The sequence below is a fragment of the Cricetulus griseus genome, chromosome 4 (assembly GCF_003668045.3).
Source record: "Cricetulus griseus strain 17A/GY chromosome 4, alternate assembly CriGri-PICRH-1.0, whole genome shotgun sequence".
Lineage (NCBI taxonomy): Eukaryota > Metazoa > Chordata > Mammalia > Rodentia > Cricetidae > Cricetulus > Cricetulus griseus.
This window is the reverse complement of record NC_048597.1, coordinates 66568064-66627965: the sequence shown is the minus strand read 5'-3', so window position 1 is coordinate 66627965 and position 59902 is coordinate 66568064. Positions and strand designations below refer to the sequence as shown.

Here is a 59902-nt window from a genome sequence, read left to right as displayed (position 1 = left end):
TGTTTCCTAGTCCCACCTATATTGCTTCCCTATTGGCCAACAGTGCTTTATTCATCAACCAATAAAGCAAACATACACACAGAAGAACATTCCCATCATCTCTTTTCTGTCTAAATAAAAAGAAGGGTTTTAACTTTAACATAGTAAAATATATAATAAAACAGTTATCAAGTAAGAACTATAGTTACAATGTTTAGTCCATTAACATTTAGGAAGATTTATAGAAAATATTCTATCATCTATCCTATCTTTGTGAGTCTAAAGTCTTTTAAAGATTTTATTTATTATGTATACAATGTTCTGCCTGCATGTATGCCTGCAGGCCGGAAGAGGGCACCAGATCTCGTTAGAGATGATTGTGAGCCACCATGTGGTTGCTGGGAATTGTACTCAGGATATCTGGAAAAAGAGTCAGTGCTTTTAACCTCTGAGCCATCTCTCCAGCCCCCCAGTCTAAAGTCTTTTATGTAACTTATCTTTTATCATAACCAAGGAAAACTATACATAACTGTCTTAAACTCCATCAAAGAACACAGGAGGATATTATATAAACTATAGAATTGACAGAGACATCTGGCTACCTGGACAGTCACCCAAAGTCTTCTGAATGTTGGGAATCCATCTTCGGGCCATAGGCCACAGAGTACCTGGCAGACTTCTCAGTGAAGCAGAAAAGTTTAAACTGTCCCACCTGTATTGACAGTTTGTCAGTAATTTTTCTCTGTGTCCTGCAGAATGTCTGGCAGACTCTTCCATGAAGCAGGAACCCTTCAGGATTGTCCCATCTTGTTTTGCAAGTTCAGCAGCCACTTTCCTAAGGGTCCTGCTTGTCCAGTTTATACAGCAACAGTCAAACAGTGTAGGCAAGAGCAGTTTCTTGCCCAAATGGCTAGTCTCACCATATTGAAAGCAAACTCCATAACAAGTTTCTTCAATGCCCATCTTCCTCTCAGATGTAATTGGTGTGCCAGGAGCAGTTGTATCTCACTGTCATGAAAAACCCTAAACCATTTTAAATGCCATATTCTGAAGGTCTTTGAAAGGTTTGAAGACTATCTATTCATCCAAAATATATCTCTGTATATCTAGAAAACCTAACTAACTTAACTCTAAGTTTTGACTATTATAGGTAACTATCTGTAATCTGTACTTAATTATATATTACGTTTTTAAGTGAACTATACAAACACAATACCTAAACAAGAGGAAAAATATATAGATAACAAAATTGACCTTAAATATGTATCACTAAATGAAAATCCATTCCAATGTGAAGTATTCATTTCTATATCACATTTCCCTTTTTACTCTTAAAAAGAGATTGGCTGTGATCATTAACCATTTATAACCAAGCCCTTTTAAATAAAAACAAGCTGAGCGGTGGTGGCACATGCCTTTAATCCCAGTACTCAGGAGGCAGAGGCAGGCAGATCTCTGTGGTGGATCTCTGGAGTTCCAGGCCAGCCTGGTCTACAAAGAGTTAGTTCGGGATAGGCTCCAAAGCCACAGAAAAACCCTGTCTCTAATATTTGGGAATATGGGCATTGTTCTCTCCAAAGTGCTTCCTGCTTTTTGGGGGTGCTGATATACCATGGCGATCCTTAGAAAACCCAGAAATTCTGGTTGTAGTGGTCTATGACTGCATTGTCCCAGGTGTCTTCAATGTTGGATCACCTGGGCCACTGCTTTAGTGGGTCTTGCTTCATCAAACCATATTAGTCTGGAAGGAATGCATAGCTTTTCATTTTCTGTGGAAACACAAATAAAATCTCTTTTCTAAAGTAACATATCCTTATACTTAAATTTTGAAGTCAAGGCATTTTTAAAATATATAAATTGGATTAATCCAGCAGCATTTCTTTTAGCAGTTGTTGCTATTTCCTCATAGCAACACTCATAGCAGAGCATAGCAACCACCCCAGCCTATGGGCCATAACAACCAGTTGACCAGTCAACACAGGGCAAGTCCTTCAAGCCTGGAGGCACACCAATCCTGAGGCTGTGCATACCCCTAGATACTCCCCTTACGCTGCCCTATAAGATCTTTGTCCCGTGGTTTCTCAGGGTCTTTTCCCAGCCATCTGCCATGGTGGATGGATGAAAGGCCGGAGCTAATGGGGTTAACCTTGTTAAACAACTACAATGAAACCTCATGCTGTTTGCATCAAGCTTTTGCCTCCGCCTAGTGATTGGGGTTGCTGCAGTCCTGGGCTGAGATCCTGGGGGTCTGAGCCTCCAGGGGTCTTTCAAAATCACAGAGATCTGCTGGCCTCTGCCTCCGGAGTGCTGGGATTAAATGAGTGTGCCACCACACCCAGCTACTCTATTTCTTTTTTTTCCTTTTTTTTTTTTTAAAACTTTCTCTGTACTTTTTCTTTTCTTTACCAAGCTTACATATATATGTATATGTATACATATATATGATTTTATTTATTTATTATGTATACAGTCTTCTGCCTGCATGCCAGCAGAGGGCACCAGATCTCATTCAAGGTGGTTGTGAGCCACCATGTCATGTGGTTTCCGGGAATTGAACTCAGGACCTCTAAAAACAGTCAGTGCTCTTAACCGCTCTGGTCCAACTACGTATATTTTTAAACACACTGTAAACCTTTATGAGGTTTTACTTCATCCAAATCTGTCTTTACTGTAAATCTTTGTCTTTTTCTAGCTACAAGTATTTTATCTGCTAAACAACATTGCTAAAATTAAAGCCTCGGCTGTTTTAGCTGCTGTCTTTCCAAGATGGCAGGGATGGAGGGGGAGTGAGGGAGGGGTCGGGGGTACATTTACCACCAGCACTGAGAGCTGTGCTTACCGCCTTTCTCTGTGCTCCCATCAAGCAGCATGCTACTGGCTCGGAGATGTGGTCACTGCCACTGCCAGCTGCTCATACATACCATTCAATTGTTAGCAGGGTTTCTTAAGAGTCCTGTGTTGTCCCCCCCCCCCTCCACACACACACACTTATGCTGAGTTAGGAAACCTCCTTAAAGGAGCCATGGGAGTCTCTGCTTGTCTCTAGCAAAACAGAGCCCACCCAAGAAAATGCTACCACCAACAAGTCTTGTCTTTGTTCTTTTGTTTCTAAAATCCCTTTTAAGCTTTCGTCATTCTACATGGAAATTCATGCCACACATTGAGTGTGCCATTTTGTAAAGGGACTTGAAGATACTCTTTGCTTACTAAAAAGGGATTCATTCTGCTTAACTCTGCTAGAGGAAATTGTGGCTTTCCATGACTGTGGTGCCTATTAACTTGTCAAGGTCAATGCTAGCCTCTGGGCAGCCTCAGTCCCTGCTCACAAGTCTCTCCCCGGCTCACAGCCCCCGTTCTCCCAGTCCCACTTTACCCTAAAAGTCATTCCCCTGTCACTTTTCCTTGCTTTCCCAGGAGACAGCCTTAGCAGTTTGGAATAAAGTTTTCCCCTGTGAAGAGACACCATGAGCATGGCAATTAAATGAAAACATTTAATTGGGGTGGCTCCCTTATAGTTTCAGAGGTTCAGTCCATTATCATCCTGGTGGGGAGCGTGGCAGCATGCAGGCAGACCTGGTGCTGGAGCTGAGAATCCTACATCTTGACTCAAAGGCAATAGGAATTCTACTAATTCACTGGGTGGTGTCCTGAGTGAAGGAAACCTCAAAGCCTACCCCCAGCGACACACTTCCTTCAACAAGGCTATACCCACTCCAACAAAGCCACACTTCCTAATAGTGCCACTCCCTGTGAATTTATGGGGGCCAAATACACTCGAACTACTGCACATGTGGTAGCTATTTTGTTTCCTTTACTGTGCCTATTTTCATTCATGGTACACAATAAGAGGATCAGTAAAGTTGCCAATCTCCCTATGAACTGGATCTATAATTTAAATGTTTATTTTGAGGGCTGGAGAGATGGCCCAGAGGTTGAGAGCACTGGCTGCTTTCCCAGAGACTCGGGTTCAATTCTCAGCACCTACAAGGCAGCTCACAACTGTCTGTGACTCGAGTTACAGGTAATACTACACCTTCACACATATATTCAGGCAGACAAAACACCAATGTGCATAAAATAAAAAAATACATTTAAAAGTGTTATATTGCTACTAAAAGAACTTCAATTCAAAAATTGTTATTTTTAAAAGACTTTATTTATTATGTATATAGTGTTCTGTTTGCATGCATGCCTGCAGGCCAGAAGAGGGCACCAAATCTCATTATAGATGGTTGGGAGCCATCATGTGGTTGCTGGAAATTCAACTCAGGACCTCCAGAACAGCCAGTGCTCTTAACCGCTAAACCATCTCTCTAGCCCTTAAAAATTGTTATTTTTAAGGCTCAAACTTAACCAGGATAAAGCTGCAAAAATCCTAATCTGATATAAGGTACCAAATAACTGTTAAAGATAATTAGGAGATGCAAGTTAAAGGTCAGCCACCTTATAAATGATCAAATTCTTTAATGTGTTCAGAACTATATTTGTAGTCCTGCTGAGTACTAAAGTAATTAATTACAGTAATAAGCTTTATTTAGCCTCCTGTTGTTAGACCCCCGGAAAGCTCAGGCCTCCAGGGTCTCAGCCCAGGACCATGGTAACCCCAATCACCAGGCGGATTCCAAAGCTTGATGCAAACTGCATGAGGCTTTATTGTTTTTTAACAAGCTAACCCCGTGTTAGCTCGGGTCTTTCACCCACCCGCCATGGCGGATGGCTAGCAAAGACAGCTCGAACCGACTGCAGAGAGATCTTGTAGGGCAGCGTAAGGGGAGTGTCTAGGGGTATGCACAGGCTCAGGATTGGTGTGCCTCCAGGCTTGGAGGGCTTGCCCTGTGTTGATTGGCCAACTGGTTGTTATGGTGAAGGAACCGGCTTCCCTTTTGGCAGCCATAACAGCCGAACACGTGCTTGCCATAAACCTGCCTTGGTCACTTAGAGGTCAGATGCCTGTCTCGTGACAAGGAACCTTAGTCAATAAAAAGTCAGATGCCTGTCTCGTGACAAGGAACCAATCAGAAGTTAGCTGGTGGCGCTATGCTTTATGGCTCTGGGTGTGCTTTACGGACAAGCGCACGACAATGACGTAGAGAGCATAGCAACCACCCTGGGAGGGCCTATGAGCCATAACAACCAGTTGACCAATCAACACAGGGCAAGCCCTCCAAGCCTGGAGGCACACCAATCGTGAGCCTGTGCGTACCCCTAGACACTCCCCTTACGCTGCCCTATAAGATCTTTTGGGAGCCCGTAGGAGCCGTCTTTTTCTAGCCGTCTGCCATGGCGGGTGGGTGAAAGACCCGAGCTAACATGGGGTTAGTTCGTTAAATTACAATAAAGCCTCGTGCAGTTTGCAGCAAGCTCTCGAATCCGCCTGGTGATTGGGGTGACCGCGAACCTGGCCTGAGACCCCGGATACTTGAGTTTTCGGGGGTCTAACATTTTGGGGGCTCGTCCGGGATTTGCGACCACCCTTCACCTGAGTGGATTCGATCTTGGAGGTAAGATGATTAGAGCTCGCAATTTATATATGTTCAATGTTCTATGTTTCTTGTTTTGTCTCTTGCTGTGTTGTTGGTTTGGTGCCATGATTTGTATTTGATCTGCGCAGAATTTGTATTTGTAATTCGGACTTCTGGGGAAGACCCTGAAGTCCTGCCCTGGATGAAAGTCCGAGGGTTGCTTGATTTGATCTGCGCAGAATTTGTAATTTGTATTTGATCTGCGCAGAATTTGTAATTGAACCATAGGGTAAGCAGACTTGCGAGAACCTTGGTTCCACCCTGGATGAAAGTCCAAGGTTTGGTTGTAATTTTGGTTTGGGGCACCATTTCTTTGCCGCGGTTTGTCCTGTCTAATGTTTGTGCTGTCTAATGTGCTGTCATTTGTGTTATGTGTTTCTTAAGCATCTCTTTCTGTCCCACATTGCCCATGCATGTGGCATGCATGGGTCAGGGGTCTTTTCTTGTTGCCCTAAGCACATGGCACGGGAAAGGAGTTCTGCCATGTGTCATGGGTTAGAATGTGTTATGTTGGAGTCCCCCGATGCTGCTTTTCTGAACTCGAACCACTGCTGCAGCCCTTACAGCTGAGCCTGGCCCATGTAGGTGAGTCTTTCCCTATCCCCACTTGCCGGTCCCATGGGTCCCTGCCATTTGCCTAGCTGCCCGGCATTCTTTGTGCTCTACACACATGGTATGCAGGGGGGCCGCAGGAGTCTTTCCCACCCCTGGATTGGCCAAGGGTCTGGGGTTACCAGCAGCACCCCTACCCCAGGTCTCTCTGCCTTGAGCACATAAAGCTCGAGCGTATAAACTTATAGTGGCCTGATGCGGACATCTAAACGGCCTTAAAGTTATTAAGAACTGTAAGAGAGACTTTGATAAAATTTTGATGTTAACTATAAAATGAGAAAAAAATGTAAGAGACTTAAGTAATAAAGAGGAAAAGGAAAAAAAAATGTCTAAAAATGTCTAAGAAAGTCAGTTAAAGCAAGAGAAAGTTATAGAGGGTTAAAGTAAGTTGTAGAAGGTCAGAGAAAAGTTGTTAAAGGTCAGAGAAAAGGTTGTTACTAGTCAAAAAAAATGTAAACTGTGCTATGGTTTCTCATGTCTACAAACAGTACATTTTTAAAAATAATAATATAAGTTAAAATTTTAATCATATTAAGCTGATTTTGTTTTTAAAAAGTCCTGTTTATTTCTCAAGTAAATTATGTATACTTGTTTTAAAAATGTTCTATTTCCTGGTATAAACTTAAGCATGTTAAGCAAAGCAAGTTACGGCCATTTTGTAACTGGTCACATGACTTGACTGGTCGCCATTTTGCTAAAGTTAAAAAAAGAATACTTAAACCGCCATCTTGACTAAAGGTGACCACATGGAAATTAGAGGTACCATCTTAGAAACAAGTTTTCAGTTAAGATTTAAAATGTTAATGCTTCTATATATTACAGAAAGACCTTAAGGGAATTTAAATTTCTTTTTAAAACCAGTTTTCAAATGTTTGTTTTTATTAATGTTTGTACTTAAAGAGCTTCAATTTAGAATTATTTTTAAGCAAAGCCTGACAATGTAAAGTTCTTGTTTTATAAAAGATGCTAATCTGTTACAGTTTGTGTCTTCAGAAGTTGAGTTTAGGATGTTGGTAGCACACACCTTTAAGTTTAGGGCGTTGATGGCACACGCCTTTAATCCCAGCATTCGGGAGAAAAGAGGCAGATGGATCTTTGAGTTCAAGGCCTTCCTGGTGCGGCAGATCAAATTCCAGAACAGGCTCCAAAGTCACAGGAAAAACCCTGCCTCAGAAAGAAGTTAAGCTACTGTTTAAGGAATATAAGGTAGCTCTATACAGTTTTAAGTTCAGCTGTGCTGTTTCAAACATTTTACTAAGTTAAAACCAGTTACAGTCAGACTAAATCATTTACAGAAATAAGACCTTACCTAGCCACCTGTATGCTTAATGTATGCTTAAGGCAAGTAACTAAAACAGACAAACAGACCTCTAATGCTTCAGAGATCTTCAGAATATGGCATTTAAATTGTTATCTTTAAAGTTTATAATGTCAGACAGACTGCCAGATCCGGACAGTGACCCAAAGTCTCCAAAGAAGATTACGAGGCACCTCAGTTCCTGCACCTGGACCAGTGAGCGAGATGCTCAGATGTGAAACCTGCCGCCTGCCAGAACCTGGCCGAGAATGTGGACAAAGCTGCTGGACACTGGAAAATTGATTGTACCCCTTTGCCTAGACAAAACAAGGTCAGTCTTTTCCATGTCCCTCTTCCACAGAGAGGAAAAAAACTCTCACAGTATAGGCCTGGCGAAGATTGCTGGTCTTTGAGACACCTGCCTCCAGCGGTAATGGAGAAACTTGGGTATGGACTGGCTTCTAACTGGCTTCTGTCACTTTTTAGTAGATTCGGATAAAGTATACCCTTCTCAGATCTCTGAAATATTACTGGTTGTCAGCTTGACAGCATCGGGCAGTCAGATCCACTATAGACTAGTCAGTATGTTAGCTAATAAAATAGTGACTATCTACTGTTCAGGCACAAGTTCAAAGTTTTTAAGTTTATTTTGGTTGTCATCTAAGTACAAACTTAAAGGGCTTTTCATCAGGCCAAAGGCACCTCTGTCCAATCCATACCTGGCACTCTGGACAGAAGAAAAATGTACATGCTTATAGCCCAAATCTGTAGTTTTTGCTAAGTATGTTCCTGCTGTTTAAACAGATATCCAAATATCTGCTTTTTCTACACTGTGGGCTTCAGTAAATAAGCTTTAACCTCTGTTCCTAGTTTAAATATGTCTTAAACAGGTTTCTGCTTCTGGCAGACATCTGAGTATCAGTTGCGGACTACAGGCTGTTCTAAGTAGACTGCGAGCCCTAGACTTGCTGTGGATGTGAACCAGTCAGCTGATGTGGACACCCCCTGTCTCTGCAACAGTGTCTGCTAACCAGAACCCCTGATGAATTCCCCATTGCCTAAATTCCTTTTTGCTTTTGACTAGCATTTCAACCTTCTGGGGTCCCTAACTTCGTCCCAAAGTCAGCAGGAAGCAGTTTGGAAAGGAATTTCGCCGTCCATTTTCCCTGGTTAAAATGCTAAGTCAAAAGGAACTCCCTTGCATGGGGATGTCAATATCTATCACTCCCTGATGGGGATGCTAGAGAGACAGCAATTCCATGATTGGAATTTACAAAAAAGAAAATGGGGGAATGAAGGAACCGGCTTCCCTTTTGGCAGCCATAACAGCCGAACACGTGCTTGCCATAAACCTGCCTTGGTCACTTAGAGGTCAGATGCCTGTCTCGTGACAAGGAACCTTAGTCAATAAAAAGTCAGATGCCTGTCTCGTGACAAGGAACCAATCAGAAGTTAGCTGGTGGCACTATGCTTTATGGCTCTGGGTGTGCTTTACGGACAAGCGCACGACAATGACGTAGAGAGCATAGCAACCACCCTGGGAGGGCCTATGAGCCATAACAACCAGTTGACCAATCAACACAGGGCAAGCCCTCCAAGCCTGGAGGCACACCAATCGTGAGCCTGTGCGTACCCCTAGACACTCCCCTTACGCTGCCCTATAAGATCTTTTGGGAGCCCGTAGGAGCCGTCTTTTTCTAGCCGTCTGCCATGGCGGGTGGGTGAAAGACCCGAGCTAACATGGGGTTAGTTCGTTAAATTACAATAAAGCCTCGTGCAGTTTGCAGCAAGCTCTCGAATCCGCCTGGTGATTGGGGTGACCGCGAACCTGGCCTGAGACCCCGGATACTTGAGTTTTCGGGGGTCTAACAATGGCCCATAGGCCCTCCCAGGGTGGTTGCTATGCTCTGCGAGTCATTGCTGTGCACTTGTCCATAAAGCACACCCAGAGCCGTAAAGCATAGCACCACTAACTAACTTCTGATTGGTTCCTTGCCACAAGGCAGGCATCTGACTTTTTAGTGACTAGGACAATGTCATGGCAAGCACATGTTACTGTCATGGCTGCCGAAATGGGGAGCTGGTCCCTTCACTGTATGTTTTCAAAATTAAGCCTAAAGCAAGTAACTAAATCAGATATACTTAATAGACAGATTTTTCTCAAACTCCTCAGAGATCTGCTGAATATGGCACTTAAAAATAAAAGAAAAACACAAAAAGTGTTTTATGATAGAAGTAACTGCTCCTGGCAGCACCCCTATGTAGCGCCTGCACTACAACACTTCCATAGTATAGGGCGAGGGGCTTGAGGATTTAAATAAAGACAAGGCAGCAGGTCTTTCTTGCAGGGAGAATGCCCTTTATTCCAACAAGAGTGGGGGCTTATATACCAGTCAGCAGGGATGGTGGAAAACTAACAAGTTTAGGTTCCCAGGCCCATCAGGCAATCCTGAATGGGCGAACAACAGGATAACAGGAACTTGCACTCAGGCCTTCAAGGAAGGAAGAAAACAGGATGTACCTGCAAGGTAAGCTCCTAGTTACAAGCTGGTCAGCAGACCCCTATGGGGGAAGGGCCCAACACCCTTGGGATCTCCTCCAAAGAAGATGATGGGGCACGGAAGAACCCCACCTGGAGCTTCCTTTAAATGTGGGCAAAGCTAGCCACTGGGTGAAAAACTGCCCTTCATGTCCCCCACTGAAAAGACCCTGTCCAAATTGTGGACAAATAAGACATCAGGAGTTGGTTGAACCACTTTGCCTAGACAAGATAGGCAGGTCCCCCACGTTCCTCTTCCACAAGAAAGTCTATCAGATCTTCTGGGTCTGACAGCCGAAGACTGATGCTGCCCTGGGACCTCTGCCCCCAACAACCACAGAGGAACTAGGGTGACTGTTCAGGTAGCCAGTAAGTCTCTGTATTTTTAATAGATTTGGAAGCTTCTTGGTCTTCTTACTCTGGTGAAATTTATCCTTCTCCGGCCTTTGAGAAGACTAGGCTAGTGATAGCTTTGTCAGTTTAAAAGCAGCAACCAGGGCTTCAGCTGCCTTCTCTGTTCTCTTCATATGCAAAATTCAGGCCCCAGACCTCACTTTCCTAGAGCTATTACTAGGTCTAGATACAGTTTACTTTGGTACCGGACTCCACAAAAAGATAAACTCACAAAACAGGTTTCAAAGTAACTTTTTACTATTCCTTTATTTATGGAAACTTGCTTTACAATGACTGCTGTCAGTTATCAATCCCCTGACCTGTGTCTCATGGTAAATAATGGGGAGTGGGGGTGACTTAAGGTATATAAAAATTAAAATATGCTTCAGATTTCTTTCCTTCACTGTACTATTGTTATACAAAGACTTCAAAAGTTCAGGGTTTTAACATTAATCAATGGAGTTCTGAAAAGCTATTAATCTAACTCAGGTAAATACTGACTGCTATTATCATAGTCACAAGCTCAAGATTTTAAATTTCCTTTGGTTGTCTTCTAAGTACAGACTTCTCATTGTTCGAGAAACATCTCTCTAATCTATATACACTAGTCTTCTTGATAGAGGTGTTGGGCCTGGGGTTGTGAGATGATGGGGGACAGACCATCAAAGTCTTTTAAACCAAAAGAAAGTTTATTCCAGAAAAAGAAAAGGGGAAAAAAATACCATGGGGCACAAAAGGTTATCAGCTGTAGCTGAGACCACAGCCAGAGATCGGCTTCTGAAGCTGTAGCAATGGGAGCTGGTTTTGGACCTCCTCTTCTAGTAAAATCAAGCTCCAGGTGTGGTCAAAGAGCTTTTACAACCTTGAAGTCAGGCTAAAAGTCACATTGCATTTTAAGTTTTACAGCTTTTGGTTATAGGATGTTAGGATGTTAATTTAGGATGTTTGCGAAAGCCTGTCCCTGAAAGAATAACGCAAGGCAGAGAGTAGAGTTATATGGGAAAACAGTTAAAAATGAAGGGAACATAACACAGATGATCCCATAAAGGCAATGGTTAGAAGCTAACCTTTGTCTACCATACCTGCCAGATGTCTGCTCTTAAGGCAGAAAGTGGTTATTAAAGGTTAACAGTGTTTGGGCTTACAATTTTGTTTTTCTAATTCCTGGAACCTTCTGTTATGCTTTTAATCAAAATCATTTTTGGCTTCCCCAGATTTTACTATGACTCAAAGACATGAGCCTACTGTCTTTTCTACAATGTGGATTTCAGTATAGATTATAAACAATGGTAAGGCTAACATTCCTAAAACATCTTTTTTTTTATAAACTTAAAAAAATCATGGCCAAACGGTGGTGACACACACCTTTAAGCCAGCACGCAGGAAGCAGAGGCAGTAGGATCTCTGTGAGTGTTAGACCAGCCTGGTCTACAAAGGGAGTTCCAAGACAGGATTGTTACACAGAGAAACTCTGTTTCAGGGAATTGACTTGGATCCACTTCTCACAGGTCAAATGAACTCCAGCCTGTTTCCCCATCTGCCTTTTCCTGAGAGTGGGATCCCTTCTCTTTCAATGGTCTTGGGACTCTGTTCCCCTAACTACCAGGACCATTGGCCTAAATATATAGTTTCATATATACACCTAAGGAAAAAATTTTCCTCTAAACTCCCTAACTTTACTCTCCATCCCACACATATGTATGTATGTATGTATGTATATATGTATGTATGTTCCAACAAATTTACAATAAGTTAAAGACTGCAAACTGCTGTCCTGCTACCTGCACTTTCCTAGCCCCAGAAGGTCCTGCAGAGCCTGGACAGTGAGTGAAAAGCCTGCTTTTTCCAGACTTGACCAATATTCGAGCTTTTTGGGTTCCCAACAATGACACCCCCAATGTCAACAGGAACTAGTCATAGATGATTGCATCATACCTTATCATTCATTTTATGGACGAAAAGGCTAAGATGTTAAGTTTCAAACCTGAGACAAATGACTGAGATGCCTATTGAACAGAACAAAGCAGACCTGGCCACTAGGTTCTCCCAGCATCTCTCACTCCCTTCCCATTACAGGGCATGCCTAGAATATTCAGCCCTCTACCCTGAACTCTCCAGCCCAGGGGCTGGCCTGCCCTTCCCCCAGAGGCTCTTCCCTATGTAATATAGACATATTGGTTTCCTGCCCCATTGTTTTTGTACCTTTGGCCTCCTGCAAACTTGGTTCCCCTCTCGTCCCTCTTTCTTCCACTCCCCATCTCCCATAGGGCCCAGCATAGTCATATCCTGTAGGCAGACTTTTCTGTCTGCCAGCCAGCTCCCAAATGATCACATAGAGCCTTATTATTAATTATAAATGCTTGGCCGATAGCGTAGGCTTGTTACTAACTATCTCTTACAACTTAAATTAACCCATATTTCTTACCTACATTCTACCATGTGGCTCGGCACCTTTCCTCAGGATGGCATGCTCATCTTGCTCCTCCCCAAGTCTGCTGGTAACTTCCCACCAAACCTCTTCCTGCCTAGCTATTAGCCATTTAGCTCTTTATTAAACCAATGAGAACAACACATCTTCACAGTGTACAAAAAGATTATTCCACAGTAATGTTCACTCTGGACTCTCCCAGATGCCCATGCTTCTGGCTACGCTTTCCAGGTAACTACAATAAGACTTCTCCAACACACCTAGGAGTAGTCCTTTACTTTCCTTTTTTAGAAATCATTCAGGAATAGTATCTACTTAGAATTTTAGACACATATTTATATTCATTAGACTCATCTGTTTTCTCTTTCCTTTATCTGTTTATGTACAAAATGAAGCTTGCCAGCTTTGTTGCAGATTGGTGGACACATTTCCGATATGAAATTTAAGAAAACCAGAGAAGGTATAAACATCACCCACAGATCTGAATCTTAGGTGCAGTAATTGATAAGAATTGGTTTAATTTAGAAGATATAAGAAGTAGTTGTATCATGTTGTGTTGTTTTTAAAAAAATATAAAGTGTGAAAGGCTGTGAGCTTCTACATGAGTTTCTTCTGCTTGTTTGGGTACGTGATTGTTTACGTGTGTGTGTGTGTGTGTGTGTGTGTGTGTGTGTGTGTGTGTGTGTGCCTGTGCATTTACTCTGACATGGCACTCATTTATATCCCTGATGGTGGATATCCTTCTGTATGATGTGAATATGTGCTTCTCTTATTGGTTGGTTAATAAAGCTGTTTTGGCCAATGGATGGACAGGATGTAGCCAGGCAGGAAGATAGGCTGGACTACCAGACTAGGAGAAGGCTGGAAAGATGAACCCAGAGAGGAGTCGAGAGAGATGCCATGTAGCTATGGGGAAGGTAGGATGCTGGGCATTCTCCAGTAAATCAAGATCACGTGGAGATACACAGATTAATAGAAATGGTTTAATAATTAATAGAGACCTAGCCAATAAGAATCCTGAGCTATAAACCAAACAGTTTATAATTAATATAAACCTCAGTATATTTATTTGGTAATTAGGGACTGTGGGACTGGGAAGGACAGACCTCTGTCAACACATCTCCTTTCTCCACTTCATCTTCATAGGGTAAGTTTGTTTTGGCTTTTTGAGACAGGATTTCTCTGTGTAGCCCTGACTGTCCTGGAACTTGCTTTGTAGATCAGGCTGACCTCAAATTCAGAGAACTGCCTTCCTCTGTTCTTTCTGCACATGCCTGGAATATGTGCCACCACCTCCTGGCTAATTTTTTAAAATGTTTTTATTATTCTCATTATTTGCTCACCTTTACTTGTGTGTGGGAGGGAGGGATGATTTTTCTTCCATTCACCTCCTACATGGTAGGCAAGTGCTCTGCCAGTGAGCTACCTCTCAGCTCTTTGTTTTTATTATACTACTCCATAGATACCAAATTTAATGTAAAGAATTATCTCAAGAATGCAAATAAGTAAAAATGGGACCAACTATGTTGAGTCATTCCTTAGGTGTGGTAGTACACACCTTTAATCCCAGGACCTGGGAGGCAGAGGCCTCGCTGAGTTTGAGGCCAGCATAATCTGCAGATCAAGTTCCAGGACAGCCAAGGCCACACAGAGAAACCCTGTCTCAGGGTTCACCGAAGCGGGCATTATCCTGAAAATGTTCCTTATTCTTTTCTTTCCTTTTTTTTCTTGAGACAGGGTTTCTCTATGTAGCCTTGGCTGTCCTGGAACTAGCTTTGTAGACCAGGTTGGCCTGGAATTCACAGAGATCTGCCTGCTTCTGTCTCCTGAGTGCTGGTATTAAAGGCTTCCTTGTTCTTTACAATTGCCAAACTTTTCCAGATTTTCTCATGGGAATTCGCTGGGGGTGTTAGTGTTTGTTCCGTTAAGGTGTGCGTGTGCGTGTGCGTGTGCGTGTGCGTGTGCGTGTGCGTGTGCGTGTGCGTGTGCGTGTGTGCGTGTGCGTGTGCGTGTGCGTGTGCGTGTGCGTGTGTGCGTGTGCGTGTGCGTGTGCGTGTGCGTGTGCGTGTGCGTGTGTGTGTGTGTATGCAAAGAGAATGTGGTGGTCTGAAGACATCTTGTGAGCATTGGTTCTCCCCTTCACCATGTAGGTAGGATCTAGGGATCAAACTCAGGTCATCAGCCTTGGCAGCTTTTACTCACTTAGCAACCAAGGCTTTCATAAACATTTACTTAATTTTATTCCTTGACTCAGTGTTCTATAAATAGTAAACTCAACCAATAATTGAACTACCTTTATTATAATATTACATTATAATATGAATCATATTATTATAATATGAATTATTGAAGAGTTCACACTTTTTTTCAGTGCATGTGTGGGTATATGTGTGACACATATGTGGTCACCAGAGATCATCCATTAGTGTCTTTTTCAGTTATTCTCCCTTGTTTTTTCCTCACACAGGGTTTTTCACAGAACCTGTGGAAGCTCTGTACTTTAATTACCCTGGCTGGCCAGCAAGACCCACAGATCCCTGTCTCTGTCTCTCCAGGGCTGGAATTTCAAGTACATGCCATCACATTTGGCTTTCTACTGGGGTCCTGGGGATCCCAACTCAGGACCTCATGCTTAGGCGCTGAGCCATCTACTGAACTCCCCGAGATCCTTTTATAGTGAAGAGAAGTTGATAGCTGGGTGTGGTGATTCAGTCACAAAATCCTATACTTGGGAGGAGCACCACAGGATCAAAGCCAGCCTGGTCTACACAATGAGTCCCTGGCTCAAGCAGATGAGCAGAAATAAAGGGTGGGACTGGAAAGAAGCTGGTGTGCATATTGAAAAAGGCAGAGGATTTCTAGGGAGGTAGAAAAACTGGATTGCTAGTGGTTCTGCCACTATTTTCTTGTATGGATGTAGATAAAGTCCACTGAATCTCTCTGTATTTCCTCATCTGAAGACTGAAGATAATGATGTCTAAATTGAAGGGTTATTGTAATACTTTTTTTGGCAATATTTCAAATGAAACTCGGGGTCTTGTTGCATGCTAGGCAAGTGCTCTACCATCAAGATGTATTCCCAGCCCAAGATTAAGAGTTTTTCTTTTTTTCTTCCTTTCCTTCTTTTTTTCTTTCTTTCTTTTATAGACAGAGTCTTGTGAAACCCAGGTTGGCTTTGAACTCCTGATCCGCCTGACTCTTCCTCCCAAGTGCTGGAACTAAAAATGCATATCATCACACCCAGGCACTCATGCATACCAGGCAACCATTCTACTAGCAAAGCTACATCCCCAGCCTGGATAGGTGTTTTAGCCACTGTTAGTTCACTTAAAGTAGTGACTTAAGACAGAATAGGCACAATAACTGTGCTGGCTTTCAGTAGGCAGAATAAAGAAGTCCAAGCTCCGTATGGTAGTACACACTCAGGAGGTATAGGCAGGAAGATCAGAAGTCAAGGCCAGCCTCAGCAACATGGTGAGCTTGAGGCTGGGTTTACATGAGCCCCTGTCAAGAAACAGAGAAAGAAAGAGAGAGAAAGACTGGGAGACGTAAGGGTAGAGGAGTCTGATGAGACAAAGAGATGGCTCACTGGATAAAGGCATCTGCCACCAAGATTGATCACTCTAGTTTGACCTCTAGAACCCATAACCTATAATCTCAGCCTAGCACATCAAGGGTGGCTACTTTATGCAATCAGGTTAGGCACCTCCTCACCCCAGAAAAATGTTTGCTGCAGGTCTATGCATGCTCACTCACTCCTGTCACATTTTCTTTAAGAAAGGCAGGTAATATCTTGCAAGATCCTGTCTGAGTCAACAAAAACAGGCAGGTGTAGTACAAATAATATAAACCCAGAGACAGATATTGGGGTTCAAGCAGAAGATCAGAAAAGCAAATCAGCCAGCCACTAGCTCTTCTTACCTCTACCTCAGGCTGAAAAGGCAATCCTATCTCCACAAATCCTCAGCAATGCTGGAGACTAATTGCCCACTCTGAGACCCTGCTTCTGTCTTATATACCTCTCTGGTGTTAGGTTCTGTTTCTCTTTTAGACTGATTCACTCTTGTGTAGCCCCAGGTGGCATTGAACTCATAGAGATCCATCTGCCTCGGTTTCCTGAGTCTTGCAATTAAAGGTGTGTGCCACCACTGCCTACCATCTATGGCTGTGGCTAGCCCATGCATTCTGATTTCCAGGCAAGCTTTATTAGATCATAAACAATATATCACCACAGGCAGGAAAGATATATCAGGCTCTTACAGAAATAGTATGTTTTATTTTAAAAGAAAGTTATAAAAAGCGGGTATGGTGGCACAAACTTGTAATGCCAACATTTGGGAGACAGAGGCAGGCTGAGTTTCACCCTGGCCTGAGTTATGTAGCTGGACTCAACTTTATTTCTTTCAGTTTAATGCTGGCCTCTCGTATTTCTTTTTTAGACCTGTGATACCCTTTTCATAATTTGGGGAATGAGTTTCTTGCTGGGAATTGAACTCAGAACCTTTGAAAGAGCAATCAGTGCTCTTAACCTCTGAGCCATCTCTCTGGCCCCCTGTGCATGAGTTTCTATTGTTTTTCTGTATGTATATACAGAGGTGTGTGTGTGTGTGTGTGTGTGAATGCAGAGGACAGAGAACAACCTTCCATATCACTCTTCATGAGCCATCCACCTGGTTTTTGAGAAAGGTCTCTCACTGGGATCTTGGGCTTGCTGATCAGGATAGACTGGCTGCCTGGAAATGCCAGCACTAGCTTTTCATCACTAGAAGTCCAATGTGCCATCCATTGGGCCACAGAGCCACATGCTAGCACTGATTTTTAATGTGGGCTATTTTTTTTTATTTTTTAGATTTATTTATTTATTATGTATACAGTATTCTGTCTGCATGTGTCCCTGCAGGTCAGAAGAGGGCACCAGATCTCATTACAGATGGTTGTGGGCCATCATGTGGTTGCTGGGAATTGAACTCAGGACCTCTGGAAGAGCAGCCAGTGCTCTTAATCTCTGAGCCATCTCTCCAGCCCCTGGGCTATTTTTTTTTTAAGTATTATTTTAGAGGGTGCTGGAGAGATGGCTCATTCTTAAGGACCCGGGTTTGGTTCCCAACACCCACATTGCAGCTCACAAAAGTTTGTAACTCTAATTCCAGGAGATGAATGCCCTCTTCTGGACTCCATGGATACTGCACACACATAATGAACATACATACAAGTAGGCAAAACTCTTATACGCTGACAAAAATTTAAAAATAAATCAATGAACATGTATATACAACATTTTTGAGGATGTTATCCCTGCTGGAAAAAAAATTCTTAGAAAAGTAGTCTGAGGAAGGAAAGGTAACTTAGTTGCAGCTCATAGTTTGTCATGGTGTGAAAGTCATGGAGGCAGGAGCTGAAGAAGCTTGGTTACATCCTCCTTGTTAGGAAGCTAAGGGAGATGAATACTCAGGTCATTTTCTTATTTCTACACAGTTTGGAACCCAAGACCTCAATCTAGAGAACCCCTCTTAGAGATGCACAGAGTCTAATCATACAGTGATTGATTCTAACTCTCATTACGTTCATGGTCAAGACCAAACACTACAATGACTAACTTCTATTTTCCCAAGTCTAGAATGGCCTCTCAATTGCATTGTGGCATACTACAGAATGAGATGGTCAGGAAAACTGTCTTCTCCTGCTAGGATAAGCGGGCGGGAGCTGAGAATATCAATGGGAGAGTCCAGGGTAATGCCAGGGGCTTGATTTGCCCTCTGCCTCGAACCTACCTTTATTTCTGTTTGGCAAAGAGGCCTAGCTACACTTCAGCACTCCCTCATTGGTACATAGATTCATTCCTTCTAGCTCTCTTAGGTACTAGTAATTCTGAGATTTGTGAGACTGGAGAAAGACCAATTCCACAATTTTGAGCCCAATTTGAAGCAAGCTTTAATTAAGTACCGATTAGTAGGGACTCTGGTCAAGTCTACTCTTTATAATCCCAGCAAGTGGCCACGAGTCACTTATTGTAGGGGATTTTAAAGGACAAAACCATTTAGCCACCGTATTTCCTATGTGATTTTGTTATTTTCTAAGAACTACAACTCCCAGAATTCCAGGAAGTTACCTGGTGCTTGGGTAGGTGGGGTTTACAGGTTGACTTTTGGTCTCACATTCCCCTCCCTTGAGTTGTATCCTTGGTCGGACCTTTGACTCTGTGATGAGTACCGTTTATATGGGGATCTAATAACCATCAGCTTAATGGTACCCAGACAGGAATTATCATTTAATTATTATACCAATAATGTAAAAATCAACAGTAATTAGCAGAAGGGCCCAAGGTCTTGTGATGGCCGACAACAGAGTTACTATCTAGAAGGAGCCCGAAAATGATGGGGCACCAGTCATATTTATTTCAACTCCGGTCCCCTTTGGTAATGTTTCTTTGAGTACAGCCAGATCATAATCCTGAATAATTTGTATACAAATAACAATCCCCCCCTCCTCCTCCTCTCTCTCTTCTGGTTTTTTGAGACAAGATTTCTTTGTGTAGCCCTGGCTGTCCTAGAACTCACTGTGAAGACCAGTCTGGCCTTGAATTCACAGAGATCCATCTGCCTCGGCCTCCCCAGTGCTGGGTCGGATTAAAGGTGTTCACACCACTTTTTTGACTCCCTGAAGCTTACATGAATTTTTAACAAAAAAGAGATAAAAATTCTGGATATATTAGCATTAATCTGCTCTGAAATTCACATTGTAGCATAGTTGAAGTAGACTCATGCCTGTGAGTTCTAGCAAAAACTATAGCTTTGGTTTACAAAACATGAACACTTTTCTCTACCCATGGAGCCACATTTTTTAGCTCAATGAGAAGCACCTTTAAGTCTATATTTAGAAGACAACTGTCCTAGTTAGTGCTTCTACTGTTGTGAAGAGACACCAGACCACAGCAACTCTTATAAAGGAAAACATTTAATTGGGGCAGCTTACATTTTCAGAGGTTTAGTCCATTATCATCATAGTGCCACATGGTGGTGTATAGGCAGACATGGTGCTGGAGAAGTAGCTGACAGTTCTGTATCTTTCAGGCAACAGGAAGTGAACTGAGATACTGAGTATGGTTTGAACATAAGAGACCTCAAGCCCACCCCCACAGTAACATACTTCCTACAACAAGGCCACACCCACTCCAACAAAGCCTCACCTCCTCATAGTATCACTCCCTTTGGAAGCCATTTTTTTTTCAAACCACCACAACAACCAAAGGAAATTTAAATTCTTGAGCTTGTGACTGAACAGTTAGTATTGGGTACACTATATTTCATCATAACTCCATTAATCAATGTTAAAATTCTGTTCCTTTGAAATATTAGAATAACAATACCATAGAGAGGGAGAGAAATCTAAAAAATTTCCTATTTTTCATGTGCATTAAATCATTTTCTTTTCTTTTTCTTTTTTCTTTTCTTTCTTTCTTTCTTTTTTTTTTTTTTTTTTGGTTTTTTGAGACAGGGTTTCTCTGTGACTTTGGAGGCTGTCCTGGAACTAGCTCTTGTAGACTAGGCTGGTCTTGAACTCACAGAGATCAACCTGCCTCTGCCTCTTGTGCTGGGACTAAAGGCGTGCACCACCAACACCCGGCTTAAATCATTTTCTTATGCTATCAGAGTTTACTTAAGTTTTCATATCTTTAGACTTTTTTCTGGACAGGGTTTTCTGTGTAGCCCTGGCTGTCCTGGAACTCACTATGTAGACCAGGCTGTCCTCAAACTCACAGAGATCTGCCTGCCTCTACCTCTGCCTCCTGAGTGCTGGGATTGAAGATGTAAGACACCACTGCGCAACCTGTTTATCCTTTAAAGGCAACCCTGTCTACCTTTTCTTAACAAGAGACCTAGTAGCTTTAGATGAACTCACAAGGTGGCTGCAGTGTTGGGGGAAGGAGCTGGCTGCGGGCTGCCTAGCTGACAAAGCTACAGTTAGCTTAGCCATCAATGTCATCAGAGATCAGAGAAGGATAAATTATAACAGGAAGTATAATCCAAATGGCCTGTGTATCAATTACAGTGATAGAAACCAGTCTTTTACCTAGACAGTTATCCCATACTCCTGTGGTTTCCATGGCTTCATTTTAGGGGCAGAGGTACCAAGGCAGCATCAGTCTTTAGTTGCCAGGCTCAGAAGATGAGAGGCTTTCTTGTAGAGGAGGAACATGGGGGACTGACCTTACTTGATCTAGGCAAAGGGGGGGCAATCAACTTTCCAGTGTTTTGCTTGTTCACAGTTAGGGCTGGGTCCTGACGGTGGGTGAGGCATTGGGGCAGTCTCTCGAAGTGTTTAGCATTACCACAATCCAGGTGTAGTTGACATTGTGTCCATTATCTTCTTGGAGATCTTGGGGGTCACTACTAGGAGCTGGGGTCTCTGTGTCAGTCTCTGTGGATGTCATAGTAAGCTTAAACATCTTAAATGCCATATTCAGCAGATCTATGACACCATTATCTATTTAAGTGTGTTTGATCTAAATGACCCTTGCTTGCTTTTATTACTTGCTTTAGGCTATACCTTGAAAACTTGCAGGAGGTCCTAGAACTCATTCTATAGACCAGGTTGGCCTTGAACCCACAGAGATATACCTACCCCTGCCTCTCTGAATGCTGGGATTAAAGGTGTGTGCCACCACTGCTTGGCTGCCTTAATTATTGGTTTATAATAAAAATAATGGCTTCTGAATTGAAGCTTTTTTCTTTCTTTTTTTCTTTCTTTTTTTTAAAATGTGGGGCATCAGCATTATTTTTTTAAGATTTTATTTATTTATTATGTATACAACACTTTGCCTCCATGCATGCCTGCAGGCCAGAAGAGGGCATGGTTGTGAGCCACCATGTGGTTGCTAGGAATTGAACTCAGGACCTCCAGAAGAGCAGCCAGTATTCTTAACCTCTGAGCTATCTCTCCAGCCCTTGAAGTTCTTTTCATGAATACAGTCCACAGGGAGATTTGTAACTTTATTTTCCTGGTCCTTACGTGCTACACCATCATAGAATATAAAAGTTTATTGTATGAAGCTAGGAATTGGTGGCGTAACCCTTTAGTCCCAGCACTCGGGAGGCAGAGGCAGGTGGATCTCTGTGAGTTCGAGGCCAGCCTAGAGCGAGTTCCAGAACAGCCTCCAAAGTCACAGAGAAACCCTGTCTCGAAAAAAAACAACAAAAAAAGTTTATTGTATGACTCAGTTTACTAAAATAGCTACAGTTTAACGATGTTAGCAAAAACAAGGAGGTTAGACATACATGCTCATATTAGTCTCTGTTAGCCTGAATAGACCTTTGCCAGACTGTTTAGGTCATTATCTCCTCACTGCATCATAAAGGAGGAATACCCCAGTCTCTGGTGTATAATATTTGGTGCTTATAGCTGTGGCCTTAGTAGTTTTTAGCCTTTTATTTATGTTTATCAAGATTATATATTACTAAAGACATTATAATAAAATATCTTATAAAATGTCTCATAGACTTATAAATTAAATTATTTATTTATTTATTTATTTATTTATTTATTTATTTATTGGTTTTTCAAGACAGGGTTTTTCTGTGTAGCATTGTAGAGCAGACTGGCCTTGAACTCACAGATCCAGCGGCCTCTGCTTCCTGAGTTCTGGGATTAAAGGCATGCACCACCACTGCCCTGCTAAATTTAAATACTTTTAAAAGCTGTTCCTTAAAATTACCCATTTTTTAAATTTAAAATTTCGGTAAAGATCCAAAATGTCCTATTAAAGAAGACTAAAATGGCCGGAGAGATGGCTCAGCGATTAAGAGCACTGACTATTCTTCCAGAGGTCCTGAGTTCAATTCCCGGGAACCACATGGTGGCTCACAACCACCTTGAATGAGATCTTGTGCCCTCTGCTGGCCTGCAGGTAGAAGACTGTATACATAATAAATAAATAAAATCTTAAAAAAAGAAAAAAAGAAGAAGACTAAAATTTTGCAACTGTGTGCTCTAGTAGTATCAAAATAGAGTACCTTTTTAATTTCAAGAGTGAAAACACTGGGCACAACCATAATCTGCACAAGGCAAAACCAAGCTCCAATAGTGCAAACAATTCTGAGATTCCTCTGGGGGCTTTTCCAAGGGGCTTGGGTCATTCTTTGGCCCCATCTTTGGCAGTATACATAGGCCCTCTAAATTCTGGCAAGTGCCATGACCCTTTCATGTCTTTAAAACCAGTACCTTCTGGGTTACTCTTACGTTACAAAGTTTGGCTGTCAGCAAGGTAGCCCCGTGCCTATGAAAGCATGGAGGTGGAACTTTCACACCTCATTAAACAAGCATTGTTCTAAATCATATTCTTCATAAACCTCGTTTTCAAGACAGGACAGAAATTATAGAAAGTGAATCCCGATCCAAATTATCTTGGAGACCTGCTGTCTCCTTGGTTGGCCCTCACCACATGGTTGCCCTTAATCAAGATGGTGGTGAAGTCATGTGACATCTTCCCTTTCTAACCTTAGCAAAAATAGCTGCCAGCCACATGGCTGTCTAAAGATGGCAGCAGGCCACATATGGTTCCTTTAAAATCACCTATGCACAGACTTAACTATCAATCCTGTGTTATGAGTTTTAAGTTAACTCATTAAGATTTTAAATGATAACCAATAAACTTACAAGCCAACAATCCCTTTAGCTGTTTTGCTTTTTTTAGGGGGTGGGGGGAGGGGTGTGAGGGTCATAGCTTTTGATCTCAGACATGGAATTAAAAGCATGCCTGGGTTTGGGAAAGAGCCAGTTTTTCAATAAAGTATAACAGCATAAAAACAGCTTTAAAATTATCCATCCCCAGATGCCATTTTAATCCCTAATACATTAGATCCCATGGTCAGAAAGCTCAGAGGTATATTCTGAACACCAACAGCTGAACTATAACCAAGGCATGAAGAACACAGTAAGCTTACACATTCAAGGGAGACCAGACATGCAGTGGCCACATTTATACATTCAAAACAGACTACCAAAACTAACCTTTGGGTGCAGTGGGAGGCTGTAAGATCACAGTGGCTGAGAAAGTTCCTGAGGAACTAGACTAGCTGGAGCCAGGCATGCCTGCTGGCTTCTACAGGGACCTGGGGCTTCTCAAAGCTGCCCACTCGCCCCAGGCATTGAATTCTGAGCCGGACACATAATGCCATTGAATCCCATGCCCCCAAAAACTGCTGTTTCATGAGTGATCCCCCAAGCAGTGCCAACTTATCAGTCATGTTTGTCTATTTAGTCACCCCAAGTCAGAACATATAATGACCAATACTGGCATAAACAAGGCAAAGAGTCAGAGCCACAACAAAAAACTGTAGGTAGAATTTTCTGTCCCACCAGCCAGCTCCCAAATAACCATACAGAGACTTATTATTAATTAAAAATTCTTAACTGGTAGCTTAGGCTTGTTATTTAATTAGCTCTTACAACTCAAATCAACCTATATTTCTTATCTACAGTCTACCATGTGGCAGCATGCTCATCTTGCTTCTCCTGGCAACTCTGCCCTTCTTTATCCCAGAACTCTCTGCCTCTCCAGAAGTCCGCTTAGTCTCTTCCTGCCTAGCTATTGGCCATTTAGCTCTTTGTTAAAACAAATGAGATCAACACCTCCTCACACTGTACAAAAGGATTATACTACAAAATTTCCCTCTTTTTTTGTCTAATTAAGAAGAAAGGTTTTAGCTTTAGCATAGTAAAACTATATACAACAAAAATAGTTATCAAGTCAAAATTACAGTTACAATATCCCGTCCATTTGTATTTGGCAAATTCAGAGAAAATAGTCGATTATCTATCTTGTCTTTGTGAGTGTAAAGTTGTATACCTAATTAACTTTTCATTATTATAGCTAAGGAAAACTATAAGTCTAACTATTTAGTCTTTAACTCCATCAAAGACCCTAGAAGGATCTAATATTACCTAACGACAGGTACATCTGGCTGCCTTGACAGTCACCAGAAGTTCCTCTGCAATGTTGGGGCATCCATCTTTGTCCTACAGGTGTAGCATATCTGACAGACATATGAGAGGCAAGGAATTTTGAAGGACTGTTCTACCTTGTCTTGGCAAAGTTCAGCAATTGTTTTCGTTTGTATCCTGCTTGTCTAATTTGGACAGTATACTGTCAATAGTTGAGGCAAGGGCAGTTTCTGGCCAAAATGGCTAGCTTTTGTCACAAAGAAAGTTAACTCCACATGGAAGTTCTTCAATGCCCATCATCTTCTCTGAAGTAGATTGGTTCTGTTAGGGGCAGATATGTGACGTTGTCATGAAAAGCCTCAGGTTATTAAACATCTTAAATGTTATATTCTGTAGGTCTTTGAAGTGTCTGAAGACCATCTATCTATCTAAATATATCTGTTTAACCTTGAAAACATACCTAATATGGCTACAAGTTTGATTATTATAGATGACTAACTACTAACCCGAACTTCTTAATTATACATTTCGTTTTTAAATGAGCCTCTCCTCCAGGACTCAGTTTCCCTCAGCCTTTCCCTATATTGCAGGGGTTTAGTTGGTATTGGTTTTGTTTTGAGTCAGAGTCTCCAGGTGGTGGAGCTCTTACTGGCTGAGCCAGCTCTCCAGCCCTTGTAAGTTCATTTATTTATAGAGTACCCCTTCACTAGACCCAGACCACTAGGACTTGTAATTCAGTGTATTGCTTGTGAGAAGCAATAGCAATTGAGCAGAGTAGCATAGCAGTAAAGATGCTGCCTGTTACCAGTGACATCAACTCAGGGACAGAACCAAGTCTAGGTTGAGCTTTATTCAAAGGATAAAAAAAAAAAAAAAAAAAAAAAAGGCAACGCGTTGCCCATCTTAAAGAAACTGCCCTCAAAGCACATACCTCTTTGAGAGCAACTGAGTCCACCCTCAGCAGGTGGTGTTACACTCCTGAAATTACTGATGTCTGTATCTCAGTTACTATAGCCCTTGCTCGTCTGCCTGGTTATGGCCTCCCTGGGCATCTAGATTCAGTCATTTTCTGACATGTGGGTCTGGATAATGTATTTGCACTCCTTCAGGTACCAGCTGGGCAAACAGGCTATTCTATTGTGTGTGTGTAGATCTCTTTTAGGGTAAGGGGTACAAAAATGCCCACTGCCAGCCTTGCTCTGCATGAGTCAGAGCGAGAAAGGAGTTAGTGGAAACAAGAAAGCTTCACAAGGGAGGGACACTATACAGGGGTGTGGTGCTCCTACCTGCTTATAAGTATCATGCCAGGAGAGAAACGGCACTTCCCAGTTTGTCTCTGCTGGCCAGCTCTGCTCCCCTCCATCACCTCTTTCATTGCCTGGGAACATGGCCAACAGGAAAATAATTGCAGTGTTTGGAGCAACAGGTAAAAAAAGTATTTTTGTTGTTGTTGTTGTCATTTTGTTTCTCAAGACAGGGTTCCTCTGTGTATCCATGGCAGAAAATGCATGCTAACTTTGCTCACTTTTCTGACTTCCAGGTTTTAGCTTTAGCTCAGAGGGTGAGCAGAACCAACAGCCCTGAGGAGGAAACTGAAAGGAATCTTGTACTTAGTGTTTTTGATGTGACCAAGTCAACCTGACTGTGTTAAAAAAAAAAAAAAAAAAAAAAAAAAAAAAAAAAAAAACTATCTTAGAAACATAAAGATAGCTGGCAGCACGACTTCCCTATCACCAGCTAACTCTTGGTGCAATTCTCTTTTGAAACCTTTCCCATCCGTTGCCAGACAAGCTGCAAAAGCAAGTAGGAAGCAGGGACTACACAGTGCTGACCACCACCTCATTGAGAAGCCCACGCCTTTTAACTAACCTCTGCTTTCCACTCTTCCAACGGCTTGAGTCATCATTACCAATTGTTAATCAAGTCAGTTCAGATCTATACCCCCAGCCTCTCAATGATCCCTTTGAAAATGTCAGCATATGGTGTCTCACTCCAAGGAAAATGCATACAGTCTTGGTTAATGTCCTCCAAAATCCTGCCTTCTCAGTGAAAACTCCTAGTACACTGGCTTTCCTTGCTGCTTGCCTTTTTCCTTTAAACAGTTTATTGCAGTGTGTGTGTGTGTGTGTGTGTGTGTGTGTGTGTGTGTGTGTGTGTTTGTGTGTGTGTAAGAGAGAGAGAGAGAGAGAGAGAGATCAGTTTATTGTATGTGTGTGTGTGAGAGAGATCATTTATTGTGTGTGTGTGTGTGTGTGTGTGTGTGTGAGAGAGAGAGAGAGAGAGAGAGAGAGAGAGAGAGAGAGAGAGAGAGAGTGCAAGCATGCACATGCACATACGTGTGGTGCAAGAGAGAACTGAGCAGCTTGTGATCCTGGGATTAACAGCAAGCCCTTTATCCACTGAGCCATTCTGCGGGCTCTTCCTTGCTGTTTTTCAAACTCACAGCTCTTCAGAGCTCCCCCCCCCCAAGATCTTTCCTGTCACCCACTCTGTTTTCTCCCTCACAGCAGTCAGGGCTCTTTTCAGATGTCACGGTCTCCACTGGTCTTCCCAGATTGCATTTAAAACATGAGATTTTGCTTTAGCCAAGTCAGCCTCTGGACTCCTCCCTACCTTGACCGGTCTTTCCTGTCTTTCCACACTGGAAAACAAGCTCAACATTGCCAGGGAGGGCCGGTTACTGATGTGCCAAAATAAAAGAAAACAAAAGGAAAGAAAGCAGACTGGAGACTTTCTCGGTGGTACACGCCTTTAATCCAAGCCCTTGGGAGGCAGGCTGATCTCTGTAAATAATTCAAGGCCAGCCTAGTCTACATATAGACAGTGCTGTGCCATACCAGTCAGCGCTACAGAGTGATCCCCAAAACAAAAGAAAAGCAGAGTATGGCGAGAATGTTTTTCCCGAAAGACAGAAGTCACGGAAAGGTTTTGAGCAGAGAAATTGGCGTAAATTTTCTGGGGAGCCTAGAAAGAAGTTGGTAGGAGGAGAGCTCTGGGAACCTCAGGGCCAGCGCCTGCGGGCTACGGTCCATTGAGTGCTGTTCTGCTCCGCTGCTGTGGGAGGTTCTGGTCTCTGCTCAAACACAGCGTTGAGTGGGTGCCAGCCTTATTAAAAAACAGTTCCCACCGTTTTTTAATCTCCAATCTTGTCCTACGAGAATTTTTTTTTTTTTTTTTTTTTTTTTTGAGACAGAGTTTCTCTGTGTAGCCCTGATTGTTCTGGAACTGGCTCTGTAGACCAGGCTGGCCTGGAACTCACCGAGATGTGCCTGCCTTTGGGATTAAAAGTGTGTGCCATGCCAGGCGTTGGTGGCGAACGCCTTTAATCCCAGTACTCCGGAGGCAGAGGCAAGCGGATCTCTGTGAGTTTGAGGCCAGCCTGGTCTCCAGAGCGAGTGCCAGGATAGGCTCCAAAGCTACACAGAGAAAGCCTGTCTCGAAAAACAAACAAAACAAAACAAAACAAAACAAAAGTGTGTGCCACTGCTGTCCGTTGTTAAATTACTCTTAAAAGAAATCCTAGTCCTCCCCTTAGGCCATTTTGTTTTCTTTTTAATTTTATTTATTTATTATGTACACAACATTCTGCTTCCATGTATATCTGTACACCAGAAGAGGGCACCAGATCTCATAACGGATGGTTGTGAGCCACCATGTGGTTGCTGGGAATCAAACTCAGGACATCTGGAAGAGCAGTCAGTGCGCTTAACCTCTGAGCCATCTCTCCAGCCCCCTGTTTTCTTTTTCTTTTTAAACTTTTTTAAAACAAAGACAAAAAAAAGGAAGAAAGAAAGAAAGAAAGAAAGAAAGAAAGAAAGAAAGAAAGAAAGAAAGAAAACCAGTTGAGTGTTACGATAATAATACACTTTGGACATCCCAGCATTTGGGAGGCAGAGGGTCAAGGACACCGTGGGTTACATTAAACTTTGTCTCAATGAAAACAAAACCAGGCTGGCATCAAAATCATAGAGATTCACCTGCCTTTGCCTTCCAAGTGCTAGGATCAAAGGCATGCGCCATCACTGCCCAGCAATATTTTGTAATCTCATTTGTTGATCCTTGGGATGAGTTGCTGTATTCCTAGCATCCTTGACAAAAAAAGGGTCTGGCCTTGAGCTTACCAAATGCTGGGGTATAGGCAAGCACCACCATGCCTGACTTTTGTAAAATTGTTCTCAGATTCTCTTCTTATGGAAACCATCTGATGTACCACCAATCTTGTTGTAATTTAAGAAAAGCTGCTCAACAGAGAAAGATGCCATGCAACAGGGTTCAAGCAGAGGGCTTTTTTCTTTTTTCTTTTTTTTTTTAATTAGGGGAAAGAGATCGTAAAAAGGGGAAAAGGAATGGGGAAGACCAGCCGCTAGGGACAGGAGCAGTGGGAGAGAGGACAGAGAGGGGATCGGGGAGAAAAAGAGAGGAGGATGGGAGGTGGGCAGGGCCCTTTTAAAAGGGAACATAGCGAACAGGCACAGGTGGTGCTCTTAGTGGCTACAGCTGAGGGCATGTCCTGTTAGAACGCCAAGGGCAGGCCAGAACAAATACTAACACGCCTCCCTTTTTATTGATTATAAAAAGATGAGGTGTTAAAGGGGCAGTAGGTGAGGTGGAGATGTTCTTGAAACTACTCCCTGCTGACTTGGGGGGAATCGTTTATCTTTGGGGGACCTGGGAAAGCTGGGGTGATGGTCATGTCCTGGAGTAGCTGGCTGTTTCACCTCACTGTCCAGACTCTTCAGAACCATCAGGTACCACCTGGACCTGGCAAGATGCTGTTCAAGGAGGATCCAAGTCAACTTCCTAGGGCTTAAAGCACCTGATCCTTTCCCATCACCCCAGCAGCACCTGGACATGTTTGATAGTCTTGAGCCTCCAGCTCTGTGGCCAACAGCTAGTAGTCCTGCAACAATAGCTGATTAGGAATGGTCAGTGGGTCTCCCAAAAACATCCCAATGGGAGCAAGGAGGTATAGATGATTTCACAGCTCCCATGAGTGAGGCAGAGAAGTAAGACCCAAGAGTTTGCAATTTCTAGCAGTAACCCAGCACAGTACCTGGCATATATTACGATATTCAGAGAACACAAATTAGGTGATTAGGTGATCCTATTACAATTGACCATGGATGACAAAACAATAACAGCGAAAAGAAAAACTTAGGAAAGTTTCCAAAATGTTTTATAACTATAACTAAGTTTGGGGAGACATGGCTTAGTAGGAAAGCATTTGCTAAGCATATGCGAAGCCCTGGGTTAATTACTCAGCACTGGAAAAATATGAATAGACATAAAATTATATATAACTGGAGAGAGAGAATCATTCAAGAGGTGGGAACTAAAACCTTTTTAAAAACCCGTAATATTTGTGTCTGCAAAATAGTATACTTGCCCTTGTTTAATTGGGGGTCTGCACTGGACCATGTGGCCTACCCTTTCCTCCAGCCTCTCCTGTTCTCCCTCTTATGGCCTAGATAGTTTGAAAGCCATGGATGCCTAGGGTTCCCTGTGGTACCTCCACAGGAGGGGTCCTTCAGTAATAGCTCCACGTGCATCTGGAATCTCCTAGTGAGCTTTGTTTTGGTTTTCTGATGGTGTGCTTCTTCTCCTGACATTGCAGGGGCTCAGGGCGGCTCTGTGGCCAGGGCCATTCTGGAGAACAATCATTTTGCTCTGAGAGCACTGACCAGGGACGTGACTGGGAAGAAGGCCCAAGTGTTTCAGGACCTTGGTGCTGAGGTGGTCAGATGTGACCTGGATGACCCTGCATCTGTGGAAGAGGCCTTAAAAGGGGTCTATGGAGCCTTTGTGGTGACCAACTTCTGGGACCATCACAGCAAAGAGAAGGAAGCCTGTCAGGTGGGAGCCGAAATATTCCTTCTTTCTCCTCTAAGTCTCCTCCTCTTTCCCCACCCACTTCTCTCTGTGCTAGTCTCAGTCTGGGCCCGGAAGTAGGCTGTGCTCTGCAACATTCCCCTTGGCACTAAGGAAACACATGCATGGATGGTACTCGCTGAGGGTTGGTAAATTAATGTTATATGACACCTGTTCAAAGACTTTGAGGAGAGCTGCTTGCTAGAGCCAGCCGTTAAATCTTATTATTGCTTGTAGGTGGAGGGCGGGGATGCCCCACATACACCGAGGTTATTTTGTTAGCAAATGGGAAGATAAAATATGATCAGTATGTTTATACTTCAAGTAGGGACTGTGGGGATGAATTAGTAAAGGGTACAAAGAAAAAGAAACAAGCAAGCAGGTAAATGGAGTAATAGCTCCAGGGAAAGGAGGGTTTGTGCGGGAAGTGTGTGCACCTATGGGAACCGTGTGCTGTCACTCGGCTCTGCTGTGTGTGGCACTCACTGAGCAGAGACCACACCCCATCCATGAGAGAGGGATGGGCATAAAAGGGATTGTGTCTTTGCATGGTAGTGGAAGAGAGCTTTATGTGCAGGTTTGTGTGTGCAAGAGGAAAGACAATGCTAATGAAGGGACCAGCTCCCCATTTTAGAAGCCATGACAGTAACACGTGCTTGCTATAACCTTGTCTTAGTCCCTAGACTAAGGAACCAATCAGAAGTTAGCTGGTGGCGCTATGCTTTACGACCCTGGGTGTACTTTATGGACAAGCACACAGCAATGATGCACAGAGCATAGCAACCACCCTGGGAGGGCCTCTGGGCCATAACAACCACTTGACCAATCAACACAGGGCAAGCCCTCCAAGGCTGGAGGCACACCAATCGTGAGCCTGTGCGTACCCCTAGACACTGCCCTTACGCTGCCCTACAAGATCTCTCGGCAGCCGGTTCAAACTGTCTTTTGTAGCCAACCGCCATGGTGGGTGGACAAAAGACCCGAGCTAACATGGGGTTAGCTCGTTAAATTACAATAAAGCCTCATGCAGTTTGCAGCAAGCTCTCGAATCTGCCTGGTGATTGGGGTGATCGTGGCCTGGGACCCCGGATACCTGAGTTTTCCGGGGGTCTAACACTACATTATTACTGTTAGAAACATTCTAGGTAGCTGAGTAAAAAACAAAAAATGAGCCATGCAGTAAAAACATGTTTTCTCAGAATTAAGGAGCTGAGAGAAGAAAATGCTTGCTCTGCAATGAGTTAGCATGTAGGGGCAGCAAACTGGCATTTGTTTGTTTTTGTTTTTTGTGGGGGCTGGCTTTGTACTCACTTGGTAGCCCAGGCTGATCTCCAGCTTACAGAAATCTTTCCTGAGTCAGCCTCCCAGATCCTGGAATTATAGGTGTGAGCCACTGCAGCCAGCCGATAACCGTTTTTTTTTTGTTTTGTTTTGTTTTGTTTTTAGATTCTAGGATCTATCTTCCTGTGAAAATTCCCTCTCCCTTCCTCCCTCCCTCCCTCCCTCCGTCTCTCTCTCTCTCTCTCTGTAAATTTGAAAGACTTATCAAATTATCAAATTTTTAAAAAGTTATGGATAGCATCAGTTACTTGAAGAAATGACAAAATTCAGAAAAGTCAATACAGGGCAGAGTTGTCCTGGGAATGCTTATTGAATTGGGCATGCCACTTAATGTTTGCCAAATTAATTTTGGGATGGCCCCATATTAAGTTCTGGGAGGGAGTGTGCCAGGGGCTCTGCCACTGAACTCCATCCTCAGCCTCTTTTTTTTTTTTTTTTTTTTTTTTTTTTTTTTACTTTTTATTTTAATACAGGATCTCACCAAGTTGCTCAAGCTAGCTTAATTCAATCTGTCACCTAGGAAGACTTTGATTGTGTGATCTTCTGCCACAGGCTCCCAAGTAGTTTGGAATTCAGGACTGTGCCAGGAGGCCCAGTTTCCCTACCTGCCCCCACCCCTTGAAGTATTTCTTGAATTCTTTGTTTGTTTTTCGAGACAGGGTTTCTCTGTGTAGCTCTGGCTGTCCTGGAACTCACTCTGTAGACTAGGCTCACCCTAAACTCAGAGATTTGCCTGCCTCTGTCTCAAAAGTGCTCAGATTAAAGGCGTGCACTACCATGTGTCGTATTTCTTGAATTCTAATTCTGACACTCACTCACTCACTCACTCATATATATGGATGTACACACACATACACATACACACATAAGTAGACACACACACACACACACACACACACACACACACACACACACACACACGAAACTTGAGCCTAAGGCTATTCATTACTTCTTGGCTTCACTTCTGACTGCTATGTGAGGTTTTATAAAAGTGAGATTGCAGAGAGGGAGAGAGGCGGAGAAGGGAGAGTTGGAAATTTAAAACTAAAAACAAAAGAGAGAATCCATAACCCAGGTAGGGGGAAGAGGAGGAGGGGAAGGAGAGGAGAGTGAGAAAATATACATTTATGTTTGTATGTATTCTTCCATTTTGCCCACAAAATTCAAATGGTGTGCAGATATCAGAAAAAGATATATATATATAAATGTATATTTGTGTGAAAAGGACTGAATTTCATCCCTCAGGGAAAGCTGGTGGCAGATGTGGCCAAGCGCCTGGGCCTGAAACACGTGGTGTACAGCGGCTTGGAGAATGTGGATCGGTTGACTGGGGGGAAGCTGAAGGTGCTGCACTTTGACGGGAAGGGGGAAGTGGAGGAGTATTTCTGGTCCATTGGTGTCCCCATGACCAGCGTCCGCCTGGCAGCTTACTTTGAAAACTTCCTCACTCTGTGGAAGCCAGTGAAAACCTCTGAGGGCCACTACACCCTAGGTAAATGCCAGGTTGCAGTGAAGGTTGAGCTGGTTTCCTGCCCCCTTCATTCCCTCCTGTTTCCCCTCCATTTCCCCTTTCCTGCCCCTTTCAGTGGACACACTGGTGTTCTTGGCTCTGTGGGTCCTGTTTCGAGGGCCACTGAACTGTCCTAGACTTCCTCATGGCAGCCACACCCATAAAGGCCAAGATAGGACCAGGTCTGGAAAGCATACAGGTTACTTTTCCAGCCCAAGATGCTGACATTCCCTGTATGTGTAGTTGTCTCTGTGTCCCTAAGCTTCAGCTTCCTCGTGTCTCTTGGGAACCACTAAGAGTCCTTTCTGGCTTATCTGACCTTCAGCAAGCGAGGACAGGATCCCATTATCAATTAGTCTCCAGGAACCAAAATCTCCCAGGAGACGGGTCCCCAGCCTGTTCCAGCACAGGCTGCAGAGTCAGTAATCTGTGGGTTAGAGTAGTAGCCTTGGGTGAAGAGGCAATAGCTACTCCCGTACGGGATCCCAAATATTCAGTCTCTACTATGGGAATAACTGGCTTTTCCTAAGGTGCCCCCAATTCTTGTGATCTGGTGAGAGCTAGTGGCTGCATGATTCTATGTCTCTCTTGCCTTCTGAGGGCTGCTCCCCCTCCCCCACCCCCCCTTTCCAATAGCAGCTGCTTTTCACACCCCTTGTTCAAGTGGTTAGATTTGATGGAGTGACTAGCTCGGGGTGAAGGAACCTGTCAAGGATGTGGTACTATAACTTATGTTTTTATTTGTTTTTGAAACTAGCACTGCCCATGGGGGATGTACCAATGGATGGGATCTCTGTCGCTGACGTTGGAGCAGTCGTCTCTAGCATCTTTGCTTCTCCAGAGGAGTTTGTAGGCAAGGCTGTGGGTCTCAGTGCAGAGGCCCTGACAATACAGCAGTATGCTGACATTTTGTCCAAGACTCTGGGGAAGGACATCCGGGATGCAAAGGTGAGTCCCTTGGTTGTTTGAGACAGGGTTTGCATTCTTTTTCATTTTTAGAAATTATTCATCTGACCAGGCGGTGGTGGTTCACTCCTTTAATCCCAGCACTCGGGAGACAGAGCCAGGTGGATCTCTGTGAGTTCGAGACCAGCCTGGTCTACAAGAGCTGGTTCCAGGACAGCCTCCAAAGCCACAGAGAAACCCTGCCTCGAAAAACAAAAACAACAACAAAAATTATTCATCTGTTTTATGTAGGTGTGTGTACATGCATATGCCATACTGTGTGTGTGTGAGTGTCAGAGGACAACCTGTAGAAGTCACTTCTCACCTTCTGCCACATGTGGCTCACGGGTTACGCTCAGGTTGTTGGGCTTGGTGGCAAGAGCCTTTACTTGCTGAGCAATCTCAGGGCCCAGGACAGGGTTTAGGTAGCACAGGCTACCATTCAAGCTTGAAATAAATACCCAGCCTCCTCAGACTCCCCCTTGCTGGGATTGCAGCACAATCACACCTGGCTCCAAAGGTGAATTCTTTGGTGATCAGTGTGACCACAGGATGCTACCTCAGTTAGCATCTATGAATTCATTAGATTTATTGGTGGATTTTAGGGGGGTGAACCCAGACTGTACTCTCAGAAGAAATCGAAGAGAGTGCTAACAAGCCTTTACCTCCTCTATGGCTTTATTCTCTGGCTTCAGGTTAATTGGCTCATTAAGTAAACTAAATTACTCTTATGTGGAAGGAATTTAGAATCTGAAGATCAAGGTACAACTTTTTCTCACCTGTACTGTTCCACCTCCCTGCATTGGCTCTCCTTGAGGATAGGGGAAGCGGGTGCAGGGGGGAGCGGGGCACACAGGCATTTTAGTCTCTCTCCTCAGCTTCCTCACTTGTACATTGGCACTACAGTGTCCACTTCAGAGTGCCCTGGTGAAAATGGTACAGGATGTATTTACAGTCTACCTTAGTGATCAGCACACAGTAGGGATATATCAAGTACTATGTGCCCAGTGCTAACTTTGAGCAATTTATAGTACAATCAGAGTGAAAATGTTGGGACACAGAGTCACAATGATGATGATCATTGTGCCTATGTCATCCCAACTATCAGTCCTGTAGGTGCCAAGAGGATGGATGCTTCATGCAAGAAATGGGTTTCTGGGCCGGAGGGTTGGCTTAGTGGTTAAGAGTCTTGATGTTGTTCTTTCAAGAGAGCTGTAGTGTGACTATTCACACCCACCTGTAACTCCAGCTCTGGGGGACCCCACATTCCCTTCTGTCCTCCTTGGGCACCCTCAAACACACCCACCCACACACACACATACACACCAATAATAAAGTAAATCTTAAAAAAAAAAAAAGGAATGAGCTTGAAGACTCTTGCAGACACTTAGCGAGCCCACAGTAACAGCATTGTCATGAGTCCCATGGGAGAAGTCTGGTCAAAGTGTGGCAAGGACAGCACTTTACATACAAGTGGGAAGGATTGGCATCATTTCCCCACACAGGTGTGATGGGGTGGGGGATGGGAGAGGCGTTGCTGATGGTGTAATGACCGAGCCAAACAATTGCAACAGAAATGGTATGACCCACAGAATCCTGCAGTATTGAAGAGACAGTTGATCTAGCCTGGGTGTCTTCACTTTGTTTCCTACTGCAGTGATAGAAACGCCTGACAAAAGCAACTTAAGGGAAAAAGGATGCATTTCGCTCACAATTCCAGGGTACAGTCCAGCATTGCTGGGAAGACATGGTGGTGGGGGACTCAAAACAAGCAACAAATTCATGCATGCTAGTGCCCAGCTTGCTTTTTCCTTTTCATTCAGTCCAGGGCCCAGCCAATGAAATGGCTGCCTTCCTTCATTCATGGTGAGTTTTCCACTTCAACCAACCCAGTTAAGGTGGGCACAGGCACACCCACAGGCCAAATTAACCTAGACAATCTGTCATTGAGATGCACTTCCTAGGTGGTTCTAGATTGTGTTGAATTGACAATTAAACCAATCACATCATCATGGTGGCTCACACTCCTGTAATCCCAGCATGGTGGCTCATACTCCTGCAATCCCAGAACTGGGATGTAGGGGCAAGGAGGAGCTTTGTGAGTTGCAGCCTGAGCTGTTGAGTGAGACCATGTCTCAACATCATACCCCAAAAGAAAGTTTGTTGAAGCCTGGCAGTGGTGGCCCACAACTTTAATCCCAGCATTGGTAGGCAGAGACAGGTGGGTCTCTGTGAGTTCAAGGCCAGCCAGGTCTACAGAGTGAGTTCCAGGATAGCCAGGGCTACACAGACAAAACAAAAACAAAAACAAAAAAGAAAGTGTACTAACCCCAGTTCTTGAATATCCCCACTGCCCTCAGAAATGGAAGGTAGGTTGTTTTTGTCAGCAGCTCTTGGTGTAGTGAGTCATTTGGCTGGGGGAGAAGGGTAAAGGGCTAGTGGTTGTTTGGACTTTCAATTCATCTTAGGTGTTAGAGGTATGAGGACACTAATAGATATTTTATTCTGGAAAAACCATGATATGTGCCAATCAAGACATAAAACAACTATATTTTCGGCCAGGTGTGATGGTGCACACCTTTAATCCCAACAGGCAGGGGCTCAAGGATCTCCATGAGTTCAAGGCCAGACTGGTCTGCAATGTGTTCCAGGTCTGTCAAGGCTATACAGAGAGACCCTGTCTTGAAAAACAAAGAAACAAAACCCAAAGCAAAATAAAACAGCTATATTATTTTGAAACTAGGGTATCTTTGAAACCACACAAAATTTCATAGAGGAAGTAAGTTCTTCCAAGACTAAGAAGGCAGTCTTCCTCTCAAAGGCAGGCTCATGAGAGGTCTTGTAGGGTCTTGGGCATAAATATATTTCCCAATGGTCTGTCTCATGGGTCTTGTTTTCTTTTTGTCTTGATGGTTTGACCTGTATTCAGAAGAGACAGAGAAAAGGGAAGGCATATGATTAATGGGATGCATGGTATATTCATTCTACGGGATCAAGTAAACACAATTTTGGATGGCTCCAGATCGTCCAAGCATTTTAGATGGATTCCTGGGTCCTGGCTGTTCTTGGAACATTTATTTGCTTTCTTAGGCAATCGAGGGTTTTCTAGCTCCAAAAATTCCAGGCACGAGGGGCTGGAAATTCTACAGGATGGTTAATACAGCTCTGTCTTGATGGTTAATACTAGTCTGTCTTGAAGACAAGCCTACATTTGCCCCCAGGTAGCAAAACACTTAGGCATTATGTTGATTTTGGGAAGGATGCATCTAGCCACAAGGTGGCGCTCCAGCACTCCCAGTTTGGTACCTTTTGGCCTCTAACCTGCCCAACCTATCTAGTAAGAGGGAGCCTGTGGGACTCACCGATTCACAGTAAGCAAGGCCTACCAAAACCAAACTCTCACCAGTTGTTCAGGGCTGCCTGAACTGTCTGCCCAACCCTCGGGGAAACATGGAACCCTCAGAAAGTGAGTTGTAAGAGAACAGATTTCAAAAATCCTTTAAAAATCTTTAGCAATAGATCCCTATTTTATGAGATTTATTAGTTGTCATAGTTACCAGATGACAACGTGACTTAAAGAGAAAGATCATGCTTCTAACAAATTATTCTGTTTCTAAACTCAAAGTTTTAAATATTTTTCTAATTAAAAAAATAATATTTCTTTAAAAATTTTTATTAGCTGGTGGTGGTGGCTCACGCCTTTAATCCCAGCACTCCTGGGATCTTATAGACAAGCCTGGTCTATAAGAGCTAGTTCCAGGACAGCCTCCAAAGCCACAGAGAAACCCTGTCTCGAAAAACAAAAAACAAACAAAAATTTTTATTTATGTGTGTCATGTGTTTGTATGTTCACATGCACGAGGGTGCCCGAGGAAGTCAGAAGAATGGCTCAGTGGGAGTTCTGAGACCAGTCAGGGCTTTTGTAAGAACAGTGTGTGTTCTTAATCACTGAGCTATGTCTCTAACACTTATTTTTCTAATTTCAAAAATAATAAATTCGTATTACAGTAACTGAAACAATTATGAAAAAGAAAATGGCCAGGCAGCAGTGGCACCTGCCTTGGATTACAGCACTCAGGAGGCAGAGGCAGGCGGATCTCTGTGAGTTTGAGGCCAGCCTGGTCTCCAGAGCGTGTTCCAGGACAGCCAGAGCTGTTACACAGAGAAACCCTGTCTCAGTAAAAACAAAACTAGAAAAAGAAAATAAAACCCACCCAGTTTAATCTCTCAGAGATAACAAGTAAGATCTGCTGGTTTATTTCATTCCTTTTCCGTTATATGTGACATCTGTATTTATCTATATTTAAAACAACGTTCAGTGACATTTCACTCAATGTTATGAACATTTTTCTGTTTTGCTAAACTTCTTCAAATATATTAATATGATAACCAATTTTTATTGTTCTGCTGATGGACAAGTAAGTTGCTCTTGCATTGTCTTTCTTTTCTCCTTTGCTGTTTTTTATTTCTTTGAGACAATGACCTGGAACTCACTGTATAACACAGACCAGCCTCAGACTCACAGCAGTCCTCCAGGAGCTGGAACAGGAATTTCCATTATTAGAAATGTCATGTGATAGGGGTTGGAGAGATGGCTCAGCGGTTAAGAGCACTGACTATTCTTCCAGAAGACCAAGGTTCAATTCCCTGCACCCACATGGCAGCTAACAGCTGTCTGTAACTCTAGTTCTAGGGGATCTGATACCTTCACCCCAGTGCACATAAAATAAAGGTTAAATAAATTATTTTAAAAAAGAAATGCTGGGGGCTGGAGAGATGGCTCAGAGGTTAAGAGCACTGGCTGCTCTTCCAGAGGTCCTGAGTTCAATTCCCAGCAACCACATGGTGGCTCACAACCATCCGTTATGAGATCTGGCCCTCTTCTGGTGTGCAGATATACATGGAAGCAGAATGTTGTATACATTAATAAATAAATAAAATCTAAAAAAAATTCCCTTAAAAAAAAAAGAAATGCCAAGTGATAATCATGGATCTATTTTGAATTTGGAGGCAGTTTATTGCCAGGCTGATCGAGGTTTGCATGCGGGTTCTCAAGACACAGAAGCCACACAATTGTGGTTGTCCATGCATTTTTATTTCTCACTTACATTTTTCTTTTCTTTTCTTTCTTTATTTTCCTTTGAGACAGGGTCTCTCTACATAGCCCTGGCTGTCCCACAACTTGTTCTGTATATCAGGCTGGCCTCGAACTCACAGAGATCTGCCTGCCTCTGCCTCCCAAGTGATGGGATTAGAGGAGAGTGCACCACCACTGCCCAGCCTCACACATTTTTCTAAGAACAAGTGAAGGGCAGTGAGACAGCTTTTTCAGGGGAGATAGCTGATAATGACGCTGCTGACCTGAGTTTGATCCCCTGGATTTATAGAGTGGCAGGAGAGACCTGACTGCTGCAGGTTGTTCTCTTCAATTCCCAGGTGGATGCTGGGAATTGAACTCAGGAACTCTGGAAGAATAGTCAGTGCTCTTAACCACTGAGCCATCTCTCCAGCCCTTATCACATGGCATTTCTAATAATGGAAACTCCTGTTCCAGCTCTTGGAGGACTGCTGTGAGTCTTGCCCCCCCACACTGGTGTTACACATACACTCACGCTCTCATACACACACACAAGTCTGTGAGTATACATATATCTGTATGTACATATATACACACATACATAAATACATGCAAATTTTTTAAATTGAGAAAAAAGTGGAGCTGTAAGTTCACAGTTCCTTTCTGCAGGGAGGGCAGATTATACTAATCAGCTATTAGAGAGGATACCCATTTCTTCAAGGACAGACGACATCTCAGTAAGCATGAGATGTGCTCCGTTGTTGTTTGGGCCTGCCTGGTCCTGGCAGAGGCTAGAATGATTGAAGGGGAAAAAGCAAAATTGATCCTCTAACCACAAAGAGGAGGAAATGGATGGGAAACCAGCTGAGTAAAGGGCCAGCATGAGTGGGGGCTAATGCCTAAGTAGCCAGGAGGGACAACTATCCTAGGGGCTGCTGGGGGAATCTGAGGAAAAGCAGGCGAAGCACTCTGAAGATGCTCAGATCTTCTTTATCCAGGTGCCTGGTACCTAAGACAGCTGAGCCTTCACATCCTCAGCTGGCACATGGGAGTGACACCACCAGCAAGGGCATCAACAACTCAGCAGAGAAGTACTTGCCTATTTCCGCTGAATGCCACACTTAAAGACTATAAATAGTTTCATGTAGTTTGGATCAGAATTTACCATCCAATTAGTTCATCCGTCAGTTTCCTGACAAGCTGTGTGCAGAGGGACTTCAGAGTTCCTAAGATCCTGGAGTTAGAGTGTGGGCCTGCCTCACTACTGAGATGAATATGTAAAACTATTGCAAACCATAACGTTTACTGCTTCCTTCCTTTTTTCTTAAAAGATCACCCTAGAAGCTTTTGAGAAGATGGGTTTCCCTGGAGTGGAGGAAATGGCCAGCATGTTTCGCTTCTACCACATGAAGCCTGACCGTGACATCAAGCTTACCCACCGTCTAAACCCCAAAATCAGAAGCTTCAGCCAGTTTATCTCAGAGAACCAGGGAGCCTTTAAAGACCTGTGAAGAGCGTCAGGCACTGAGGCTGCATGACCTCCTCTTGTCCCTCAGTTCATGCTGTCCTTGTAACACAACACTCCCCCTTACATAGCAGCTAGGGTGGGGGGTGACTGTCTGCACCATCTGAGGGTTCCCTATGCCTTCTCTCCAGGGACACTGCACTGGGGATTCAACACAGTGATTTGATTCTCTGAAAACTTTCCAGATAGTGATTAATGGTGGTTGACCTGATGGTGAATTGAGAAGTCCCAGAATACATTGCCTTCTCCAAATCTTTCTCTCCAAGATCCAAGTTGTCTCAAAAGGCTGGTGTGAGGAACTTGGACCATCTCCCTTTATATAAATAGGAGGTCACTCAGTCCCCTTCTGAAATTTCCCAGGCAGCTGTTTTCTCAAGTGCATCTCAAAACTTTCAGCCAATTAAAAGCAACCTGTGACCATCAAAAGATGAATTGGCAAACACAAAGTGAAATATTACTTAGCCCTAAAAAAAGGAATGAATTACTGATGTACACTACAACATGCTGAGCTTTGAAAGCATTGAACTAATTGAAAAAAAAAAGGCAGACAGAACAAGATAAGCATTGCATGATTCCAATTACGAGAATTATCTAATGGGCAACCGCACTAAGATAGGAAAGGTAGACATGAGACTGGGGCCCAGGGAGGCAGTGAGTCATTGCTTAACGATTACAGGGTTTCTAGTAACGTTGATAAAAAGGTTTGGACAAAAGAGGTCACAGCTACACAATATTGTGAATGAAGTTATTGTCAATGAATTGTATGGTTGAAATGTCAAATTTTGAGTTGTACATACTTATGCCACAAAAAAATTCTTCCAAAATGTAAGTGTTACATCGTTTTCCCCAATAGCAGTGTTGCAGCTCTGAGGGTAAAGGTATTCTGGCGGTTGGAAGCCAAGGAATACCACAAAGTCACACAGCACAACAAACCTCACATGAGATTTATTGGGAAAGACACAAGACCTCTGCTTGGGAAAGCAGCAGCAGAGAACTGAGTGGGAGGCAGGTTTATAAAGGGTTTTGGGGGGCGGTGGAGCTTTCAAGGGTGGGGATTGGTGGGATTTCAAGTCCCGAACTTGGGTGAGCTAGGGGATTGGTGGGTTTTCAAAACCTGGACGTGAGCTTGGACTTTTTACCCTACACAAACTATTATAATAGGAGAACATGGCTGAAGATAACATGAAGGATTTTATGCTAGTGATGAGAATAGCAAGTTGGAAACTGGCCATGCAGTTTTAGTGCAGGGACCCTGCAAGCTAGTGGTTTTAACTGCTTTTTAAAATAAATTATTATTAGTGAGTGTGGGTGTATGTGCCAGAAAATACGCAGAGGCTGGAGGACAACTCTGTGGAGTGGGTCCTTTCTTTCCACCTGGATGTGTGTTGCAAGGATCAAACTCAGGTGGGCACGGTTGCAAATCATCTTTGCCCGCTGAGCCATCTCTCAGTCCCTAATTCGTTTTTTTTGGTTAGAAGCCTGACGTGCCCTTGGTTTTGTCTTGATTAGAGGCCATGAATGCCAGGAGGGACCTGTGACTTCTCAGGTTTGTCGTTATTTTTCCTGCCTCTGACACAACCTAAATGAGCACTGAGAAACTATAAATGAAGATTTGACGAAAGCTGAGAGGCACCTGGTCACCGTGCAGGTCAGTTAGCTGGACTGGCCAGCCATGTCCTAATGCTTGCCCTTTTTCTGCCATAAGTCCTGCAGAAAGCCCTGGACTAGCAACTTAGTGTGCATCTCACTCCTGCTCTACACCAGCTCTTTCTTAAACTCCTACATATAACCCTAGCACAAAACACTACAACTCACTGGGCAATGGTAGTGCATGGCTTTAATCCCAGCACTCAGGAAGCAGAGGCAAGCAGACCTCTGTGAGTTCGAGGCCAGCCTGGTCTAAAAAGACAGAGAAACCCTGTCTTGAAAAACCAAAGTTCTGGGATTAAAGGTGTGTGCCACTACTGCCCAACTAAAGGCACAAGTTTTTAAAACAACTCGTAGACCATGTACCCACAAACAGTTTTGACCCTTTGAAAGACCTACATTATGTATTGGCCTCAGCCTTCAAAACTGAGTGAAATCAAACACATTTTTTAAAAAATAAAGTTAAAAAACTTTATATAGAACTTTCTAGAGAATGTTGTATTTGTAAGGATTCAGGCATTATGCTGGCCTGCCTCTGTTACCTGGCATAATGTACTCAGGCAGTACTCTGGTCAGTTCAGGGTTCCATGAGTGCTAGTCTGCACACAGGTGCAAAGGACCCCTTTAAAAGACAGACCCTGCCCACTTACGCTGTCTTAACTGATCTTTCTGCTCTTACTCTCTCTTCTCTTACCCTCTTCATCTCTCTCTCCCTCCCTCCCTCCCTCCCTCCCTTTGTCTCTTTCTCTTCCCCCCCTGTCGCTCCCCTCCCCGCCCCGTAATAAAATCCATGGTTAATGAATCTCTTGGTTCAAGTTCCATCGAGATCATGCATTTGTAATTTAAACAAAAGAACAATATCCAATGGACAACCTAAGCATTAGTCCTCAAATTCAGCCAAGCACAGGGACACACACCTTTAATCTCAACACTCAAGTGGATTGCCTCGAGTTCAAGACTGAGTTATACAGTAGGTTCCAGTCAAGCCTGTGCTACAGCGTGAGGCCCTACTACAAAAGACCAAGACCTGAACCATAACAAAACACCAGGAACCTCTACAGTTCAAGATTTCCTTCAAGACTGAGTGATCACTCTTATTGATTCATTAACTCATCCATTGGCTCATCAGCTGCCCTACATTAAATTCTGCAATCCATGTTTTAGCATGGGTGGTGGGGGTGCATTTGCAGACACCCTCCTCCCCCCGTCATGTTTTCTTACTGAAGTGATTCATTGGTTAAGGATGGCACCTTCTCAGTGTTTGGCTCCATTTACGACAAGCCAGAGTTGAAGCAGCCATCTAACTATTTGGCTCCAAGTGAAACCCAGAGCATCTGCCAAGGGTGAGGGCAGAGAGCTGGAGGGGAGGTCTGGCAAGAACATGGAGAAATGAGGAAAGAAGAACTCTCTGCTCCCTGCATCCCAGGGTTCATGCTTTTCATCCCATGCTGTTCTTCTGGCTACAGGTTTTGTTCTTTTGAGACAGGAGCCCAGGCTGATCTTGAATTTCCTGTATATCAAGAATGACCTTCAACATCTGATCCTTCACCTCCAATTGCAGGGGTTGTGGGATGAAACTTTTTCTGGGGAGAATCAACACACAGATAGGGAGCTTAAGCCAGACCAAAGTATGAATACCACCGATGTCCAACTTGGTGAACCATGAGTTTTATTGGGGTTACTTACAGGAGCAGAAATGACTCAAAGACAGCTGCATCACCAAAGCCCACCCCAGCATGGGTGACAGCTCACGGAAGCTGGGAATCGGGAGCACACGGCTGTCCTTTCCAAGTAGCTCAACCGTTTTTTTACTTCTTCCAGGCGGCTGGTCTGGTCTCAGAGTCTTTGTAGCTTGGCTTGTCTGAGAGTCTTCTTTACAGCTCAGCTGAGCTCCCTCTGAGAGGGACCCAGTGTTTAGTGTTTATTCTGGCAGGGAGGGGCCTAGTGAATCTGGACAGTTTCAGGGACTTCCTCAAGTTGCTTTGTTTACCTTCCTGCTCAAGGAGCTTCCATGTAGGATGGAATGTTTCAATATCCGAAGAAACCGTTACACAATAAGCTTACACACCACTACATTTGCTCAGTGATCTCATCTTCTTCAGCCCTCACCCCCACTCCTGACATGTAAGTTATCAATAAATGTTGACTGAACAAGGTAATTAATACAGTTAATTGCATAGCAATTTCTTAGGCTTGGGTTCAATCCCCAGTACCACATAAGCCAGACATGGTGGTGCACCCCTGTATTCTACTCAAGAGGTAGAGGCCGGAAGATCAGGAGTTGAGGGGGCCTAGAATACATAATGAAGGGACACTAGCTCACTTGAAAATGTGGCTCTGGCAGGCCTTGCCCTCCCCATTTCCCTCTGCCATGTCTGTCTCTCCCCTCTATCCTGAGGCAGTCCTTTGTTCCTCCAGGACAAATACCCCTTCCCCCTTCCCTAGTTCCCTTCCCCTTCTCCCTCATCCTCTAGCTCCATTACCACCACATCCTAGCCCATTGTAACACAGACCGCTCCTTTTCTCCCCCTTAAAAATTACACCTGCAAGGTCATTTGCTGCCTGAGTCAGAATAAGAGTCCACAGAGCTACAGAGTGAGACCCTGTTTCCAGAAAGAGAGAGAGAGAGAGAGAGAGAGAGAGAGAGAGAGAGAGAGACAGACAGACAGACAGACAGACAGAGACAGAGATGTCCAGGCCAAAGAGACAAAGGCTTCTTTGGGGAGTGTTGTTTGTGGACTATCCACCAGAGAAGATGGCTTGGGCATGGGTTTAAGACAACAGAAAGTCTTTACTAGCTGGCTGACAACTACACTGGGTGTTAGGGATTCCAGCGCAGCACCGACTGTTTCTCAGGGTGAACTTTGAAGCACAAAAAAAAATGATATCCTGGGTTGACAAACTTCAGTTAACAAGAACAGTTAACCAGAAGCAGAACAACAGAAGCCAAAAAAGCAAGGTCAGTATGTTTATAGTGACTTTCCCAGACTTTGGTGGCTTTGGCCTTTGTTTTTGTCCTGTCGGGTGATACTGTTTACATGCTGAGTTTTATGGCCTGAGTGGTACTTTTATCATGGAGTCAGTTGTGCTGTGGTCTGGGGGCTTGTTACAGGAGATGCTTAGGCTACAGACTTGGGGACCCCCCGTGCAGGTCGAAGTGGAGCTCACACAGTGAGCATGAGCAGATAGCCTCTCATGTTTGGCCATGGGTGGAGGCAGGGGCAGAAGGAAGGAGGTGTTGCTATGTACCCATGTTTTCCTAGAATTTGCTCTGTAGACTTGAATTTGAGGCAATCCTTATGTCTCTTTCCCTAGTGCTGGGATTATAGGTGTGCGTCACTAGGCTCTGCTGAGAGAGTGTCACTAGAGACTCCAGAATCCTTCCCAGAATCCCAGCTATGAAATCAGATAATCCTGGATTTAATTGTCAAGTTAACTGAACTTAGTCTGGTTCTTTGACCCCTGGACTTCAGTTCTGCCTCCTCATAAGGACTACAGGGAGAAGCAAAATGCAGAGAGGATGAAAGCCCTTTGTACGGTGCTTGACAGAAGGAAGTGATGGAGAAACAGGACCATTCTTACCCTAGACTCCTTCACAATGCCCCACCCCACCCCGAGTTCTGATTAATCTTGACCTACCCCCATGACCCCCACCTGCCTACCAATCCTGACCTCCACGACTACCTTATCCACCTGTGTCTAGTCCTTTTCATTCCCTGACTCTTGCCACTAGATGGCAGGACAGGTTTAGCTGAGAAAGAGTTGCTTGAACCTCATTGAGGTAGATTTTTCCCCCCCCAGGGCTTTTGGGGGAACAGAGTCAAAGCAGATATGCAGAGTATAGTATAGACCTTTGGGTCTCTTGTTTCTAGGCTCTCAATCCCCTCTAAGGCCTGGAATCGTCTCTGGGTCTGGCACTAGACCAAGAACTGTGTCTGTGGCTGATGTGGAACTTCCGGAAGTAGAGAAAGAGCAGCTTATTTCAAAGTCTCCATCTAGCAGTCTCTCAGCCCACACAGAAGGAGCCCTCTGGAGGACAAGGCTTCAGTGTGGGCAGAGGGCTTCATGGTCCTGCCTCGTGGGCTCAGAGCACAGAGCCTGGGAGCCGGGCTCTTCGCTGTATTGGTTGTGGGGCCTGTGACAGCTGTCTTCACCCTCCACCATCCTCTCCCACCCCAGGCACCCTTGCAGGTCTGAATAATAGAGGCTGCATAGTGGCATTTTTAGAAAGAAGTCAGCTGAATAGCCCTCCAAGTGTGCTGGCTCTGGCAAGACGAGGCCCTTAAAGAAACAGGTAGACAGGCAATAGCATGAGCTTTTATGACTGGCCTTGGAACACTCTATTTATCCAGGCTGGCTTCAAACTCATGACAATCTACCTGAACTTAGTCTGGTTCTTTGACCCCTGGACTTCAGTTCTGCCTCTTCATAAGGACTACAGGGAGAAGCAAAATGCAGAGAGGATGGAAGTCCTTTGTATGGAATTAATGCTGGAATTAACAGATGTAACGTCCAGTTACAGATAAACATACATGAGAGTGTTTTGATCTGTTGGGGAGGGTCTGGCTCTCAAGTATCAGAGCCTGGAGTTGTCAAGTTAGAAAAAAAACTTGGAGTTCAGAAGTTCCGGGATTGGACACATTTTAGCAATCTGCTCTACTACTCTTCTTCCCATAGCTAGTGAAACCACATCCACTATGGCTGAGAAACCAGTTTCTCTAACGTGCCGCTGATAGTCCTTTCTCCCACACAGATACACAGGTGAGTCAGGAAACTAACTCGGAGCGAGCACAAAGCAGTAGTTGGGGGATGGAGGGCACAGTGCTTTATATGGGAGCCAGAGCAGCAGTTCAGGCCTTGAGTTTTAGCGACAGAGGAGGCAAAGTGGAAGGATTGCTCAATCTCAGGAGAGCAGGGACAGTCTGGAAATTTAGTGAGTCCCGATCTATATAAAACAAAATGAACAACACACACACACACACACACACACACACACACACACACACACACACCAAGCCAGTGTTGTTAGCACGCCTATAATGTCAGCATTCAGAAGGTTGAGGTAAAAGAATTAGAGGCCAGCCTAGCATGATCCTGCTTGAAGGAAACAAACCAAACAAACCAAACAGAAAAACCTAAACAAACCAAACTGCTCTTTTACGGGTAAAGAAATACAAAGCAGAGGCATGGTGCACCTCAGGGTCCAGGCAAAGCCATGGGTCAAATATCTGACCAGTGGGCAAGACAAGGTTGAGGATGGAAGCCCTACGTAGGGGTCTAGGGCACTCCCTCAGTGCTGAGAGTACATATGTTCCTAAGAGCTGCACAGGCAAATGAAGGACGCAGGGCAGAAGGGAGGACTGGGGTTATGCCACAGGTGACTGGGTCACGCTGTGAGGCATGAAGAGCACATTTTAATGGATACCCTGGCAGCCAGCAATTCCAAAAATGGTGGTTTCCCAACATTGGGGCCTGCTGATTTGGTGGCCCAGCAGGGACTTAATGAGCTGACACTGGTATCATGTGGGAAGTGGCCTGATTGGGGGAAGGAGTCACAACAGAGTGGCAGATTCTGCTCCTTGGCAACAGGGAAGTGTGGCCTATGGCCATGGGGCTGCAGGGGCTGGGCAGCTGCAGCTCCTGTCTGTGTCATTACAAAGGACAAAGCGCTTGGCCACAGTGGATGAGGAGGAGCCATGTGACAGCTACACATTTGTGGTCTGCATTTCAGGCCAGCCTCTTCTCTTTCAGCATTAGTGTGTGTGTGTGTGTGTGTGTGTGTGTGTGTGTGTGTGTGTGTGTGTGTGCGCGCGCGCACGCAGCAGGAGACGGTGCTTGCGCTTCCTGGCACACAGCTGGGCCTCATTTCCTAGTGCATTCTGCAGTGAATTGCAGCTGTGTAACTGACTTACAGATGCTTCACAGATCAGAAGTGATTCGGGACACTTGCAGGCCTGTGCACAGCTCTCAACCCTGTTGGAATGCTCCATCGCCTTCCCAGGCTCTGGACTGATGCGTACAGAAAGCTACAGTAGGGTCTGGTGGCCCAACTACCTAAATTCCATCTTGAAGGACAGTCACCTCCACTCCTCCCCACACACAAAAGGCATGTCTTTAAGGGGCTGAGGCAATGGTTCATCAGTTAAGAACATGTACTGTTCTTCTGGAGAACCCGAGTTTGATTCCCAGCACCTGCATCAGGCAGATTACATCCACCCGTGACTCCAAATCCAGGGTGACCCGATGCTTCTGGCCCACCTCAGCAGGCACTTGTACTCAGATGTTTCATGTACACAGGCACAACTGGAAATAGTAAAAGAAAATTTAAAAAGTCCCACAGATTAGAAATACCTACTTTGAAAATTTTGAGCCTGAAATAACTCTCTGTAGTACAAAAGACAATGTACATGGTGCTTTATGCATTACAAAGGTTCTCGTTGCCAACATATCTGTTTATGCCTATGTTACAAAGAGGGAAGCCGGTTCAGGCAGGTCAAGTAATTTGCATAAGGTCACACAACTAAAAGTAACTCTCTTGAATGAACCTGATTGTCCGGCAGCCCTCAAGCCTAAATCCCATCCATAGCAACAGAGTGTCCAGCATGAGGGATCAGTTCTACAGTGCCTAGGCTGTGATTTCTCGTCCTATTTTTTTTTATTTATTTAATCTTTATCTCATGTGCATTGGGGTGAATGCATCAGATCCCCTAACCTAGAGTTACAGACAGTTGTGAGCTGCCATGTGGGTGCTGGGAAATGTTTGAACCCGGGTTCTCTGGAAGAACAATCAGTATTCTTAACCGCTGTGCCATCTCTCCAGTCCTCTCGTCCTATTTTAATTGCCCCTCCATGTATTGGGAACCTCAGTTGCAAATCAGAGAGGGGAAAGAATCCAGGACCCCACTCTATAACACACTGCTTAGGGGGGAGTCTGAGCACCAACCCCCAATCTCTTCTGGGAACCATGTAGGGCTGTGGGCAGAGTGAGTTGCAGGGCCGGATCCACCCTCAGGAACCTGGAAGCTCTGAAGAGTATTTGAACCCTAGTGACACTCCTGCTGGTCCTCTGTCCATTGTCATCTGTGTCCCTCCAATCTGGGCTCAGAGGTGAACTCTGTGAACTGTCCAAAGAGGCTCCTGCTACCTCTTTGTTCAGTGACAATGGCTGTGATAACAAAAGAAAATCAGACGCAGGTGAAGGTTTATTTTTAACATTTCAGAGAATGGGGATTTAACATGAAAATCAGAGCTTTGCTGCTCTCGCTCCAAAAGTGGCTCTTGGGCGCTTTTGGCTATCCAGGACTCCAGTGTGCTTGGATCCTTGCCAGGGGCTGGGCTGGGGAGCTGGGGTAGACAGTGTAGTTTTTCTGGGCCTTCTTTTGGCAAGAAATAGACATTTGAGAGCTGGGAATGTAGTTCAGTTGTTAGAGTGCATGGTTGGCCATGTCTGTAATTTAATATCATCCTTGGCCATATAACGATTTGGAGGCCAGCCTTGGCTATGTGGAACCTGTCTTTAAATAGATAGATAGATAAATAAATAAATACATGAAAACTTTTACTTTTGTTTGGAGTTGTGAAAGACCCCCGAAGAGGCACTTTCGTAGAGGGAGACCCACACACCCAGGAATCAGCGAGGCCACGAACTGGATGCAAAAAACAAGAGGCTTTATTGGAGACGCGGGTACCCGGGGCGACTTAGCCTTTGTGTGGCTAAGCGCCTCGAGCCAAGGGAAAGGGGTCCTTATATAGGGAAAAAGGCGCAAGCTAGGAGCAGGGATTCTATTGGATAATTCTAATGAGGCATTATACAGAGCTATTCCCATTGGTCAATGTATATGAGGCGCTATACAGGGTTATTCAAATGAGGCAAAGTACAGAGTTATTCAAATGAGGTGAAACACAGAGTCTTTCAAATGAGGCGAAATACAGAATCATTTCCATTGGATGGTTCAAATGAGACACAGAGCCATTCCAGATCAGCATATTCTCAAGGTCTGGTGTCTGGTACAGCAGACTCAATTCCCCCCCCCTTCCTGATGGCTGACCTTGGGGGCGGAGACCTTGGGACGGAGTGTTTCTCTTCGGGCGGGGCGGGGGCTCAGGGGCAGGGCTCCAGGCCGGCTCACTCGGTGTTTGTTCTCGTGCCGACCCACCCGGTGCTCGTTCTCTCGCGGGCTGGCCCACCTGGTGCTCATTCTCGGGCCGGCCCACCCGGTGCTCGTTCTCGGGCCTGCCCACCTGGTGCTCGTTGCTCGGCCCCAGCCCCGAGGCGCGATGCCAGGCGGGGCGGGCTGGGGGCGCGAGCCCTGCCGGGGTGAAGGCTTGGGAGGCTCCGGCAGCTTCGGGGCAGGGGGCTCAGGGGCATTTCGAGCGGGTCTTTCAGTTGGAGTTGAGCTTGTACTCCTTGGTATGATGATCAGTTTAGGAAGCCAGGCTTCTTGGGCCACTCCCTATAGGTACCATTTCTTTACATTTCAATCAAATGAGACTGACACTGTAGCAAATGTGTAATAAAGGGGAGAACTGTTGGGCACAGGGCACATGGCTCTAGTTACAGTTGGGGGGTTGAGGCAGGAGGGTTGTATATTTAAGTGTATTCTGTTTAGAGGAAAAAAAAAACAAAACAAAAAGCAAAAACCAACCAACCAAACAGACAAAACGCAACAAGACAAAAAGACCATTCTTTGAAACCCGTAGCCAGCACCTTGGCCCTTACTTCTCTCTTAGTCCCTGTGAAAGCTCACAGGTTGGCCTGGGGTGCATGCATGCACCAGTAGGGTGCCTGGGAGCTGCTGCAGCTAACTTACCTGCCAAAGACTTACCCCTCTTTTTGATCACCTCCCTGGCTCATCATCAGCCATGCCTGATCAGGAAGCCCATTCCGCTCAGAGCTGTTCCTCAGTGGCACAGTCTGACACTGCTCAAAGACTTATTGACTGTACATTGTCCTGTGGGGTGTGGATGAATATTATTTTCTTCTCTTCTTTTTTTAAAGATTTAATTATTTTATGTATGAGCGCTCTATCTGCATGTATGACTTTATGCCAGAAGAGGGCATTAGATCCCACTAGAGATGGCTGTGAGACACCATGTAGGTGCTGGGAATTGAATTTAGGACTTTTGGAAGAGCAGCCAGTGCTATAAACTGCTGAGCCATCTCTCCAATCCCTGAACATTCATTTTCTTTTCCCTGATTTTGCCATATTTGGGGTGGGGTGGGTCAATACTCAAGTGTTGACTTTCTCCCAGGAACAACAGCTTCATTTTTCATAGCTGGATCCAGAAATGAGAAGGTACAGGTTCATGGTAGCCACAATTGCAATAAAATGTATCAAGGAAACAAAGCAATTACTATAAAAAGAATGGCTTGTTCTTCTTTTTGGACTTAAAGCTAAAGTGGCCTTCTGATCTGAAATGGTTTTCCTTCCTTCCTTTCAGTTCTTGCACTGGCAAGTTTGGGCGGAGAGCAGCCTGGAGAAGAGGGGAGGGGAGAAGGCAGCCTTTCTTCTTCACCTGGTGAATGGGCCCAGCCTTGCTTGTTATTCTGTGTCTTTATTTGGAAAGTGGAAAAGTTGGTGCCCTGGAGGGCAGGGAAGGCTGGGGTGAGGAGGGAGAATAGGGATCAGGGATGACTTTAAAGCTGGCTCTCCCAGATGGGGAAGGCAGCGTAGGTAGAACAGTGTGGGCACTGAGCCCTTCTTGCCCTCATTTCTGCCCTCTAGCACCTCTGTGGCCCTCTGACTGGCCAGGCCACTGCTACCCTGCACTTTTTCTGGATGGAGAGATTGGTAGTCCCTGAATTCCTGTCCCCGGCTAGTAACTGCACTCCATGGAGCCTCCCAGCCCCCATTTCCATCACTAGCAGCTCCTATAATACTCAACAAGGGTGAACCCAAGGCCACACCTCTCACACGGCAACTTCTTTCATTTTCTGTTTTTTGGCTTCTCCCCCTCCTCCTCTTCTACCTGGCCCTTTGAGATACTGTCTCACTATGTAGCTTGACTGGTCTAGAATTTACTCTGTAGTCTAAGCTGGCTTTGAACCTGTAACAATCCTTCTGGGTTCTTCCTCAGTGCTGTGACTGGAAGCTTGAGCCACCACACCTAGCCTGTTTTCTCACTTAAAAAGTTAATTCTTTGAAAATTTCCATACAGTTATTTTGATCATATTTACACCTTATTCCTTCCCAATCCACTCCACCTAGCTGTCCTCCCCAAGTTCCTGTTCTTTTATTTTTCGTAACCTATTGACTCCATGTGTGTCGTTCACATACCCTTGCACGTGGTGTCATCCTGTGGAGCGTGGCCAGCCCACCCAGAGCCACAGCATTCAAGAAAACTGATTCTGCCTCCCCAGAAGACATCTATAGCTTCTCAGTTAGGGGCGGGGCTGGGGGTGGGGTTCATGAACTTGTTTCCATCCATGCTTGGAACATCAACTGGCTTGATCTCACCCAAGTCTTGAGCACACAGTTAAGCTTCTAGGAATTCATGAATACAGCAATTCGTCCTCTCTCTCTCTCTCTGTGTCTCTCTCTCTATCTATCTCTTTCTTTCTTTTTGCAAGACAGAATTTCTCTGTGTAGTCCTGGTTGTCCTGGAACTCGCTCTGTAGACTAATCTGGCCTGGAACTCACAGAGATCTGCCTGCCTCTGCCTCAAGAGAGGGCTGGGATTAAAGATGTGTGCCACAGCCACCCCGACTCAACTTCTCTTTTTTAAAAAACAAGGACTTTGCCTGAGCACATATTCGGAGTCAACACTGATTCTTCTTCTGTTATTTCCACATCTCTCACCACAAAGTCTTTGGCGTTTTCTTACAGTTTGAACCTGAAGGATGTGCTGTTTTTGTTACCATTTACAGAAGAACAAACTGAGGCACTGTGGGCTGCATGGCAGAATCTGGGTTCAGATCTGTGCAGTGTGGCTCTGGAACTGGCATATGTAACCGTGAGTCCATTGCACACCAGTGCAACCAGCCCACATGGATTTTACTTGCTTCACCACACACCCTGAGCACCCTTACCCAGGGTCTTTTTCCTTGGGAATGGCCTTCTATTTCTTATGTCATCCTCCCCCCACGAAAAGGAAACTGGATCTGGACTTAGTTCTCTGTTTAAGTCTCACTTTCCATCTGTCAAACCCCTTGTCGACTCTCAGTTCCCCATGTCTCGGTGGTGCATTGCTGTCTCCCTCACAGCCATCCTGAGCACAGATGCCTGGGAATGTCCTTTGCAAGCTCTCCAGATACAAATCCCTTTGGGTGTCTTAAATCAAGGACACTTCTATGCCGTCCGTATTTCAGCAAAGCTTGCTTTGCGCATGCTCTTGAGCAAATTCCTCTTTTAAACTCCAGAACCCACCGGCTTTATAGGTTTGTTGGGGGAATTAAAAACAGCAGCCTGTTTCAAAGAAGTGGACAAAAAGTGCATGTTGTGTGGTCTTCAGCCCTTGATCTTTCTTCAGCTGCTGGTAAAACATTATTGCTGCCTCTTGTTAGAAGGGGAATGGTCCAAGATCACACCTTCCCATTTCCCCCATTCTCTGAGTGAAGGGCAGTTGTCTCCTGATTTATTTCCAAATCAACAGTATGTATTTGTTTACCAAAGAAAAACACTGTGCAGGTCCTTTGTGTCACCCAAGTGGCCCTCCACCAACAGCCCCCAGCCAGTTCCGAAGCGGCAAAGCATTTTGCAAACTTAGCAGCTCTGTGACCCTTGGAGTGCTTGTTCAGCTGAAATCACTTGTGTCTGGCACAGGCCTTCTCTTTTGACTTTGGCAGCACATGAGGGAGTGAAAAAGCTGGGTTAGTGTTAGGGCTGGGATTAGAACAGATCATACCGTTAACACTTCTCTCTTTGCTAACTGTATGAAGTTCAAGAAAGGCTTTCTGGGGAATGGCACCGATTCATTTGCCAAAAGCTTAGATGGGCCAAGGAAGATGTAGTCAGCATTTGGAACTGCCTTGCCTTAGAATCTGACAGCCAAGGTGGGGGAGAAGAATCTGCTGGAGAGCGGGCGGCCATGTGGGTAGTGTGTAAAAGGAATTGGAAGGATTCAGGATGCCGAACAGGCTTGGCTCCTGGCACTCCCACCCTCACAATGTCTCTCAAGCCATCTCTCCCTCTCTTCTAGCACAGAACCCTTCCAGGTCCTCATCATCCTCACCAGCCAGAGCTATAATTTCTGATGTATCTCCTTGTCCCCTTGTCTGCCCTAAACTCTCATCCCAGTTTTGATGAAGGCTGTTCAAGCCGCCCAGAGCTTATCAAGTCAAGGTGTCAGCTTTTAAGCTCTGTGTTCAAGCCCCTCCCCCAGAAGTCACACTACACTCTCTCCATGTCATCCTTTGTTTTCTCTCTAGTACCAGCCAGCTAGGTCCATGCTGTCCTCCAGGTGTGACATGACCGACCAGTCGAGCCAGCCTACTCTGGTGCCTCTGCCCAGATCGCCTCAGGGCTGTCCTTGTCCCAAAGGCTTCTTATCATCCTTGAGGACCAGGTTCAAATATTGCCTCTTCTGCAAAGCTCTCCTCAGCTCCTCCAGGCAAAGCTCACACCCCATTGGTTTGCTCTGCAGACTCATGTACTGCACTTGTGAGTGCCAGTAAGGGACCTTGGGGACAAGATGATGCCTTATTCATAATTATTCGCCTTCTACTTTGTGCCAAGTGCATTGTTCAGCATGTTACTTATTTTAATTTTTTCTCTGCAAGCTGATGGGACGGACTCTCATGATGCCAGGGAAGAGCCAGAGCAGTAGGTTGAGTTTATGGCTGTGTCAGGCTCACTGATTCTGTCTACACAGGATATAGGTATGCCTCAGTGTTCATCATGGGTAGCTACTCGCCGCGTGAGTGTGTCTGTCTCTGAGACTGTCCCAGTTGGCAAGCATTTTTAGCCCAATTAAGTTTACTGTTAGTTACTTTACTGGCCACAGCATGTCCACAGTCATGAACATTATCCTTCGTATTCATCCCAGGACCCCAGACCTACATCGAGGGTGAGCCTTCCCATGTCAGTTAAACTCTGTGGAGACACCTTCACAATCACTCCCAGAAATGTGACTAGATCCTAAATCTAGTCAAGCTGACACTGAAGGTTGGCCATGACATTCACAAGGATTATCTTCATTATGTGGCGGATCCCCTGGGGACTCAGGAGGACATATTCATTGTGATACCGAATCTGACACAGAGGTCACAGTGGGCGAGAGTCATACACTCAGCATGAAGCTCGATAGGTTCTGATGGGTCTGGGAGCAGCAGGGTAGGCTGCTGGAGGAGGTGACTGAGGAACTGAACACTAAAGGATGTGTGGGGATTAGTTAAAGGTGGCAGGTGTAACCGTGGTGGACATTCAGAACTGAAGATCGTGGATGGAGTGGGGAGACGGATCTACCAGTGGGGAAGATGCTGGCGTGTAAGATGGTTTGGGGAAGTTAGACATAGCAATAGGGTACGGCCTGGGCAGAGGAACAGTGCGAGCAAATGTATGGAAAAGTAGACAGCTTGCTGTAATGATCATCTCCAAGGTTCTCACCTGGCTGTTAGAAGATAGACTGTGGAGAAGAGGGACGGGAGAGAGGCAGTGGTCTGGGTCATGCAGGTTCTTAATGTCTTTCGAGAGGTAATTTAGAATGGCATGCATGGTAAGACGTGCATTTTGGCCAAGTTCCAATGATCTTTGCCAACAATGAAATCTGCAGACCCTGAGACAGGACTCCTATTGACCTCTACACTAACTAGAAAACCTCAGCAGGGTGCTTGCTCACTTCTTTCCTGTCTGTTTCCACGATGGTATGATCAAGCTAACTCACCTAGTAGCAAAGGAAGGAATTTAGGTAATCTGGGGCCCCACGATGCTGACACGCTGTCCAAGTACAAAGAGTGCTTTCTATTTGGAAAAACAGTCAGTAGACATTCCTCCTCCGGAGGAACAGCCCAGGTACTCCCATCCTTGCTGTATGTTCTTAGAAAATGAAATTCAGCACATAGAGGCATTTGGATGGGCCAGGGGCATCCTGGAGTCTTACACCATGGTCCAGGAGAGAACTGTGATATTGCCTATTTATTAGCCTCCACGTGAGCTCAGAAGTCATTGTCTCTCTGCTCCTTAGCTCCAGGCTTTGCCAGAGATGAGGGTCTGCCAGAATGTGGGATCCTGATAGGGCTGGTGAATACATCAATCCTGGGGATCTTGGCCTCAGCCTTAATATCAGGCTCCCATGCAAGACACACAAGAAGGGCTCTGGGGCCACCCCTTCCCCTTCTGGGTTGACTCCATTTTCAGTCAGTCTTGAGCTTTGTGATTATAAGTTGTCCCTAACTCCACGAGGCTACCTATTTAGTTTGTGTCTAATGAGAAATGGGTAGTTACTTCTTTCTCAAGACCATTAGCAAAAGCCTCATGAGCTTTATCCAGGTTCTGTGCCCATTTCTGAGCCAACCATTGCAGTGATGGTGGAAAGAGCTGGTAGGCTTTGGGTCTGAGTTCCCTGCTCCATCTTAAACTACTGCTAGTGTCTTGGGTGCTTTCCTGACTGCTGTGACAAAATACCTGAAAAGGGTACCTTTTGGAAGACAATGGTTATTGAGCTCATCGTCTGAGGATGCTGTCCACCACGCTGGAAGGCATGGCAGCAAGAGCAGGTCTAGCAGTGGTAGCAGGATTGTGAGGCATGGTCACATCCACAGTCGGGGAGCAGAGACTGATGAACGCTGCTGCTAGTTTGCTGCCTTCATTTTCCCTTTCTACCCAGTTCAGGACCTCAGCCCACAGAATGGTCCCTCCTACATCCAGGGTAGGTCTTCCCTCCTCAGTTAACTCTTTCTGAAACCATTCTTCTAGGTGATTCTAAACCCAGGCAAGTTGACAATGCAGTTGAACCATCTCACTAGTTCCTTCCACCATTGCTGCAATGGTTGGTTCAGAAATAGGTACAGAACCTGTTTAAAGAGAGTAGCAGCTCATGAGGCTTTTGCTAATAGTTCCGAGGGGTTGTGTTGAGGACTACAGGCCCCACCCCCAGTCTCCTGAGACTCTGCTGCTGTTTGCACAGACAGACACTATGCAAGAGTCAGTACACCCCTTGCTGGTCCTCTTCTCTACTGCCCTCTCTCTGGTCTGGCTCTCCATGTCCACTTGAGTAAGTTCTGGTCAACTGAAAGGGGTAGGTGTGTTAGTCCAAGAGGCCTGTAGGAGGTATGTGGTTCTGCATGGTCCTCAGCTGGAGGGGACTGGACTCAGTGGGATGCTTGGGGTTTCCTGGGGGAGGTGTGCTGGACTCCTTGGAGTCCTCAAGGTGGCCAGAGCTAGGACTTTATTTTAAAAGGCATTGTAGTATTAAGCAAAGATGCAAAGAGGACACACACACACACACACACACACACACACACACACACACACACACACACACAGAGCCAGGAGCAATGTTTATTCCTTTCCTCTGTCAACACTGTCCCTTGGCTGTTTAATCCAAGAATAGAGATAATGAGCCCATAGCTAATTCAGAACATAGCATGGCCATAAGCAAACAAGCTATTCATAGTAGATCAATTAAGCCATTCCCCATGACTTTTCAGAGCCATTAAGGATATGGAGTCTTCCACTTGCCAACCCTTAGTAGTATGAAGCTATACAGAGAAAACTGAACTAAACACAGAATCCGAAGGTGTTTGACTCTGTAACAACATCTTTCAGATGAACGTAATAGGCCCTGTGCCAAAACCTCGCACAAAACAACATTTAAAAAGAAATAAATTTATTTTGAAAGGACAAATAAGGGGCTAGAGAGATGGCTCCACATTTAAGAGAGCTTGCTGCTCTTGCAGAGAATCAGAGTTCTGCTCCCAGAAGCCATGTAATGTGGTTCACAACTGCCTGTAACTCCAGCTCCAGGGGATCCTTCAACACGGGCACTTACACACACATACATGCTTGTACATGCACACATACAAGCACGGAGACAAATAAAATCAAATTAAAACTTAGAAAAGAAGCAACATACATGTTGATAAGCATAGTCTCCCTGACCCAAGGTAAGGTGTCTCCAGGACTGTACACTACAGGTGCTGAACAGTGTCCCCAAGAGCTGAACAATGTCCCTGAGAGAGAGCAGAACAGTGTCCTGAGAGCTGAACAGTGTCCCCAAGAGCTGAGCATTTTTCCACACTCTGCTCTTACTACTTAAAAATCATGATTGGCTCAGCCCAATTACTGAGGTAGACCATTTAGAACAGTCAAGAGAAAGACAGGCAAAGGCAGTCATTACAACCAGCACAACCTCCTTTGGTTATGCAGTCACCTGCAAAGATCTCCCCAGGATTCAGAAACTGTCTCCAAGTCTTTTCAGCTGTTTGTCCCATCAACACTCCTTCCTCCCCAACCCTGAAATGCTTTGGGTGGCTGTAGATTACAATTAGAACCCTGTTGTCTTTTTCCCGTTTTTTTGAGGTAGAATCCCGTGTAGTTTGGGCTGGTCTCAAACTTGCTAGTGGTTGAGGGTGACCTTCAACTGATTCTCCTGCTTCTACCTCCCAGATGCCAGGATCACAAGTGTGTGCCACATGTTCCACTAGACCCCTGCCATCTGAGTTTCCTCAATTTTGTCACCAGTTTCTGTTAACTAGTAGGTAGTCACAACTCCATTCCCCTACCGAGCCTCCAGCCTGTGGCTCCTATGTGGGATCCTAACAGAGCTGGTGAATACCTCAATCCTGGAGACCTTGGCCTCGGCTTTAATATCAGGGTTCCATGCGAGACACACAAGAAGGGCTCTGGATCCACCCCTTCCCCTTCTGGGTTGACTCCATTTTCAGTCTGTCTTGAGCTTTGTGAGTGTGTTGTCCCTAGATCCACGCGGCTACCTATTTAGTTTGTGTCTAAAGAGAAATGGGTAATTATTTCTTTCTCAGGACCCATTAGCAAAATCCTCATGAGCCCATCTCTGAACCAACCATTGCAGCGATGGCGGAAGGAACTAATGAGATGGTTCAACTGCATTGTCAACTTGCCTGGGTTTAGAATCACCTAGAAGAATGGTTTCAGAGAGAGTTAACTGAGGAGGGAAGACCTACCCTGGATGTAGGAGGGACCATTCTGTGGGCTGAGGTCCTGAACTGAGTAGAAAGGGAAAATGAAGGCAGCAAACTAGCAGCAGCGTTCATCAGTCTCTGCTCCCTGACTGTGAATGTGACCATGCCTCACAATCCTGCTACCACCGCTAGAGCTGCTCTTGCTGCCATGCCTTCCAGCGTGGTGGACAGCATCCTCAGA

The 59902-nt window shown here is 44.7% G+C and overlaps 1 protein-coding gene and 1 long non-coding RNA gene across 2 annotated transcripts; both read left to right on the top strand.

Moving 5' to 3' along the window:
* The first annotated feature begins 5375 nt into the window (after nt 1-5375).
* On the top strand, nt 5376-7737 carry LOC113835350. Its single transcript, XR_003484913.2, has 2 exons — nt 5376-6086; nt 7536-7737. It is a non-coding gene; the product is annotated as an uncharacterized LOC113835350 (long non-coding RNA).
* An 18359-nt stretch (nt 7738-26096) lies between these two features.
* Nucleotides 26097-41001, top strand: LOC100756347 (nmrA-like family domain-containing protein 1). Its single transcript, XM_027412998.2, has 5 exons — nt 26097-26136; nt 30325-30563; nt 33165-33411; nt 34187-34377; nt 40783-41001. The coding sequence occupies exons 1-5, from the start codon at nt 26097-26099 to the stop codon at nt 40960-40962; spliced, it is 897 nt and encodes a 298-aa protein (XP_027268799.1). The 3' UTR covers nt 40963-41001.
* The last annotated feature ends 18901 nt before the right edge of the window (nt 41002-59902 follow it).

Bases quoted from the DNA above. Each gene is read 5' to 3' on its own strand.
- LOC100756347 (XM_027412998.2), top strand. From the start codon at position 26,097: ATGGCCAACAGGAAAATAATTGCAGTGTTTGGAGCAACAG. The intron at 30,564-33,164 runs GTGGGAGCCGAA...TTCATCCCTCAG, and splicing joins AAGAGAAGGAAGCCTGTCAG to GGAAAGCTGGTGGCAGATGT. The intron at 33,412-34,186 runs GTAAATGCCAGG...TTTTGAAACTAG, and splicing joins TGAGGGCCACTACACCCTAG to CACTGCCCATGGGGGATGTA.